Genomic DNA, 72,089 nt, shown 5'->3' on the forward strand with positions numbered 1-72,089 from the left:
GCCTTTCAGGGTTTTCATGAAGTGCTCCAAGAAGAACATCCATCGTGTATGGACAGGTCCAGCAATCTCCACTTCATCTACAAGATGCACAAGAAGGTGGATTTGTATCGTGAGCATGCTGGTAGGTAGGTAGAGACAGGCCGTCTCCACTGCTCCCCACCTCGCGGATTCAATAGAGAACGTCTTAATCTCGTTCTGTGAGATCCATTGCACTAAAGTCGACAACTTGTAAATGGCCCCGCATATTTCTGGAGTAAGGCATCTTGTGATCGCGATCAGTAGTACAAACTGCCACAAATGAGAAAGCACTATGAACAATGACTGCACTCCAAATAGCAAAATGCGCAGGCCACTTACAATCCATTCGTAGTACAAACCTAACATATCTTATGCCATTTATGGGATTTTAGTCATGATAATTGGTCGTCTTTAGAAAACACAGACCTGAGAGAACGCATCATACCCGTCGAAGTGCGGATAGACTTGACTATTTGCTTCACAATGCGCTCTTCTTTAGTGGACAAAACCCAAGGAGCACGAGGTAGCTTCACGCGCCCATTAGCACTCGACTGCGGCCAAAGCACCTCCATCTTGCCTACCTCCTTCAAATCCATTTGTGCCCCTATAGTGTCCTCTTTCCTATGATGTGGTCCCATAGCAAGCTGCCCACATTCTTGAAAATATGCATGGGATCCAATAAGTGTTTGATCTGTAAGTGGGTCCAATATAGCAACTCGTAGAAAACTGAGAACCGTCGCATTCTGTTTGGATGTGACTCCACGTGGATCATTTTCAGCTCGTACCAGCTTTGGGCATTCATACGTGTTAGATGTCGTCCAAGAAAACCTTCCATGAGTTCATGATCCTCTAGCAAGAAAGCGGCGTGTCCTTGATATACCATCTTCTTCATGGTTCGTGACCTTCGGGAGTCTAACTGTGGCCCGCACAATGGACATGCATGATAACCTGAGGTAACCAGGCCTATCCCAACACCTCTATCCAGTGAATACAAACTTGAACAAGCTATGATAGATATTACCAACGAGAACAGAAGCCTGTTTAGTTGAGCACTCTCCGAATCTCGGAAAGTCATGCATCCTCTACATGAGAACGGCTCGAATATTGGCGGACCATTGACCATCGCGCTTGCTCATATCTTGCACGGTGACCCCCTCCTCCCACAAAATCTTAAGCTCATCGACTAATGGACGAAGATACATGTCCATATTTTTGACTTCGTAGCGGCCGGGGACAAGTAAGCTAAGGATGAGATGTCCTTTCTTCGTAGAAAGCCATGGAGGGATATTGTAGTTGACAAGGACTATAGGCCACACACTGTAAGAAGTTGAGCGCAGACCGAATTAAACCGTTGGGCATCCTTCCATACGTAAAAACAACCCTTGCAGGAAAAGACTATTGGCTGACCTATCTGCTGGTCAAACCAAATTTTTATGGGACCTCATACCCTCTGCTATTGGGAAGACCTTGGCTTTTTGAAGCGAGAGCCAGGACAGACTGGTTCAAAGGAACCCTGACCCTAGGCAGAGGACCCAACAAAGTGGTCCTAAAATTGTATGGATCGCAAGAAGGCAATGGATCCACATCCATCGAAGTCATAACTGACTCCTCCAACGGATCCTTATAAATTTTACACTATGGAGACTCTACAAACACATAAAGAGTAAAGCATGCAACAAATTTTGGTAACCTTTCACATATTTTGCATGTTGAAACCAACTTTGATGTATCCACCCCTAGACAAGATTAATATCAAGGTTTATAGAACCTTACATTATTAAATCTATCTTACTAGTTTACTAATACTAATTGACTACTTAATTTAGCTAACTAATCTAGTTTGATTAATGTTACTAACCCTATTAATTAATTTAATATTTGATAACTTTAAGTGGTGGGTCAACCCTTATTTACTAAAATTTTAATCTTTGACACGAATACTACATAATTAACCAGCTATGTAACCTTTGTATTATTATGACTACCTAAATAACTAACTTGAGTCGATAACGCTACTTAGTATTGACCTTTATATCTTGTCTACTACTATGGATTGTTGTTTTATTGTGTGGCATGAACATGATAAGATTCAGAGTAAGAAAGGGTCTTGTAGACTTGATACTCGAGGGACAACGTGAGTACATTTTTCCCTTGGAGAAATGGAGGTGCTCTCATCTTGACAAGAAATATGGTATCATTTTTGAGTCTTGATTTGATTCACTTAGGTTACCACTATAAGGATATGGAGGTATAGCGATGGCGCTTTCCGATGCAAAATAGTGGCGTCACTATTTGCATCGCCACAAATAGCGACGGTACTCAAACGAAAAAAACATGGGCCGAAACCCGAGTGCATTATTTTGCGCACATACACGAAAGAGAGAGCGAAAGGGAGAGTGAACATCTTGCATTTGAGAGGGAGAGGGAGAGAAAGAGAGAAAGAGGGAGAAGAAAAGCTTCTCACCATTGCCGCTGCCATTCGCGAAGAAGAGGAGGAAGTGTACGAAGGGTGAAAAGGAGCCGCCGAATCCTTCTTCGAGCCTTTATGGTGAGTGCATTGTTCCTTCTTGCTTTGTTTTTGTGTTTTCTATTTCTCTTTTACTTGTTTTTGTTAAAATTCATGTGTATTGAGAGAGGGAGAGGAAATGAGAGAGGGAGGGAGAGGAAGAGGAAGAGGGAGAGGGAGGGAGAGGAAGAGAGGGAAACATTAAACATAATAGGGAAAGAGAGATAGAGAGGGAGAGGGAGAGAGAGGGAGAGGAAGAGGGAGAGGAAATGAGAGAGGGAGAGGAAGAGGGAGAGGAAAGAGAGAGAAACATTAAACATAATAGGGAGAGAGAGAGAGAGAGAGAGAGAGAGAGGAAGAGAGAAAAGGAAATGAGAGAGGGAGAGGAAAGAGAGAAAAACATTAAACATAATAGGAAAAGAGAGAAAGAGAAGGAGAGGGAGAGGGAGGGAGAGGAAGGGAGAGGAAATGAGAGAGGGAGAGGAAGAGAGAAAAGGAAATGAGAGAGGAAGAGGAGATAAGAGAAAAAACATTAAACATAATAGGGAAAGAGAGAAAGAGAGGGTGAGGGTGAGGGAGAGAGAGGAAATGAGAGAGGGAGAGGTCATTGTTTTCTTGTTTGTTGTTGCTGTAGTAGTAGTAGTTTTTTTCTTTTATTATTTATTGTTGTTTAGTTTTCTTGTTTTTTGTAGTAGTAGTAGTAGTTGTTGTTGTTGTTGTTGTTATTGTTGTTGTTGTTATTTTTTCTTCTTTTCTTGTTTATTATAGTGGTAGTGGTAGTGGTAGTTGTAGTGGTAGTGGTTTTCTTGTTTATTGTTGTTGTTGTTGTTGTTGTTGTTGTTGTTGTAGTAGTAGTAATAGTTTTTTTTATTTTCTTATTTATTGTTGTCTAGTTTTCTTATTTGTTGTTGTTGTAGTAGTAGTGGTAGTAGTAGTAGTTTTTTCTTCTTTTCTTGTTTATTATAGTGGTAGTGGTAGTGGTAGTGGTAGTGGTAGTGGTGGTCATGGTCGTGGTCGTGGTCGTGGTCGTAGTCATGGTTGTAGTAGTAGTAGTGGTTTTCTTGTTTGTTGTTGTTGTTGTTGTAGTAGTAGTAGTAGTAATAGTTTTTTTTATTTTCTTGTTTATTATTGTCTAGTTTTTTTATTTGTTGTTGTTGCTGTTGTAGTAGTGGTAGTAATAGTAGTTTTTTTTTTCTTTTCTTGTTTGTTGTTATTGTAGTAATAGTAGCAATAGCAGCAGCAGTTGTTGTAGTAGTAGTAGAGAGAGAGATATGTTTTGTTAAAGAAAATGAGAGAGGGGGAGGAAGAGAAAAAGGAAGAAGGAACAAGAGAGAGGGAATAAACATACATCATAATAAAGAAAGAGAAAAAGAGAGAGAGATGGAAAGAGAGGAGATAATGAATGGATAAAAACAAAGAGAGAGTGGTGGCGAGGTTTAGTGCAACACCACGAGACGGAAAACACTCTGACATGCGCTAATTTGTGGGTGGGTGGAGACTTTACATACGTTAATTTTTGCTAAGTTACAAGAGAAGAAATCCATTCTCAAACAATTTAAGAAAGAAAAAAAGAATGATAATTAAAACAAATTGTTTGTCGTAACATAGACAAAATGGAAAACAATGAAGGTCTTGATGTTCAAGATCACGAGGCGTATCTTAATCAGCGTGTCCCATGTCCTTGCTCTCAATGTAAGCTGGCAATTAGACAAAAACGTCGATTGTCTATAGAACACATACGATGCTTCGGCGAGTTTCAATCTGAGATCATTGATCAGGTGATCTTGGATTTTTAGCAAACGGTAAGAAAAGTTAATATCAATCATGCATTGTACTCGCAAGCTAATTGAATACCATATACAAAAAGATTGGGTGTGGCTGACAAATTTTCTATCTAGGGAGGTGATATCTCGTCCCAAGGAGGAGTGCACCCTTTGTGGCCAATTAGAAGAGTTCGTGGGCGTGCGATGGATGGAGTACCTGAGCCAATCCACCACTTGGAAGGTACTACCCAATCTATACCGTCAATACCAGAGGAGACAGACAGCCTTCAAGACTTACCTACAATCTTGGAGCCTGAGATAGAGGCAATGATCGATGCATTGATTCCCATGGATGTCAAGACTTTTGATCCACTTAGAGAGGAAGCATCCATACCATTATATGAATAATTGCCATTATAACTCCTCGATCATCATCCATGCATAATTTTTAATAATATCTATTAAAAGGTACTTCGCCATATCGGAATACAATGAAACTTTCTACATACATCTATGAAGTGGTCAATAGCTCACCTATTTTTTTAAATGAAAAGAAATCCACAAAAGGCTTAGGCCTAAGTCTTGGCAAGGAAAATGACTCCAAACACCATACTAAGGCCCAAGCCCTTATGATCTATCCATGTATGAATTTGAATAGAAAATGTTAAAAATGCCTAGTCATATATAATAAGACAAAACTTCACATATACACTTGTGACGTGATTAGTAGCTTACCTTTTTTTTAGGAAACCAAAAAAAAAAGCCAAGAAGGGCTTGGCATTGCCAAATGGCTCAAAATTCCAATGAAGCCACTCCTTGCTCTTTTTTCATGAAAAAAATAAGTGAGCTATTGACCACTTCAAGAGTGCACTTGTGCAATTTTATTATATTCTGATAAAAAGGTGAGGACTTTACAATCACATGATCAATCATACATGTGAAATTATATTTAATTGTTTTAAAGTATAAAAGGGTTAATGGTTCATCCTCCTTCTCATTTTCACTCATCATTTTCATTCTTTCCTCAATTGTATTATCTTCAATTTCCATCTTTTTTCCGTTCCACTTCTCAAGCTTCTATGGCATGCTTTAAACAAGTTGCTTGTTGCTTCCTGCCAAAGAAAGCCCCTATGGTACCACCTAGAGTAGGAGGTTGGCCCTCCTCAAAGTTGTGACATCCTCCCCTAGGCAATAGAGACCACCACAAAAGAATAGAAGATGGTGATTGGGAAATAAGGCCTTAAGTGAGAGAAGGCACATATATAGCAAGGATGTGAGTTACTCATCCCTAAAGCTTCCTCCCTATTGCAAGCCTTTGTGGAACCTACCACTCACTAGCCTTAAGAAATTTTGGTCAAGTGTTGTGGATGGTCCCATGGCATGGAGATGGCCAACTAGAGCTATGGAGGTCTACAAATAACAAAAAAGGGATACTTGATTTATATCTTCAATGATACATAGGTGAATGCTATACGTGTAGAGCAAGTAACATCACATGTTTTCATACACACAAGTAATGTGCACCATCACGTGTACATCTACTACAGTTATATTAAATGGATTTGCATTACCTTATTGCATATACAAGTATCACACATTTATCTAATTGAATTGGCTTGTGTTATCAAAAGTGCACATACAAGAACAGTAAAACTTCAAAAAAACATAATACTTTACACACACAATTTGACCTACTCTCTCAAGTTGGGAAGCTTGCTTCATTTTTGAAAGGGGAAGGAAGACTAAGATCACAATCAAGACCTCAAACACAAAGAGACCAACTCCAAATAACAAAAGATCAAGCCTTCAAGACCTTTAGGAATTTAGGGGCAACCAAGAACTAAGACGTAAACAATAAACAAGTAACCATTAATTGTGATGTAAAGGTAAAAAGGTAGGTAAGACTTTGGCTTCCAAGATGTGTAGTTTAAGTTTTTCAATGTGAAAACATATTCTAGTAAAAATATTTAAAATTTTGAATTTTGAAATTTTTCATAAGTGTCACAAAAATCTTTTTTTCTACTAGCAAAATCATGGCACCAACAAGCAACAACAACAACAACCAAAGATTGGAAATAGGCTTGTCCTCATCAAAGACCCCCTGGATGAGGACAAGGTTATGTTCACTACCTAGAAATGCAATGACTTTAACTTAGAAGTGAATATGTATGAGGTGGGCCATGTTCAATTCCAAGCCATCAATAACATAAAAGAGTTAGTAAACCATCACTAATCACTCAAGAAATTGGTGGCAAAGTGCAGATTGGTTGAATATGACAAAGCTATTGGCCACATCATCCACTTTTTAACCTGTGAAACAACCGTCTACTATTATGAGCTTAACAAAATCACATTTACATTTAGGTACTCCATCAAAAAATAAGGACTACTGGGAGAGCCATGAGATTATGATTGAGCTCAACCCTTAGGTAGTGGAAAGAACCCTAGGCATAAAAGCAAAGGGAAGAAAATATGTGAAAGCTTAGAGATGCACCCTAGTGATGATGAGATAACCCTATCATTAATAATAAAGGGTTACTAATGCAAAACATAAGAGGAGGAATTGAGGGTAATAACACAAGTATTTCATCACCTATTCACTTACAACAAACCCTCCACAAATAAGTCCAAGTTACCTACCGGCTTATGGAGACATTGTATCTGGAAACCTAGAAAAATAGAACCGCAATGCCTTGTGGTTGAAATGCATCATTGAGTCTCTTGCCAAAGCTCATAAAGTCTTTTACCACCATGAACAAAGCACCGAGTTTAGCCAAATAGAAGCAAAGCATAATATCGTAAATTATGGTAGCACCCTTTTGTAGCTTATAACTATCTATATTGGGATAGTCTCATGATCTTGTATGATGCCATTAAATACCACCACAAACACAGGAAAAGGAAAAGAGATAGAGGAAGATATAGAAAACCCTAATCAAGAGCCTGACAAGTAACAAAAGAAGTAGAAAGAAGAAGATGAATTAATCTCAAGTTTAGATGACCCAAATAAAGGAGAGATAAAAGAAGAATGTATGGTCCTCAAAGTGACTAAGAATATGTCCCAAAAATCATGGAAGATGTGGCAAGCCAAAACACAACAAAGTAAGGAGGTTCACAAGCAAGCAATCAAGGCTGTATACAAGGAAACCATGTAGTGCACCATCTTAGAGCAAGTGGCCACCATCCTAGTAGAAAACATAGAACCCTCAAAAGGAAAGGAAAAAATGACAAAGGATTCACAATCCTCTAATTTGACAATGTTGTGTGAGCTCATGGCACAAATGGGAATCATGTAAGCAAAGATTAGCAAGCTCACAAGCACAAGGGAAATCTCAACTAAAAGCCAAGAACATAGGCCACATACTAAGGAACCATCTAAGAGCACACATGGAACACCTACAGAAGGACCTAGTACCACTAGAAGTAGCTATAGAAAATATAAGTGAATAGATTAGAAGGGATAAGACTGATGTAATAGCAACCAAGGAAGAGCTACAAAGAAGATTAGATGAAACTCAGGAGGCATATAAGAAGTGCCTTGTGGAGTCTAAAGTTTAAGTATAGAAACTCCAAAATATACTAGAGGAAAAGGAATTTAAATCTCAAGAGAAGACATTAGAGCTAAAGAAATGGATTTAGCCTTGAAGGTTAGGAGGGAAGAGGTAGACAAACTGCACAAATAGTTATTCAAGTTGAATAATAAAATGACACAACCTGCCCCCCAACTATCCCAGGAGAAGGCAAAACAAGATTGCACGAGAGGCAACTATAGTAGCATCTACAATAGGAGTAGGGTCAATGGAAGGCTATATATGCAAGTCTGCAAGAAAGGATAGTCATCAGCCTAAGCTAGGCTATAACTATGGTGGAAGGAGAAACACAAAGGTTGTATGAAACAACATTGATGAAGCTTTCTAAGGACCTAGGGACAGCTTTATTTGGTGGAAGCCAGCACAAGGTCTAGATGGAAGCTTACAAATTCATCATAACTAAGTAGCAAGAATTGTTCAGGGAAGCAACTCTATTGGCCCATAACCCATAAATAGACAATCTTGAAGAACTCAAAGCCCACCTTGAAGTAAGGATTGGCAACCTAGAAGGTCTAGAAAAACTCTGAGAAATCAATTTAATGGCCTCAAAACAAACTAAAGAGGACATGATCCATCACCTAAGGAAGAAAACAATACAAGGATCAAGAGTTGTGGACAATAGGGCTCTTGCAAGATGAAACGCCTTGTCCTTCATCCCTTATTTCCCTAGAACCTCCCACATTCATGACACCACCTATGGAGTTATCGAAATTGCCAAAATTTAATTTATGCAAGTTGTAGGAGTAGACAACAAAAGAGGAAGATCCACAATGGAATGAGGCTTGTGCTACCATGATACATGCCCTAAAAGCTTAGTCACAAAAGGTGATGGACAATCCAATACCATTTGAACTTATATCACAAGAAGAAGAAGAAAATTTGGGAGAGTCTATGCAAAAGTATCATTTCAAGGTAGATACCATTTGAACTTATATCATAAGAAGAAGAAGAAAATTTGGGAGAGTCTATGCAAAAGTATCATTTCAAGGTAGATGAAGGAAGAAAATTCAAGAAACCATTTCCTCCACAAATGATGAGGCCACTCATTAAAGCAACCAATAACATAACAAAAAAGTGGACCAACCAACTAGAGCTTCATGCATATAGAAGATCTTGCAATGCCAAAGGAGGCAAAAGTAAGTACCTTGAGATGAAACCTAGTGAAGCCTGACCAAGTCAACCAACATGGAGATTTCCCATTCTAGAAAACAAAAAAAGGGCATGGAAAGCTTTTTGTTACCCTCCTAAGGATGAAAAGGTAAGCCCACACTTTTGCCCTTATCCTTGGTGCTATGGCAAGAAGGAGTATGAAGATGGCAAATAAGGTAGGTACAATTTGCCCAGGATTCCAAACATAAGAGCCACACATGAGGATAAGTTCCACCTATTTTAGCCTACAGTTTTAGTGCCTTCCTTCACCCACCTTGTAAGACAATTCACCAATAGCCCCGATTCCTCCTTCATGCCATCATTATCTCAAGCTCCTCATAACCTTGCTACAACAACCTAGCATGCCATATGAACATGGACTCCCACCATTATTTTCTAATGTAAACACAAGGATTGACCAAGTGTCAATGGTCTAGCTTCATCTTAGGGGCCATATATGTTACCCATGTATTGTGTGCAACTCTACGCTAAGCCATCACCTAAACTATGCAACTCCATAAAGGGGTATCTTCCTAGCAAGAGATGCCTTCAATGTGCACTAAAGCCACTCCTAGGGTTGTGTGATGCTTGTTTAGATTGTAGTATTATTTTATTTTCTTTTAAAGAGAATAAGAAAAAAATAAAAGAGAAGAATAAGGGGGGGGGGGGGGGGGGGGGAAAGAGAGTGAAGACTTCTTGCACCCATTGTACCTAGGGGTTCTCAAGTTAGAAACATCTGGTGATCTTGGTCAGTTAGTTCTCACCAATTGGGCCCTTAAGTGTGGGGCAACATTCCAAGTATACTTGGAACTTGATCCATATCCCAATTGCATAGTACACACACCACCACTCATTGCACTAAGTAGGTAGACACACCCATCAAGGAGAGTACAAGGATATGATGGGTAGATTGGACTTCTTGAAGAACCACCAATATCGATGGCCCATGACTACCATGACTTCATCCATCAATGGCAACCACTATCATACTCTTTGTCGTAATCCCAATAGAGCTACTAACACCTCCAAACTTACAACAAGCAGCACCAACCACTATCATTCCTTGACTAGGACTCCCTCATCTACCATCCTAGAATCTCTTGCCACCCAAATAATCCTATTTTTGGCATAAGTTCGATGGAACTCACACTTGCCAAGGAGGAGGGAAAATGTTAACCACATATAGATGGAAAGCCCATAATTTTTGGAAAATGAATTATTGAAATCATTGTGTAGAACAATTTAAATGAGAGGTGGGCTCCCTATTGTGCAAGTTATATTGATAATGAGTAATACCTAAGGCTAAATTTGTGTAAATTAAATTTCAATCAATGTTAGACTAAATCTAGGTGCATGCAAGAAGAAGAGACTTGTCTTTGGTTCTAAAAAGAGGGCTAGATGCCCATGGGCGATGGGAAGACCCTAATCCTAGATCTCTTGTATTTCAAGGATAATGAATAATACCTAAGGCTAAAGATATGCAAATTAAAATTCAATCAATGTTAGAGTAAGTCTAGGTGCATGCAAGAAGAAGAGGCGTGTCTCTGGTTCTAAAAAGAGGGCTAGATGACCAAGGGCGATGGAAGACCCTAATTCTAGATCTCTTGTATTTCAAGGATGAAAGTGAATGGAACAAACTATTCTTGTGTGTGCAAACTTTGTGTTCTTGCTTTCTTGCTCTTGCTTTTGCAACTTGAGAGAGAAGGGAGAGGGTGGGAAGCAAGACAATGGCAATGGCAAGTGAAGCTCCTTCTATAAATCTATTGGAGCTCTCTAATCTTCTCCTATGGCTTCTGTTGTGAATGTGGAGAAATAAGAGACATGAAATAAAGGGCATGCACTTGAATTGTGGAGCTTATTGCCATTGTGTGGTAGCAATCTCACTACAAAGTGAATCATTGTGTTTGTATATTGTGTGAGTATAGAGGGGTTGACTTGTTTCACACTCTTTTGAGCCAAGTGTAATGCTAGCCTCTTCAACTAACATGACAATCCATTACATGGAAGATCGACCAAGAGGATTATACCAATTCTTACGTGACATAAGATGGAGAGGGGGGCATAGTCCTCATGAATCGCTACCATATTCTAATCATGATGCTACATTCTAGAAGAGGGAAAAGAGTGAATTACTCAAGACAAATAGTTGAGCATTGAAATTGTCATCAACTAAGGCACATGTCAAATGACTATATTTAAAAATAAGACCTTCATTAAAAATTTAGGTAGATCTAGGATAAAATAAGTGTAGATTACTCATATGTATTATAATTTCGCTAAATGGCAAACATTTGGTAGTAGCCAAAACAACTCTAGGGATGCAACATCTTAATTTGAAAGGTCATGGCCACAATCATTGATCCCAAAGGTGAGGAGTTAATACCACCTACCTATCTCAGGGTTAGACTGATCGATTGGTTGCAAAGCGACATTTCTTACATGGGTGTTAGATTATTGTTAGGGTGATCATTTATCATTTGCTATTAGGTAGGACTAGAACTCCCACATTTAACTATGGCCACCATTTCTAGGAGGGGGACTAGATTCCATTGCTCTTGGAGCCAATAGATTTTAATTAACCCTCTAAGGTTCTGACAAGGGACACATGTAAAGAATGAGATCTCACGAAAACCACGAGTAAAAACCAATCACACTGATTGGGGTATAAAAAGTGTAAGAGACCCAATTTAGGGCATCCACAATTTATCAAAGAACAATCTCTTCACCTTCACTAAGCTTCGATGGCTTCCTTCTCTCCTTTCTATCTTTTTGCCTTTCTCTCTCCTTCTCTAGGCTTTCTCTCCCCTTTTCTCTCTATTTATCTCTCCTCTCTACAATTTGCTCTCTCTTCCCTTTTCTCTCTCCTATCCTCTTCTTTACAATTGGTATCAGAGCGTCAGGCTTTGGTCCTTTCTCCCTTTCCTTTTCTCAATCTAGCTCTCTTTTCAAAATAGGAAACCCTAGTTACTTAGGCTAGGGGCACAAAACCCCAGGACTTGAATCTCAATAGTTGCCTTAGTTTCTTACTTTAATACATGAATATAGTGATTTGAGATTAACTTATGTAAGTGTGTCCATAAATGTCATGAGACGTGTTATTTGTATGTTAGGCGTTGATTCTGGTATGCAGGTGGTTATATTCTGGATGATGAGCCATATGGATTTGGAGTATAGGGAATGGGCAATGCCATGTCTTGATAGTTGTTGTTGATTGATTTCAATATTTGTGTCATAATCTTTGAGTGTTTAAGTCTTTGTGTATGAGTTATGAAATTAAAAATGCTTCCGATTATGGTTGTTGGAGTTTGTGCATGGATTATGTCTGTGTTTATGTCCTGCATTCCACCGCAATCATGTGTTTATGTATTCTCTGCTTTGGTTTTAGATACCCATAACACTTTGATGATCCTATTAGTGTCATGGAAATCATTCCTTGATTAAGGCACAGGCTTGGAATCAATAGTTACTGGATCAAGTGGCTAGAATGCTGATGGCATTGAGATTGGATCCGGTGCCTTGTATGGGCAATATTTATGTCAGACAAGTATCCTTATTTATCCAATCCTATCCTTACCAGGAGCCGATCCCAAGAATTCAGGGAAGCCCTTGCGAGACAGCAACAACCGGTTGCAAGTGGAGGTAAGACGATCAAGTTAGCAGGCTATCATTAAGTTTTGTGCTCAGTTTTAGGGGTTCTTAGACAAAGAGACCTCCATAGAAGTTGCAAGTGGAGGTAAGACGATCAAGTTAGCAGGCTATCATTAAGTTTTGTGCTCAGTTTTAGGGGTTCTTAGACAAAGAGACCTCCATAGAAATTAGAGGAGGAACAAACCCCAATTACTTTTTGTTTAATACTCTTTCTCGTTCTCATTGTTGAAGTTTCCATGGATCTCGAGTAGCAAGAAATCTTAATCTCTCCTCCTGATCTTCACTCCCCATGGCCAAGAAACCTTTTGAGATCATTCCTCAAGTGATTCCAAGTGGGGAGACAACCATTGTTGAGTGCAATAGCCCATAGTGACCACACAAGAGCAACTCAAAAAGTGCAGCACATTTTTTGTTGCCGTAATAGCTCCTTTCTAGCTCCTACCCATGCTTCCCCTTCATCTCTAGTCTCTCCCTTGAAATTTGGCACTCTTCTTGAGTAGTTCTAAGCCTCCTCTTAATACTCTCAACATTCTCTTGATCCTAGGAAGAAAACCTTCTGTTGACAGTAAAGGGCGGCCATAGGCATTCAACCCAGGCTCTTAAAACCTTCAAGAATCTCTAAAAGCTCAGCCCCCAAGACCTTCTTCAACCATTCTTGACCAAGTTTGGATGGATTGAAAATGTGGAGCTTTTAATGCAAAGATTATTCATGGGTAGCCATGAAAGCTTCACCTAAAGCTTTCAATTCTTGAAGAAGAAGCTAGACCAAGCTTACAGGAGCCATCAGTGCATGCCTCAAATATTTGAGGAGTACATCATATTGAAGGTATCTTGCTTCCTCAAACTGAAGATTAAGGATTTGGGCCTCTTGTTCAATGGAGCTTCATCCATCTACTCCAAGCATTGAAGAAGTACGCTAATTGAATCCTAATCTCTCTTTCTAATCCATTTGTTGAGTTGCATCCACTTGTTGGAGAGACCTAAGAATTAAATCATGCCTCATAGTTAGAGTCTTTTCATTGAGTGAATGCTATCCAACTGAAATCAATAGCTTGATTGCTCTTATTGTTGCATGAGGAATGAGATTAGTCATGGACAATTTGATCATTTGGTTGATGCTCACCCCTAACATTCCCTTTTGGTGTGTTTGTTGATTTAATCTCATAAATAAATTATTAAGAAAATTTAAAAGGGTAAGTTGGCATCCAATGAGTCATTGGATTGCCAGGGTAAGCCCCTCTTCCACCCATGCGTTGTCCATCCATGAACTTCATGAAAAGGCCCAAAGTTTTCTTTCCTACATGCATTTCATGTTGATTACCTTAATTAAAAATGTCTACCATGTGTACATACAACTAAGGGAAAGGTTGATGCTAGGAAGGTGGCAAGACAAGAGCGAAGTGACCCTCCCTTGCCACTAAAGACCTTGAAGGGGATCACCACCTGGCCTTGCCCACCTTTCAATGATTCGAAACTTGATTGTATGTACATTCATAAAAAATGCAAAATCTCAAAGGAAATATACTTGGCACAAGGCAAATTTATTGGCACATGTATGTTATACTCTTGGGATGTATATAGTGAATGGGAGATGTATATCATTTGAAATCTCTATTGAGATTGCACACATAGGTTGGATCATTGATGTAGGCTACACATGGATGTGCATGGCAGTGAGCATGTGTTTTATGCTGATCATGACATGGCATATGCTTTTTAGCCCTAAGGTATACAAATAATGTAAATTTGAGTTAAGACAGGTAGTGTACTAGGTGTAGAATTTTAGGATTGCTAAAATAATCAATTTATAGAATTTTGAGTGTTACCATTGAGCAAAAATCCTATGGCTCCTCTCAAAGAGGGCAAAGCCCCATTTTCTTTGAATCAAAAATCTACTTGATTAGAGCCATGGGTGTGAAGATATTACAATCTTTGTGTACAATGGTCCAATGAGACAAGATGCAAATAGCCCCTATATAGTCACATAAAGTGAGCTACATAAAAATTTGAATACTTTCGGTCATAAAATTTTTAACATAATCTGATAGAGGACATTCCCTCTTTGATTTGAATAAAAAAGTTTTCAATTCAGAGTTATGAGAGCTGAAAGTTACGCCTGTTTTTTGTGCAATAGGGTCATGTGGTAGGGCATAAAGGCAAAGGAACAACCCACGATGAGGTCCAAAGGGAGACTAGAGACTCTTGAGCATCAATGAATGATGAACCTAGGCTCAACCCAAGATTATAATGGTGAAATGCAAGAAGAAGTGTTAGATATATGGACTCTGTCAACATGCTTAAGTCACACTTTATGTTAGCATGAGCTTCACCATATGGAGAGGCACAATGACATGGTTGCCAACCATCATGAAATGCTCTCTAAGATTGACCTAGCAATTGAGAAAATGGCTCTCTCCAACTCTAGGACTTGACAGACATTGGCACAACTCATCACTCTTGTCGCCCGGTTAAAGAGAAGCCAAATGAGTTAGCTTCTAGTGATCTAAGTGGTAAAAAATTCCTCTCACTAAATGTTGTGTAGGATAGGAAAGAAAAGGGCTTATGTTTTAAGTGCGGAGATAAGTAAATATGAAGACCATGCCTCAAAATTCCCCTACAAAATAACAAATGTCAAAGTTCACAACATGCATATTATGGAGGATTGGCAAAATGATGACGAGGAATCAAATGCTTTGAGTGTTGCAAATAACTTAGTACATGCTGAAAATGAGGACTATGAAGAGGACCTAGACTAAGAATAGTTCTATGATCTAGTGGATGGGTTTCCCTTTGACTATTGTCTCATGACATTGGTTTGATTATTTCTACTACACCCTCTCATACTACCACTTCCATTTGCTCTATCTCTATGGATACATAGATAGGCTCTAGGAGTTCCAGTACATCGCGCATTCAAGGGAAAATTAATGAGAAGCATGCATTCATCTTTGTAGACAATGATAGCACACACAATTTTATCAACAAATTAGCCATTGATAGATTAAAATGTTTTCCTACGGAATTACAACACTCCCTCAAAGTTCAAGTAGCAAATGGTGGTGAAGAAATCAGCACACAAGTATACTCATAAGTTCCCTATGTTTGGTTGACAACTATGCAGCATTAGTTGATCTAATTGCACTAGACATGGGCCCCATTGATGTTGTCTTGGGTTGTGACTAGCTAAGACACTTGGACAAAATTGCTATGGACTTCTATCAACTTTACATGGAGTTTGTTATGCATAGACAACTCATCCATTTAGAGGGATTTGAAGATAATGTAGATTTTAAGCTAATTATAGCAAAAAGCAACTCAAATGGAAATTTAAGAAACGCTCATGGATATTTGTCCTTCACTTAAATAAGGAGAACATAGATCTAGTCCTCAAAAGTGGCTAAGAATTTAGCATTGAAATCCTTACTAGAAGAGTATGAGAATTTATTTTAGATGCCTACAACCCTTTCCCCTAAGAGACAGGTGGATCACCCTATGGATTTAGAGCCCCATTCTAAGCTAGTGAATAATTGACCTTATATACTCTCCAAGTGTGGGCACGACTTGAGATGGGGTTTATTAAGCCAAGTTCTTCCCCTTATGCATCCCTTTTCCTATTAGTCAAGAAGAAAGATGAATATTTTCTCATGTGCATTGACTATAAGGACTTAAACAAAATCACAGTCAAGAATTGGTATCATGTCCCTGGGATTGATGACTTGCTTGATGAGCTAAAAGGGATACACTACCTTACTAAGATTGATCTACGCTTTGGCTATCATCATATATGTATGAGATAGGGCGATGAGGTAGAAATATCTTTTAGGACTAATTGTGGGCTCTACCATCTCCTAGTGATACCTTTTGGTTTGATGAATACCCTCACCACATTTTAGACCTCATGAACAAAATCTTACACCCCTTCCTTTTCAAGTTAGTGCTCATATTTTTTGATAGCATTCTTATGTACAACTAATTATAGGACAAGCACTTGAAGGGTGTTTGATGCCTTGAGACAGCACATGCTATCTACTACTAAAGACAGTAAGTGCATATTTATGCAAACATCGGCAGAGTAATTGGGGCACATTGTGAGTGAAAATGGCATATAGCATGATCCCAAAAGGGTACAATGTCTAAAGGACTGATCCACACCCTCCATTACCACTTCCTTACATGGTTTCCTTGGTTTATCCTCGTTTTATGGAAAATTCATTGAGCATTACAGCACCCTTGACACATTGGCTAAACAAGGAGTCATTGTTTTGGGATGCTATATTTGATCCTAACTTTAATCAACTGAAGTAAATGCTTACTTTAGCTCGTATCCTTATATGCACTAACTTCTTAAAAGAGTTTACCATTTAGTGTGATGCTAGTGGTAGAGGTATAGGTACTATTTTGCTACAGAAACATGGTGTAATTGCTTTTGAGAGCCATAAGCTTCACATGAAAAGGAAATGCAGATTAATGTTTATAACCAATAGATATTGGCCATTCCTAATGTTGTTAAGAAATGGCACCACTACCTCTATGGCAGCCAATTTTGAGTGAAGAATAACCATCAAGTTCTCATGTACTCTTGACTTTGTCTAATTTGATCCTAAGTAGAGGAAATGGGTGGCAACTTTGCAGAATGATGATATTGACATCTCTCGCACTAGGGGCAAAGATAATGCAGTAGTGATTCATGGTCACAAATGTAGACATGCAAGGTGTCATCCATATCGAAGTTGCATAGTGATTGGACTGAGAGCTCCAAGAAGCCTACTTATTGAATGAAGAATTCAACCACATATTTCAGAAATTACAGCATGGGATAATGGAAGAAAACTCCCAATATCAACTCAAGAATGGACTCATATGGTCCCATGAAAAGATTGTCATCACTCATACTTCTCCCTTCACACAAAAGATTATAGAAGAGATACATTCTTGCCCCACTACCAATCATTTGGGTGTCTCTGAGACATATAATGGAATTGCCAAGACCTTTCACTAGAAGGGTCTATGGAGGGATGTTAAGGATTTTGTGTCTAGTTGTATTCCATGCCAACAAAACAAGGCGAACATATTTAGACTAGCTAGTTTATTATAGCCCTTGCCTATATTCTGAAGGGAAATTGTCACATATCACTGTGGACTTTATAAGAGGCCTACCCATAACCAAAAAAGGATGGAACAACATATATGTGGTAGTCGAGAGGCTCACAAAAGCTACCCACTTTATCCCCATTGAGATTCAATATACCACTTCTCACGTGGCCACTCAGTTTATGGAGCATATGTTTAAATTGTATAGGTTACCAGAGGTCATAATATATGACAGGGATGCCAAGTTTAGGAGCAACATTTGGCAAGTAGTTTTCACATCTATGGGTACTAAGCTTGCTCCATCCAACCACGACATACTACCCTCAGACTGATGGTTAGATCGAGAGAATTAATAAAAGGCTTGAGACTTATTCGAGACACTTTTGCCATGATGTATAGCACTATTGGGATATGTGGCTCCATTTGGCTAAGTTTGCATACAACAACTCCACTTACTCCAACATAGGGTTTTTCCCTTTTGAGACATTATATGGATATAAGGTTCCACTCCCTATGGTCCTATTCAATGACAATATAAACCCTCAAAGCAAAGATGAGTTAGAGTGCATGTATGCCTTGCTTTATCAATGCAAAATGAATTTTCAAAAAGCACAAGATCACATGAAGCTTTATGTTAATAAAGAGTTGGTCCTCTTGAAAGTGCCAAAGTCCCACAAGCATGGGTAGTAGTAATAAGCTGGCCCATAGGTTCTATGGCCTGTATTGGATCATAAAGAGATTTGGTGACTTGGCTTATCACTTAAAACTCCCTTCCTCAACCAAGATTCACAACATATTTTGTGTTGGCCAATTGAAGCCCTTCATTGGTCCCTTAGTAGACTATGTGGAGGAGTTACCCCCCATAGATGAAGAAGGCATTATTCAGTATCTTCTTGAGACAATAATTAGGTAGTCCAATAAGCACTTGAGGTCTCGACCCATTAAAGAATGCCTCATCAAATGGCAAGGTCTACCCCTAGAAGAAGCCTCTTGGTGACCAGCCACCATTTTAGAGGACTTTCCCAACTTATGAGAGGCTCAATGAGCTAAAGACTAATTGGACATACCCTGTTTTGATCCAAATTTGCATGCAAATAGCACTTTGCTTTATAAATTTTATATATGTGTATTAATTACATCTAAGATCTCCATATATGTGCTAAAAGTACTCATCATAAGCTTCATTTTATGTGGGACACTCCATTTGGAGTAGCCTATTAAAAGTTATGACAGTTTTACTCTAGCAGGCTTGCAGTGGATAACATGCTTACCATAGTCTTCAATACCTCATTCATGTTGAATTGGTGGCCTAGTGACCATGTTCCAATGCCCATTTCATGTATGTATTCTATATATATCCATACACCCCAATTCCTTTTGAATATGAGCTCCTATCCATTAAATCCTCTCATTATAATACTAATCAAAGCAATACTCTACAACCCCACTCCTTAGCCATTATAGTAAGTCCCCCTCGTTTGCTTTTGTTTTTGGGGGCAAAAAACTTTGGGGTTGAGATGGAGTGTAAAGAATGAGATTGCTTGGGAACCACGTGTAAATACGCAGTCACACTGTGATCGAGGTATAAAAGGTGTTAGAGACCCAATTTAGGATATTTATAAATGATCAAAGAACAGTCTCTTTATCTTCACTGACCTTCCATGGCTTCCTTCTCTCCCTTCTCTCTTTTTTTGCCTTTCTCCCTTCTTCTCTAGGCTCTCTCCCCTTCTCTCTCTCTCTCTCTCTACACACACACACACACAAGTGTGTATGTGTGTGTTGTAAAAAAGAGGATAGGAGAGAGAGAAGGAACGTGAGAGAATACTATATATATATATATATATATATATATATATATATATATAGATTTTCTTGCAAGAGAATTCCCTTTTCCTTGGTGTTCCTCTTGGGGCTTATTTGGCCAACAGCTAAGGAGTGAATCCTTCTCTCCGAATGCATCCAGCACTCAATCCGGGATCAATTGCGACTTGGCAAGATCCCCAAGGGAATATTCCCTTAGCCAACTAGTGGAGGTGCACATGGAAGGTCAATAGACACATGGGCACATGGAAGGTCAACAGACACATGTGCATATGAAAGGTCAACAGACACATGTGCATATGGAAGGTCAACAGACACATGGGCACATGGAATGTCAATAGAAACAAGAGAAGCAAGTATAAATGAACTTTAGGTGTAAAAGGGTGTGACCCTTGGGGGACTCCCCTTGGAGACCCCTAATTCAAGCTTGAGTGCTTTCACACTCCAAATCAATACAAGAAACCTTAATCTTTAATCTTTTCTGCAAATAGATTATCAATGGTTCATATGCATATTTTCCTCTTACCCTCAGCTTGAGTTGAATACATTGAAGAAAGGGAAGATGTCTATCAATGAGTATGCATTGAAGGTAAGAAGCATTGCAGATGCCTTGGCAGCGATTGATGCAATGCCCAATGATGATGATTTGGTGTCGTCTACCTTGGGTGGACTTAACAATGAAAATGTATCTCGAATTCCTCCAAGGGGGAGAGAATGTAACAGCTCCGTAGTAGACATATGCGTTTCACATGAATACCCTCTTAGGTTGGGACAATTAGTAAGGACAATATTTTTCTTTTAAATTAGGCAAAAAAAAATCACCATTCCCTCCCTCTCCCCCAGCCGTTCTCAATTGGAGTTTACCTCTAATTGGAATGAACATTGGTTGACATGATTGCCGTGCTAGTAGCTAGAGTGAATGTCTCTTCATAATATATGCTATATGTCTGAGCATAACCTTTTGCAATCAGTCTAACATTATACCTACTAACATAACCATTTGTATTATGCTTGATTTTTTAAATCTACTTATAACAAATATTGTGAGGTGCAAAAACAATCCTTTAATGATTCCAAGGTGATTCCAAGCTACTCGTAATTGCGGTGTTGCTAAAGACTAGCATCGAGTTTCCTCATGCTACTAGTCTCTCTTAAATTTAAATAGCGATCGACCTGTATGCTATGCATAATCATATAAATTAGATGGAGGGAGGGTGATTTGGTAATGGTCCTAGACAGCATTGTTATCAGGCCGGTTACACACTAGGCCAAAAGCCCTCTTCGCACTTAGAACAGTCCAAGCTTTCGACTTACTAAAAAATGTCAAACAAATTCTCATAACAAACATCATTCCGCAACGAGGTTCGGGAATTCAATGGGATCTAAGAAAAGTGGATCATTACGAATGCTACGACGAATCGGACTGGAAGTCTTAGATGCATAGAACTTTTGTTTCAACCCTAAAATCCCCTTTTTGGGTGGTCATCCCCTTATCCCCTTTTCTACATTGGTCGAGGCCCTCTTTCCCATTGTCTCCACTAATTGGCCTTAGCCATCCTCATTTAATGTGCTAAGCCCTTTGGAACGTGATATTGTGGCACATATTACGCTTTGTTGGGAGAACGCGGGGGGGGGGGGGGGGGGGTCGTCTCTCACAAATGGCATTGCCCTATCTCATTCTCTTTGTCAAGGATACCCTCTTAGTCCTTTGTTATAATTGAAGGTTGAACATAATCTTCCATAAAGATAACATTACGACTAACCAACATATTTTGGGAATGCACATTTGTCCCTTTGCTACATGAAATTAAAGGTTGAACATAATTTTACTGCCACTACTGCTATCTCTACACATCAACTGAAGCATTCGCAATCATTAGTAAAATAATACAATTAAACCGACAAAAGTGAATACCTAGCAGTCTTCAACTACATAAATAAATCAACTGGTTAGAAATCAATCCTAACCTTAATTTATCACGAGTGCGCACTCTAAACTCATAAACGTTTATTAATTTAATATTATGTTTTAAAATGTGCCTTTAAATGTGGATGCTTTTAAAATTACATGTAACTATTTGAACTTTCCAAAAATTATAAATTCTACTTTTTTCATTGTTGAACTTTTATGATTTAACAGAAGAACTCATAAATGGAGAGAATTAAGCTCTCTAAAGTCTATGCAAAGATGATTATTATTATTATTGTTCTTCCTGATAACAATTGGTGAATATGTTTTCCATAGCAATGGGGGATGGGGGTCTGAGGCTCGCCCCTTGTACTACCAAGTATAATACCATATTGGGGAATATGGAAATTTCCCATAAGTTTGGGGGTTTACTGGCAAGAAGCCTAATGTATCACACTTCAAGGTATTTGGTTGCATTGCATATGTTCATGTGCCAGATGAGCTATGAAAGAAGCTTGATCCAAAGGCTAAAAAATGTATTTTTATTGGATTATCATTGGCTACCCAAAACATGGAATTCATGGGCTGAAGCTTCCCAAAATAAATGTACTCAGAAGGGCTATGCCCGCATGAATGAAATAGACTTTTTATCAATGATTGTCTTGGCTGTAAGTGCGTGTGTATAAGCGCGTGTACTCTGCATTATAGACGCGCGAATAAACACGAATTATCTGCAATTTAGACGCGCTGATAGACGCGCAAAACAGAACTGGAAAAAAAAAACCAAACGCGCAAAGCAACCACATGCTCTCTGGTTTTTTTTTTCTCCTCTCCCATACATCAGATTGTGTATTTGGGAAAAAGACAATGTATCTTACGGGCACGAGAATTGAAAGTAAAAGTCCATGTATTCATTATATTCACATTCCAGGATGCAAAGCTCATGGGTTTCCTTATTTAAAAGGATATCCAAGAATACATCCTTTTGCAAGATAACTTGCGTAAGGTTCTGCCATCCTTGTTGAGGGTATTTACCCTTTCTTCTTGTGAATCAATCACAAGACTATATGACTTCGTACTTGCTGCGCAAGTCCTGCGATGAAATAATCCGTTTTAGCTTCTTTAAGAACACATAGCCAATATTGACCTCCCCTTTCATGGCAAACTTTCTTCACAAGGCTGCTTTAAATTCCATGGCACATGAGGTACTGTAAAAATCACCATAGGTGTAACTATGGTCGGATCAATGGGTTGATGTCATTTCATTGCTAGGATGCTTTTTCTAATCCCTTAAGGATATCCCAATTTGTGATCAAGTTGAATCAACTTTAGCTATGAATAGATCCAAGTATTCCTGAGAAATAAAAATTTTCTTTTTATGGCCAAGCCTATATATATATATATATATATATAGAGAGAGAGAGAGAGAGAGAGAGAGAGAGAGAGAGAGAGAGAGAGAGAGAGAGAGAGAGAGAGAGAGAGAGAGAACCCTTTATGAACTTGTTGGAATTCATAAGGTTTGTCAATTAAGGCTGGTGCATTGCATAAGACCTCTCTCCTCCTTTTTGGATTCTCTCTCTTCCTTTTTATAGTCTATTTGCGACTTGGACTTGTGTGTGGCCATGTACACTTGACATCCTCACCGCACATTCTCAAGTCCATATACTTGTATGTGGCCATGTACACTTGAAGTCCTCACCACACACTCTCAAGTCCATATACTTGGGTGTGGCAGGTCTATTAGTATCAAAATCACCATAGGCTTCTTCAAAAAGGAATTAAACCTTTGCACTACCAAATCATATTTGCTCCTACCTCTCTTAAACAAGAGAATGTTCTTGGTTTTCTAGATTAGTTCTTAATAACGCCACTCAAAGTATATCCTAAATTTTGATCTCTTATTCCTTCAGCTTTCTATGATTGCTTACCTTTGTTTTAGTTGAAAAGGTTGGATATGCGGAATATATCACCCTCATCGTTTCAAGGTCATAAGCTTAAGCTTAACAAGAGATCAATCTTTAGGTGTTTACATGACAATAGTTAGTTGGCTCTAAGTTATATTATTTATATGTTTAATTTTTTTTTCATCTCCTTTTGTAGTTCTTTCTTTATTTTTATTATTTTTTAATAAAATGACTATAATAATTGCTTTGATATGTAGTCCAAACTTCGCATGCCTTATTTTGTCTTCTAGTTCAACTCGTTTTTGTTCAATACTTTTCGTTAACTTCCCTTAATTAACTCATGATTTTATGTCTTGCTTCTTTGGCACGCTTATACTCTTTGTGTCCATGTCACTATACATGCTAAGTTCATAACCAATGTTTGGGTCTTGTTTGGCCTAACAAGTAGCTAGTATTGTGTTTGATCTCATGTAGTGTTGAGCTTTTCCTAAAGGAGATTTGATTTCTTTATCTCTATTGTAATTTGGGATTTCATTGTTAGTTAGAACCTTCCACCTTTCATTGACATGACCTTTAAGTTTCATTATCTTTACCCTTTGTTATTTAATCTTTCACTTTTTCATTTTGTAACTCCCAAGAATGGTGGTATAATGATAAGATTGAAGACTCGTTTTTGTGCTACAAGAAGCTTAAGCTAAAATGATATGTGCTATCTTTTCATAGTACTTTCTATGACCCTTGCTATTACATCAACATGTTGTGAATGCAAAGTAAGATTAGTGTTAGGTAGAAGCATTCTACATTAGTGGTCAAAAGTCAAACAACTACGATTAACTAAGGCTTGCAACCCATGAAACCACGTAAACCTTACCTCCTTGCTTCTAACTTGTTGACATACAAGTTGTAGTAGTTAAAGTGTGCCAACTACACCTGCTGTAACCTCTATTGCATGGACTTGTGCAAGTAGAATTTACTTGGACATGGCCTAGCTCTAAGATACTTCACAACTAGTCGTAATTATGTCTTGACTAAGGCCCGGTTTAGACTGTGTGGAAGGCCACATTTAAAAACATACGTACAGGCTCGTGATGCTGACGTTTTAAAAGGGGATTTGTCAAGATGATTTCTGCGTGAAGAGATACATGTCCGACCTTAATGTACCAGACAAGACCCATTAGCTTTTTGGAATAAAAACAAGCCGCAATATTTGAACCCCTGTCCAGATCGTGTAGGCTTTACATTGCCACGTAAACCAACAATCCAATCAAGAACTTGTGAATTTTATGAGCGGTCGTTAAATATATTCACACGCAATGTAAAGAAAGCATGATCTACACAAGCATCCGTCTGCCATTGTGTGAACCGGGCCTAATTCTGTTGTTCATTCCTATGTGGAGCTATGTTCACTCATTGTTATAATATAGTTTTCTAAGCTTTCACAGTTTAAGGAAAAACAATAGGACGAAGGAAGGACCTTAATAATGCTGGTAATCAATACCAAAGGGATCCCTAGCTGGATTATGCAAAGATATGATATATGATTACATTTTTGGTCAATATATAAATAAATAAGGGCGTTAATGATGCTCAAGTTTAAACTTCTTCCTCAGCAACAGTTTTTTTTTGGCACTTGAACACTCCACTTCGCCACTGTTGCCAGCCTACTTGCTATCCTTTCGGCTTCTCTCTCTCTCTCTCTCTCTCTCATTCGTTCATTCTTCTTCAGCGTTTCCTCATCGTCCTTATCGTCCTCCATAGCCTTCTGCATTGCCATTTCCCGATCGTCCGTTTTTATCTCCCTTCCCTTTCGTGCCATTGGAATCCTAATTAAATGCGAGCTTGCCGGCTTCCTCTCCGTCGCCTCTTTCTGCGCCTGAGATCCTGCTCCCACTTTTCCTCAGCTGCTGCGATTTTGGCCTGCCAATACCCTATAGCCTTCGCCTCAACCTTTCCATAGCTCGTCTCGGTCTCTTGACATGCTTCCCTTGTTAATGCTGGCCGGCTCGCTTCGCGGACACGTGATTTGTCCCCCCTGCACTGGGATTCTTCCGTTCTAGTCTTGCGAGGCAAGGGAACATACCATTTTTGCTGTTGTAGAAGCACAATCAGCCGCTGATCACGCATGATTGATGACGTTGTCACTCCGGAGTCCGTATCACTGATCATTCAGGTCAATCGGGGTACCACCTCTTTGGAAACATGTGGCTGTTTTTCTGAATGACACAAGGATTCGGTCCAACATCTGGCTTTTCTTCTTAAAGGCATAGGGATCAGGAACAACATCTGCGTTTCTGCCAATTTTCTTAATGACATAAAAATCAGAACCAACGGCAGGTGATCAGCATTCAGAAATTCCGGCAGCATTAGCACTGGGACCTCTTGCCCCTGTCAGAAGGCTTGCAATGGAAACAGGAATAGCATGCTTGGGAGGCTACGATGAGCAATCCTTTGATCACTATGCGGATTCACAGGTACTGTTCTAGGTCTCTCTCATTCCATCATGTACCACATCATGCATCTGAGTCCCATAAATGCTGCGAACCATTGCGAACATTCTGCCAACACCCTTGTCACTTTAAACATACGCTCGAGAACCTGCCTTCTTCACACATACACACCTTATCAGGGCTGCTCAGGTCTTTCACTACCAAGTTGAACCCGGTTGATTGCACCTGATTTCTATCACACGCTTGATCCTTTGTTTTAATGACCCGAGTCTGAAAGCCTTACTGTTAAAATTGCTTATGGTTTGCTCTACGTTGAGATTTGTGAGGTGCTGCAGGGGCTTTGCACGACCAATTTGTTCCCCATTGAGTTGTTGATATTGTTCATCCAGGCCTCCCTTGAAGCTTACATGCTCATGTATGTTCAGATACTTATCCAACATTCTTATCAGAAGGGGATACCACAAGCGCATTTTGGCACCTCAACAACATGCACTCGTTTCATCATTGCTTTGCTAGAGCTGCTTTGCTTTCAGCAATTTTATGCCTGTGAAGGAAGTATCACCTGCGCAACGTCCAAGTGCTCCAGGTGGCAAACCTTGTGATCATTTGTGTCCAGACTTAGGGGGGTATCGGTGTTTTGCTTTTCTCATCTTTTCCAGTCGGTTGATTCTCTCTTCCTATTCCATGATAATGGAGTTGAACAAACCATTCAAGGCTGAAAATGGACACTACTGACACAGCTGTCAGTATGGACTTGATTCAATGAAGTGGACATGCCTTGTTTGAAAACACAGAGATATAACAGACTCACTGAATTTGCCAGTTATGGGGAGGCACATGCAATTGTGCATGCTTTGAAAAGCAATGCTATCTATGTGGTGCAAATTTCGAACTATGTTTTGACATGATAAAATTAAATGGATGGCCAATCAAACAAATCTCAACATATGATGATATTTCTTGTCATTGGCATTATTTGTTTCAATGAGGCCAAACAACATGTTGTTTTTTCTGTTGCTGCCTCTATTATTACTGTTTGCCTGGTTCATAACTTCCATTTCTTCATTTTGCTTCATCTGTGAGACCCATGCTTGATTTTTCTTAATGTATGCTGCTCCTAATAGGGAACAGAGCTTTGATCTTCTCACTTTTGAGAAAATCTAACTAATCTCATTTTTTGATGATGATATCATGGACAGGCTCTTAGTTCTTTTGATGGAGCACTGGGTGACTCAGTATCTTTTGGAAGGTTTACAACAGATGCTCTTTCTTGGGTAAAAAGGTCATCCTTTATTCACAATCCTTACCTTGAAGAACTTGGAAGCTGCTCCACTGCTGGTTCTGTACGTCAGAAAAAGGCTTATTTTGAAGCTTACTACAAAAGGAAAAAGGCGTTGGAAAAAGCAATGGCAGAGGGTAGTGCAGCTGAGGAGCTTGTTAAAGAGATGGCTGAAGAAACTGAATTTGTCAGGCATCAAACATTTAATGATTCTAGCAATGAGGGAATAAACTCAAGTATTGTGAATACAGTTGAGGGTCAACATATATTAGATGATGGTGTGGTGTCTGATAAACTGGAAATAGCAGGTCCAACTCAAAAACAAGTTAGTGATTCCTTAACAGTTGATGAAACTTCCCAGAAGACAATTCTGGATACTCAACTGTACATTTCTGAAGATGGTTCAGAATCAACAAGGCAGGGTGAGACTTTAGCACTTGCAGAGAGCTCCCAGGATTTGATTGCCAAATCTCAAGTGTTAGTTTCTGAAGAAGATTCAGAATCAACAATGTGGCAAGACACTCAAATCTCACCAGATGTCGTGGCACCTGATATGCATCACCAATTTGAAAACTTGTCAGCTTCTCTGACAGATCCAAGTCAAGGAGCGGTTTCAGATGATGACAAACTTACATATGGAGATGCTCAGGGATCACCCAAGCAAAACAGTATCATGTCTCAATCAGAGAATTGGAGTGAAATAGATAAAGTTGATGGTGGGAAGGTTACTGAAAGTGCTGATAAATCTGAAGCCACTGGACCTAATGAGTCGTCTGCTTCACAGGTGAGTTGCTTGAAGCTTTCTGGGCCAGGCTTTCCAAAAAGTGCCCAAATTTTTGTGTCAATATGGCCTGCCTATTAGCATTTTATCTTGGAATAATGGCTCAGAACTGTATCTATGTGTATCCTTTTTGTTGATACACTCAGGGCATCTAAATTTTCTGATGTCTGCTTGTGCATGTTGTTGGATGTCATGACAAGATTTTGAAGATTTAGCGAACAAAGTTCATGGAAAGATTCATACATGTCACAGCTGGTGGGCTGCAGTCTTTTATGCTGTGTTATTGGTAACCTTATGTTTCTAATGCAGGACTTTTCTGGTCAGCCAATGTTTGGCCATATCCAGGTGAAACCTAAAAGAGCTTCACAGAAATTCTCACAAAGCTCAAGAGGTTTATCAGTTAATGGCACATCTGCAAAACTGGGTAAACCTAATGGAGAAGCCAAGCAGCATGGGCGCATAATAGAGACTAAAAGTCACGCACGGCCAATGGGTACTGGCCATTTGAACTCTCATGTAACAGTGCCACAGCCATTTGCACTGGCAACGGACAAAAGGGCCTCTGGGCTAGAAAACATACCTGAAACTGAGGGCACCAATGGGACAAGACCTACAAGGAGACCTGTTTCAAATGGTCACATGCATAGTTCTGTGACATCAAAGAAAGGGCAGGTATGACATATTTTTTTCCCAGCTGTACATTTTATTTGTTAACGTAAAAAGAAATGACAGTAACCAGCCCATAGTGTTTGTGCTGCTCTTCTGCTTTGACTTCATTGAGGTGGGCGGAGTGTTGATGTCCAGTCTTTCATGCTTATCAGGTTTCTATGAAAGTGGAAGGAAAGTCTCCAGGCACGGATGGAAGCAAAAAGTAAGGTTTTTCTAGTACTAGAATCCTTTTTAATTCAATCACCAGTGCATATTTATTTTTAATCTTTAGCAAGATCTGAAAGAGGTAGAAGCTCATCCATGTTTATCCATGTTCTTCATATTATCTTAGCACTAACATGGGTGGTCTTTGACTTCTCCAGTAGCATGGCTGAAGATAGCAGCTTTGCATACAGGTGGAGCTTTACAGGAGTGTACCTTCAAGTACTTGAAAAAGTACAGATTTGCAGCAATATCATCAATGTATGAGAGGGATAGAAAGAGAGAGAGAGAAAGAAAGTATTATTAATGTTGTCAAAAGGCCATTAGACCTATGAAGAGTGTTTTCTTAATCAATAAGAATTATATTAAAAAAAAAGTCTTCAACGAGAAGCCCGGCCAAAAATAGTCCTGTAGTCAGAGATTGCATCTTTCTCATCTCCAAGTGTGTAAGATAAGTCCACTTACTTGACAAGTGTGAGTGTTGTAGCTAGCTTGTAGCCAGCAATTGGTATGTGGGGGGTGGGCCATTTTAGGCCGATGAGTTCTTACACTCCAATGTGTCTAGTGGTATGTGTGTTCTACGAAATAAAGTATTACGTCACGTGTTATCTTGTTTAATAAGACAAAATCTATCTTAGACAAAACTTAGACATAAAGTAGAGACTTGAACTTAGTCGTAGCCTAAAAAGGGCCTCTAGTCAGGGTTGCATCTTCCTTATATCTTAAATAGGTAAGATATGTCCACTTCCTAGGGGAAGAAGCTTTGTAGCTAGCCAGTGATAGGTGGGGAGTGGGAAGTTTTTGGATTGACATGTCATTGTCGTTTGGTGGGTTGTCATTTTAAATACATCAATGCAACATTTGGCTGTTAGGGCACCTATATAGCCTCATAGCATTTGGTCTATCAAAGTGATTAGTGATCAATCTTTTACTGTGTTGCAGCCTCTATAATGTGTCAAGCATCTCTACTTGCTTTGACTAGCTTGCCTTAGACATGCAACTCCAAAAGCAAGAGTTTGGGTACTCTTTGGAAAAACTAACCAAAATCCTCTCTGGACTTACTTTCCATCTTATATTTCAAAGTTACATTAAACTTATATTATTTTTTTAAGTGTGCTTCTTTCCCCTTGTGTCATTGGTGTGTAATGGGCATGTAGGACTCTTGTATGGTTGAAAAACAAAGAAAGGAAGATAATATTTCGGGTTTCATTAGATATGGATAGCTCTTGAGGATGTTGCAAAAATTGCATTTTGTATGCAGAATGTATGCTATCAATTCTTGATTTTACCTTTTGGGTTGACAAATTTTCTCATGACATTTCAATAGACGATGAACAATTTATTGTTTGTATCTTTGAAAGTGGATGCTGGTCTTTCTTGATGTCAGGCTCATTTATAGAAGGCCATTGGAGGAACTCACAAATCACTTGTGCATTGTGTTACGTCTCTCAAGATGTGCGATATTTTTGCAAAGATATCTAAGTGTGAGTTCTTTCACATGGAGCTTTTGTATCTCAGACATGCCACGTTAGTTGATGGCACTAGGATTGACCTAAGAAAAGGTATGACTAGTGCTTGATTGGCCTATTCTTAGGACTGTTAGACAGGTGAAATCTTTTCTAGGTTTCATTGGGTTCTTTTGGAAGCTCATCAAGGACCATGCTAAGGTTGTTGAATCCTTGACCTATGTGCTCGAGGATATTTGGAGCAAGAAAAAGCACGTTAGTTCACTTGGTGTTTGTACAAGTGAGCTCGATGAATGATCCCCAACATTGAAACGGGTTTACTATTGTAGATCATAGATCCAAATAGACCTTAGAAGGTTCACATGGATACAAATGATTTTGCTATAGGTGCTGTTCTGTACCAGGCAAGTAGAAAGTGCTCATAGGAGTGTTGAGCTATCCAAGTCTTCAATCTTGGCCAAAAGCGTAGGTCCTTGCAAGGTTTGTCCTTGGCCATCCTTGGCCAAAATGGGAGCCATAAGCATAAATAACAAAATGAGATGTTAGGACACATCTACCTCGACTCAAATGAAGGTGCCTTTGGTGCTTTAGTGAAAGGTTTGTTGAGCCACCAATTTGAGGCTTTGCACTTAAATTTAATTACTGTGTACTAACCCCTAATTTAGTCTCCTTAAAATGACCCCAAAATGGAACTTGGCAGTAGGTCAAGTGCACCGCAAATCCTCTACAAATAGGAGTCGATGTGAGTGCATCCCTTAATCCCTTCATTCCAGCCAGCTACCTTCAGCCCTTTTATTGCCCACTGCTGCCCACACCCCTTCTTGGAGGACATCTCTATTTGTGGAGCTTCGTTTAGTGCTGCCCCTTGCTGTCTATACAGTCTACCAGCCAGCTGACCTGATTTAGGGAGCTTCCACTGCATTGCTTTCATTAGACACCCATGGTGCAGCTCCCCACAACCTGTTCTAGCCTGTCCACACCTGCTTTTTCATCTGTTGGCTGTTGCCCTGCTGTTCACGATCCATCTTCTGCCTCCTACACCTTCAGGCTTCACCTGCCTGAGCAGGTGGTCCAGCCCGCCCCTCTGGAGACTTCCACTGTGCAATCTACACTCCAGGCCTGCATTTTGACTGCTGGAGGTCATCTTGGAGCTTCTGCACTTGCGCTAGCTGCCAGACAGGCTGCCTTGCCAGTCACATGCATGCTGGAGAGCATTCGGCTGCTGACATCATTGTACATCATCTAAGCATCTGTGTTTTGCAGCTGATCAGCTGTGCACATTGCAGCCAACTCACTCAAACATCACCAAACTTATTTGGACCGCTGCTGTGCACTTTGGATCCATTTAGAGTATGACACATTCTTGGAGCTGACATTGGTGTCTCCAACTACTTTAGCTCACCTCATCCCTAGTTCGCCAAGACACGAGGTTTGAGGCCCATTGTATCCAACGTTTAACTTAATTCATACATTCAATCATTCATTACTTTGAGTTATCTTCATCTTGAGTTCTACTATTCACTGTGTTAGATGTACACTCTTGAGTTTTCTATCTCTGTTCAAGCACTTTTGTACAAGGTTACAGATGGATCTCACTACGAAAAGGTTGGCAAGCTTAAAGATGTGAGATAATAAGAGTAGTAATGTGCAGTAGAACAGAGAAAACAAGCTTGAGTGAGCCCTGCGAGAATATGAAGATTTTCAAGTGGGAAGGGTAACATCTCAGTCAGTATCATAGATATCTGAAACAAGCGTGGTGCTACACTCCCCATTTTCTGGAACGGAAGATCTCATGGAAAAGCATACTCAGCCACTTGTGGCTGCACGTTGGAGGTAGATGGCAACTCAAAATGAGAAATCCAGGTTGCATGTTGCATGTTGCATGCCCTCAATGGAGGCAAGATGCGCTTGAGGACTAAAGTTCAAGGGAGGGGTGGTGTACTAGTTAGACAAACCTTTTGGTGTTGAGAAGGGGGATGACTGAGGTGATTGTCCATAGGTTAGATGACCGGCAGGTCTTCACTGATTGTTGCAAGCAGTTCATGGACATGGTGAATGAGCAGTAGCTGGTGGCTGTTCAAATGAAACTCTTTAGCGAAATAACCTGCCTTTTGGCACCGGTGGCAACACCTATGCTTCTATAGTATAATATGTACATGAACAACAGTATTTGGGCACGCATGCGATGTTCTATAGACATAGAATCGCTATTTAGCCTGAGAACAGCATCATGATGCATCTAGATATGTGTTAAGAGTGCATTTGGGTTAGTTTGTAGTGTGAAATGCTAAACATGGGGAGATCCGAGATACATCAGGCAAAGCTGGATCAAATTTAAAAGCATGCATGCACTCTGGATGTAGGAGTAAATTTGGGACTGATTTGCTGCTGCACAAATTAGGATTTTTAGCCAAAACCCTAATCTTGTTACAATCCATTTGAGTTAGTTTTGACACTCAAAAGGATACTTATGGTAAGAGCAACAGTTGGCTGAGGCAATAGGGCAAAGCTGGGTTGAGTTGAAAAGCATGCACTAGGAATCAGTGACAAATGGCTGGTTTGCAATGGGGCATTATTGAAAGTATCAAACCTATGTCATTGCCATCAAAGTCCATCTTACGTTGATTAGCAAGGCGAACAACCATTTGTAAAGCTCTTTTTCCAAACTCATAAAGAAATGCCGGAAGAGGCAAATAAGCAGTGTTGAATCTTGTTGGAGCATTCTAGCTCTACTGTTGGGAGTTATCGTTTGCTGATTTACTGGTTTTAGTTCATTGTGGTTGTTAGTTTAGAATATTTTTGAAATACTCAGCATGCGTCTTTTGACATAAAGCATGTATGATGGCAGCATCACACCACATCATCCCACCTCCTTTATGGTATGCTGAGTTTATGAACTTTTTTTGGCAGTCAAATCACACCTCCTTGTCCCCCACCTTGTAAAGGCTAATGTTTGTCCATACAAGCTTGAACTCATAGCAAAGACATGGCGAATGTAACAATGATCCATATGTTGGCTGTAAGGCTAGGCTATGATAATGCTCCTTTGGAGTTAAAACATTTGAATTTAAGTGCATCTTCATAATGTATGTGGTTGAATCTAGGTGCATCTTGAGTCTTGAGAATGATGTTCAAGTATACTTTCATAAATTATAGGAAGTGCATGGCAATTGATCACTCAAGGCCCTGTTGTTGCATGCATTTCACAAATTTTTGAGTTTTATGCCTTGTGAAGTCGCATGTTTTTATAGGTTGATCAAAGTATTGCAAGTTTTTTTGCTTGGCCTAAATATTTTTGAATTATGAACTCATCAACTTGTGCCTTGGCCCTTAATGCAAATTCTACATGCCAAATGGGAGGCTTAAATATATCTGATGTGCTATGCATGTCTAGATTTTGTTTTGCACCTGTGTTTTCGCCTGTACACATTTAGTGCTCAATATTCTTTAACAATTTGAGGTGTGTCTTTTCAGGGTGTTGAACGAACAGAACCTGCAGCAACCAAAGGTTCGGGCAGAAATAAAACACCAAAATTTGCCAACCGATGTTATGCCTCAGTATCCTTAGCATTGCTTGGATCTACCCATTACTACTTGACAATGAGTTTTGGCATGCCCCAAGTTTCCTTTATTTCTCCTTGACAACTGGGCAGTCAAGCTCAAGACAAGAGCATGGGAAAAGTACGATCAAGCTTAGCAAAAAGCAAGACAACTACATTTAATCTGAGAAGTGATGAAAGAGCTGAAAAGAGAAAAGAGGTATGAACAAATTGGGCTAGCATTTGGTTTGAGAAGTGATGAAAAAGCTAAAAGACAACAGTGGTATGAACAAGTTGGTGACTGGTTACTTGGGTGAGGGGTTTCAAAACCTAAGACTCATGCATGCACGTCTCCTAAAGAAACAGTACTGTACCTACTTTGGGGCTGCTGAGCAATAGAGTCCTTTAAATAGACAAGACTTGTAAAGTAATTACATGCTAGATATCCTTCCCATATATACGGGAACAGTTTTGGATGTTTGGCAAATTTCTTTTGGGTTATCAAAGTACTTCAAGTTCTTCAGTTGGGCTAGTTATTGAGTGCATTGGATAGTACATGGAAAAGATGAATCATGCATTCCTTGGACTGCAAGGTTTGGATGACTGCATTTTCTTTAGTTGCTGTCTCTTTGGAGACATCTGATAAAAAAATTCTATAGTTGCTCATTGCAGTTCTTATATGAGAAACTGTTATGTTGGTGATTTGCATATTACATATGGATGTATTTTACCACTTTTGGAAAGTTTTTCAATAATCATTGCTTTGAGAACCATCCCCTTGCAGGCTAGTGAATCAAAGAACAATGGTTTCACAATAGAAAAAGCTGTGAGGGAAGTCCCCTCTATGTGTTCCTGCCTATTTTTGTTCAAAGTCCTTGAGTTTTTCTATGTGACACCCAGCTTTGAGCACTGCAGTTCCTTAATTGCTGAATCTAGCCACAATTGTGTCCTACATGTGTGACATCCTGGTTTTACACTGTTCTTTCTCACATTCTTTTTCTGTGTGTCTCAGCAGCAGTCCCTTCTCTCAAGTAGCTCAACCTGCTTGCCATACTGGACAGCACCTGGACAGTTCTCTTCCCTTATCAAGCCTCTTTTTGAGTGTAGCTTGCTCCAACGTGCTGCTAGTACTGCTGTGTGGAATTGTTACAGAAGAAGAGGTTTGCTAAGTTTTTGTGATTTTGACTGTTGAGGAAGAAGATGAAGAGGCTTTACAACTGTGGTTCTTGAGATGTGTGTGCTTTTATAGGGATCCATTGGGTACCTGATAGCTTGTCAGATCTGTAGGCCATTGGACCTGCCCCACCTGTTGGACTGCAGTCTGATTGCCCGATGTGGTTGAAGCTGGTACATCCACTCATGGCCCACCTATCTGCTGGTCTGAGTCACTGTTGCCTGTGCTTACTCACTGTTGCTGCTGCTATTAGAATCATCTGGCACGTATGCTGCATGCAACCAGTCCTGCACTTGTGCTGTTCGCTGTTTGATGTGGCCATCAAGTTGCCTCTGATGCTCCCCAATCTCCTTGCCTGTTTATGGTCTCTCTATGAATGGGTTTCTAGATCTTGTCTACATTTGTCTATGTCTCTATGGCTGCCTGGAAGTCAGCACTTGAAGATTTGTTTGTTTGGATATGTGTGTGATTAGCTGTTTGCATTTGCATATGCATATCGAGCAAAAAATGGATTCTAAACTTAATTATCTCTTAATAACAGCCCCGTAACTCAAAATTACCAAACTTTTATTAAAAAGAAAATGTGATTCTAGAGAGCATCTATGTCCCTTAAGCCAAACCCTAATTTGGGAGGACCCATCCATCTATAAATAGATAGGCTTCCCACCACACAGCCTTAATCCTATTTTGCAGATTGCTGGCTCTTGTATCTGTTGTCCACACCTTGTTTGTGGAGGATATCTTAGTTCGAACTGCTGTTCATTGCTGATCTACACTTGGTGCCTGCTGCCTAGCCTCTTTCATCTGCTGGTGACTGGTTCCAGCCTGTTGCCATCTCTTGGTTGGCTGTGTTTTACTGCTGATCTTGTCTTTCCATCATGTGTTTGGACCTACACAGCTGCCACTAGTTGCTGAGGTCACAATTTAGCTTGTGTTTTGCTTTTCTGCCCAGTTGTACAGCTGTCACATCATCATCTGCTGCTGCATTATGCTGCTGCAGCTGTTGCATGCACTTCTCTTGATAGAACTCCATTGTTTGTTGCCGGTTTCTCACTAATCCAGTCACACCTGAGCTGAATTTGCTCTTCCGTTGCATTACTATATTCACACCATTCATTTTTCCATCCAACACTTTTCCCTTAAATCTGAGTGTTGGAGTCATCTCCTTGATTGCTATGCGGTCTGAGATCGAGCCCAATGTATCAATTGTGATTTCGTGAGTAAACCATGCAGGATTTGGGGATCATTCCACTAGATTCCTTTTTTGAAGGGTTCGAGAAGATTTGTGCAGCTTGCACAGAACACCACATTTGTGTGTTTCATTATTGAGAACAGAACTTGGACCTTGGTGGATTGTCTGAGTCACGATAAAGTCATTGGGACTTAGTGGATCTTCTGGACCAAAATGATAGCTGATGGGACTTTGGATACAACTACAAGGCTCGCCTTATAGAACAAGGTTTTCTATAGAAATATGTCATGGATTATAAGGAGATACTTGTACTAGCCGCTCACCACAGTTGGCCAATTTATGAGATGAACATCAAAACCGTCTTTTTGAACGGTTATTTGGAGAAGGAAGTCTATATGGAGCAACCTTTTAGATTTTCTGTTGTGGATCACAAGGAAAGATCTTTCACTTATGGAAAGCTTTTTACGGATTGAAGCAAGTACCGTGATCATGGTTTCATAGAATGGTTGAGTTCCTTTAAATTCATGGTTTCTATTTTATCCCTTATGACTTAAATTTATATGTTCGATCAAATTCAAAAGGGTTTAGGTACATCTTATCATATGTTGGTGATTTACTCATTACATGCTCAAATTTTGCTACCATTGTAGAAGGTCTAGCTTAGCTCTACATTTGAGATGATTGTCAAATGTCTTATTTTTTGGGGATGAAGTAGTTAGATCTGGGACTCCTATTTTTGTTTCTCAGGAAAGTATGTACTTTAGCTAGTTGAATAGTTTTACATTGATTAGACATAGCCAGTGGTGAGGCCTCTAGATCTCAAGGTTGTCCTTTGTTGAGCATATATATAGATCTTGGTGATTCACATTAGGCCAAATTCAGCCTACTTAGTATCTTTTGCTTAGTGAGTATTTCAATGCACCAATGATTGTCTCCGAGCACTATGTCGACCACACTTTCGTCTCTGTTGAGACAGTTGTACCGTTTCATATAGTAATGCATTTGGATTATTCTGTTATTGAGGACATTTGGCAGTTGTTCTTTCACTGTTGTGACTATGTTGAGCTTTACACTCCGGACATTGACTGTAGAGTAGGATGTCGGTGTCTACCTATGTCGGCTCTGAGTATGATCACACTTCATTTTGTGGTGGTAGTGCTCAGACTTGATTACAAGTATCGCTAAGAAGCAAAAGAAGCAATAGGATGAAAATGTCCCTTAGGAAACCTGTCAGCTTCATTAAGGTAATATTTGAGGGGAACATGTAGAATTTCAGCCACGAGAAGTCTAGAAGCTATAGCCTTGGACTACTTGTTTGTGTGTATTGAGATATGTTTGGTGTATTTTTTCTTATGGACTCACTTATGGTTATGGTTTGGATTTACAAGGTTATATCATTTTAGATTGGACAAGAGATCCCGATACCTGCCGTTTCCACAGCTACTACATGTATTCTTTGAGCATGGCTTCCATTTCATGGCCAAACCATAAGTAGGAGAGTGCGGTTGCTTGCACAGTTGAGGTAGAGTAGCAGGTACTCTTCGATGGCACGACAAAGGTTGTGTAGTTGAGGAGCTTGTTGGTGGCATTTCATTTCCCATGTGTGACACTAACCGTTATCTTCCCTGACAACTAGAGTGCTATCATACTAGCTATTTTCTTTTAGCACTTTTAAATGCCTCAAGAAAATGAAAATCATGATAAAAAATGAACTTTTATACAAGATTCAATTCATAATCATTAACATTTGCTAAGTATATCATAATCTTCCTTATTATCTTGCTAAAGCACTTAGATATTGACAACTAAACCGCGATTAGTTGTCATGTGGATAAAGAAGTCTTGACCAATTTTTAATTTTGAGAACATGATGTGGATAGCTAGTATATTGTCTTATTGAGGTACGACTAATAGTTTTGAGTAATTCCTAAGCATATTTCGCATATTTTCCTAATATACTTTGTTATGTAACCCTATCATGAGTCAAGGAATTAAGCTTACTGGAGTAAATCACCACTTCACTAGAGAGCAGGTTAAGCTTGGTACCATCCATGTAGAGTTTGTGCCATCACTAGATACTTTTGTAGATATCTTGACCAAGCTAGTCAACCGACTAATTGTTTAGTACTTGCTACGACTTTTGTATGAGCATGATGTTTTGCAATGCCTTTTGTATTACCCATGGGCATTGACTTTTATACTCCTCTCCAAGTCCATCTAAACATGCTTGCACAACATCATTATTATTAATTGTTTCATTGGTGGACATACTCCTTCTTTTAACTTGATTTAGCTCTTCCTTGAGTTGTACCTTTGTGGCCTTTTGTGTCTACTTCAAATAGCCTTGCCAGATTCTTCCATGCAATAGCAAGGGTTTTAGATTCTTGCTAATAGCCCATCATGCTAACACAAAGATAGCCAATACATTACATTAATCTATGTTTGCTCCCAATTCTACTTAGCCTTTATCTGTTATATAGTAGCATTTTGTAGAGGAACTTCGAGTGCCGTTGCATTTTCTACTTCTATTTAGTTTCAACTGCCCTTGCCCTTCAAGAAGTTTGTAATGCTAAATTTCAATGCAAGACAATTGTTTTTATCGAGCTTCTAATTGACAATCTGGTTGAAATTGTTAGATATTCTGGGAGGACGAGCATGTGAGAGTGTGCAATGGAAAAGCAAACATAAACACGGAGAGAGAAGGGAAGAGAAAATTTGCAATGAAATAAGAGAATGGAAGAAGAAAATCTGCACTGAACTCCAAAAGAATGTAGAATACAAAGAGGACTGATTAGTCCTTGCACGCAGTCCAAGGTGTCACTAAAGAGGGCACCGGATCATGCTGATGATGGAAGGTAGCATCGGAAGATGGAGGAGAATCCTTGAATGTCGGGTGTTTTGAAACATGCAAAGAATAATGACTAGCCAAGTGAGAGGCACTATGATAAATAGCCAAAAGTAAAAAAAATTGGCCGGTTGTTGCTCGGAGGAGCCGTACTATAAATAGCTAAAGGTGTTCCATTCTATTTGGAGAACAAAGAATCTTGATAGTGACAAGGAGGTGAGTTAAGGGTTGGATGGATGTGGTTGAATGTGTTACAAACTACGATGTGTGCTCAAGGGGAGTTATATGATGAATTGGATAAAGATAAGTTTGAGTCATGTGCATTTGCACGTCCTATTGCAAAGGATGAGAAGTGGATGCATCAAGGTGTAGAATGGTGGGAAACCTTTGGGGTAGAGACACCAACTTTGTAGTGCTTGCTTAGGATATTGTCTCAAGGCACTTGTGCTTCACCATGTGAGAGAAATTGGAGCACTTTTTCTCTCATCCATACAAAGAAAAGGAAAAGGCTTAAGCCAAAGAAATGCTAAACAAGGAAAAGGATGATGAAAGGTTGCTTGCTTTGTAGGAAATTGTTAGCCAGTGTCATTTCCTGGACAGTCGGCCAGCGTACGGCAGCAGGCAGGATGCCACGTCAACAGAGTACGGCAGCAGGCAGGATGCTACATCAGCAGGGCTGTGCAGTCGGCTGCATTAAATGCAGTCGACCTAGTGCTGGGAATTCCTATTTTTTCGGCTATTTATTGTTGGCTTTGTGGACACTCCAGCATTCATCTTTTCAGATTTTGATCTTGAGATCTGTTGGCTGAGACAGACAGTGCTCGGGCTGACGGAGATCGAGGTTATCAAGTCGGAGACATACGCAGATATTTCCTCTGTCCCCTTGTGTATTTCTGCACTCTTATACAACATACTAACACCGCGGATTTTCTGCGTTTACACTGTCTCCTTTTCTCTCTCTCCTCTCTATGTTCACTCTCTCTCAGTCTTTGTCCTACGTTTCTGCATCGCTGCACTCTGACATGGTATCAGAGGGGTGAAGATGGACTGACTGAGGGCTGAACCTATGTGAAGAGGAGATTTCAGCGCGACACAAGGCTGCGTTTCCAGGATTCGAGGGTGAGCGGGAGGGCTGCGCATTGGATCAAGGCTGAAGCAAGCGTGGGCGTGTAGGAAAGGAGTCTAATCGGTGAATTTACTGTAGGTTTTTGCTGTTCGAAGGGGAGGAAGGCTGCGCTTAAGGCCTTCCATTGCAGATTTTACCTTTTCATCGCCTCCGACGGGTGAAGGAGGTTTGGGCAGTGGAGGAATCAGCCCTAGAAGGCTGCATTTTCACAGTCAGAGGGGGCTGCTTTTGCGTTTGTCTAGGTGTTGCAGGTTAACATGTCTATAGAGATTGATTTGGAGTTCCAAGCGATCATGGACAGGAAGGTGCTTGTCCTACTGGCTCTTCCATCAGATCAAAAGCTTGATGGTGAGAATTACCGCATCTGGCCGGTGATGATGTTGGCCATTTTAGAGTCTTATGATTTGGCGGAACTAGTGATGGAGGACATTAACAGGCCCTCGGTGAGGGATGAGTCCAAACTCTCTTCCAATGCTCATGCGGAGTTGACCAAGGCCTAGTCTCATTGGGACAAACTGAATGCCAGGATCTGATCTTTTCTATTTTTGTCTTGCACCACAGCCGTGATAGCTCACATCGAGCACTTGTCGGTGGCTCGTGAGATATGGCTGGAGCTCGACTAGATGTACAACCGGATGACCCTGATGAAGAGGATTTCTTTGGAGGTGCAGATGCGGACTTTGTCCATGAATAAGTCTTCTTCGCTTCGAGAACATATCAACAAGCTTCGGCAGCTTCAGATGCAGGTTCAAAATACGGGGAAGCCTATTTCCTTCGAAGACATGGCGATCACTTTACTATCCCGGTTGCCACCACGATTCGGTACTTTTTATTCCGCTCTTATTGCTTTAGGGTGGGAGTCGACTCTTCGGTGGGAAGAGTTGGTTTCTATGGTCTTGGACCAGGAGGAACAATTGAAGGGAACAGAATGCTTCCAAATCGGAGGCATTGGTTGGTCAAGCCTCTCAGAAGAAGGGGAAGGACCAAAAGAAGAAGAAGGAGGACAACAAATCCAAGAAGGACAAGGAGAAGGAATCGACTTGCCATATTTGTGGAAAGACCGGTCACTGGAATAAGGATTGCTCCGACAAAGACAAGAAGGATACCAAGAAGAAGGACACGAAGGACTTTGGAGCGGTGGCTGCACCCTCATCAGCTACTTTTCTACACATAGCAGTCATTGAGGACTCTACACCGACGACTTCTGATGCTGCGATGACAGCTCCCCAGGCTCGAGAGTGGATTGTGGATAGTGGTGCCTCACGGCAACATGACTCCTTCTTCCGTTGGTGTTGCCCATTTGCGACCTTCGCGTGGGCAGATTCTCATTGGAGACAGCTCTTTTGTGTCTATTGTTGCGCGGGGTGAGATGCAGCTTATTCCAGATGGACGTGGTGGTACCCACACCTCCGAGGTGTTGCATGTGCCAGGTTTGGGGTATCATTTACTTTCGGTCCATAAGATTTGTGCTCTTGGCCTCTTGGTGGAGTTTGACAGTGATACTGTTCGAGTCCTTGATCGTGGATCGAGGAAGGTTCTCTTTGCAAGGTATGAGGAGAATGGCGTCTACAAATTGAAGTCTTCTTCAACTCTTACTTCTCTTCTTCTTACTTCTCAGACACAGTTCGAGTTATGGCATGCTCAGTTTGGCCACCTGAACTACGAGTACCTTCAGAAGGCATCGCGAGGGTCGTTTGCCGGACATAGTGGTGAGCCATCAACCATGTGTCTTGCATTCATGGGAAACTGCATTGGGATGCAATTTCCAACAAAGCTTCTAGGCGGTCTACTTCACCCATGGAGCTCGTATCTACGGATCTTTGTGGCTCAATGAGGATCGAGTTCCTAAAGGGAAGCTTGTACTTCATATTGATCGTAGATGACTACAACAGGATGACGTGGGCCTATTTCCTGACTTTGAAGTCGGAGGTTTTCTCTCACTTCTAGGATTGGCTTCTCCTTGAGGAGAACCGTTCTGGCTGGCGGACCGAAGACCTTGCGTTCAGACAAGGGAGGTGAATTTATGTCTAATGAGTTTGCTCGTTTTTGTGCAGACAAGGGTATTCAGCAGGAGTTTGCTAATACCAACACTCCCCAAGAGAATGACATTCTAGAGCGGAAGAACCGAAGTGTGATCGAGATGGCACGCACCATGATGGAGCATCGATAGACATCTCAGTTTCTGTGGGCCGAGTCAGTGGCTACCGCAGTTCACATCCTCAATCGATCTCCCACTTCGGCCGTGGGCAGGATGACACCTTTTGAGGCTTACTTCGGAACTAAGCTTGGTGTCTCTTATTTCAAAATCTTTGGGTGTAACGCTTATGTGCACATTTCGAAGATGCATCGTGATAAGTTCGAGGCGGCTTTCCGATGATAGGTTTTTGTTGGCTATAGCTCCCAGTCCCAAGGTTATCGTTTGTTTGATCCTGATAAGCGAGATGTCTACATGAGCCGAGATATGCGGTTTGTGGAAGTTCCAGCCATAGAGGGGGGTGAGGAGCACCCCGTCCTTGGAGATCCAGGGGAGAGTTGGGCTCCCGAGACAATTCCTTTGGAGCCAGAGCCTCTTGATGGAGATTTTTCTTCTGATTCAGAGTCTCCTCTTCCACCGGCAACCCCCGAGGAGCTTCCGCCAGTGGATGTTCTTGAGTCTTCAGTAGATGGAGAGCGACGGGGAGAGGTTCGTTCTCCTCCTCGTTGGGCCCATGACACACTCAGAGATTCAGGGATCGAGGATCCCTGAGGAGTGGGAACCGTAGGATGGACTGCGGAGGTCATGGAGGAATCAGACACATTCTTCGGAGCCTCTCTGCTCCAACTATTGTTTGCTGACCTGTGTTATGCAGGATCGAGAGCCCACTTCTGTGAAGGAGGCTTTGCAGTTTGATCATTGGCAGAAGGCCATGGAAGCCGAGTTGGAGGCTATTAAGAGGAATGACACTTGGTTTCTTGTGCCTCGTCCCTCTCACAAGAAGGTGATTGGTGTCAAGTGGGTCTTCAAGACCAAGTACCTTAGCGATGGTTCTTTGGACAAGCACAAGGCTCGCCTTGTTGCTAAAGGTTTTACTCAACGCCCAGGCATTGATTTCCATGATACTTTTGCCCCCACTGCTCGTATGGCGACTATTCGCGCTGTTCTTGCCTTGGCTGGCCATAGGAGATGGCCTGTTTATCAGTTGGATGTGAAGTCGGCCTTTCGGAATGGTGACTTGCAGGAGGAGATCTATGTTGAGTAGCCTCCTGGCTTTGGATCCTCGGATGGGAACGTTTACAGGTTGAAGAAGGCCTTGTATGGCCTCAAGCAGATTCCGCATGCATGGAACAAGAAGATTGACTCATTTCTTTAGTCGAAGTTGGGATATCGGCGCTCCAAGGCCGATCCGCAGCTTTATGTGCACACCTCTGAGGTTGGTCGTGTGTTGTTTGTGTTATATGTTGATGATTTGATTTTGACAGGGGATCATGCACAGAAGGTCCGAGAGACCAAGACAACTTTACATTAGGCATTCGTGATGATAGATTTGGGGCTTCTTCATTTCTTCTTGGGTCATGAGATTTATCAAATTTAGAGGGGGATTTTCATCTCTCAGCAGAGGCACATTCAGGAGCTCTTGGTGACTTTTGAGATGGAGACTTGTCGGCCCATTACTACTCCTATGGATCCAAATTGGAAGGCCACTTCACACTCAGATTCTCCCGTGATGGATGCTTCACGCTACCGTCAGTTGATTGGATCCTTGATTTGGCTTCTCAACACTCGTGTTGATCTTTGTTTTGCTGCGGGTCTTTTGGTAGGGTTTATGACAGAACCCAAACATGTGCATTGGCAGGCTGCCCTGCAGATTCTTCGGTATTTGAGGGGGACCTCTGATTTAGAGATTTCTTATACCGCAGGTACAAATGTTTTAGATCTGGTTCTTGTAGGTTGAAGTGACTCGGATTGGGCTGGCGATGTGGATCACCGTCGGTCTACTACAGGCTATTGCTTTATCTTGGGTACAGGTGTTATCTCTTGGAGTAGCAAGAAACACCCCACGGTCGCCCTTTCTTATACTGAGGCGGAGTATCAGGTTGCGTCTTCCACCACATGTGAGGTTGTGTGGCTTCAGAGATTGTTGGAGAAGCTTGGCTACCCCCAGCCTTGTCCTACTCTTCTGCGGTGCGACAATGAGAGTTGCATTGCCTTGGTATGGAATCGTGTATTCCATGCCTAGACGAAGCACATTGAGATCCAGTATCACTTCATTCGGGAGAAGGTTTTGGATGGGATCATTGATGTGGAGTATTGCAAGACAGAGGATAATCTTGCAGATTTGTTTACGAAGGCACTTCCCCAAGCTCTTCTTCGGCAGCATTCCAGATCTCTGAGTCTTTTGACCCGTTCAGGATCTGAGAGGGGGTGTTAGCCAGTGTCATTTCCTGGACAGTCGACTAGCGTACGGCAGCAGGCAGGATGCCACATCAGCAGCGTACGGTAGCAGGCAGGATGCCACGTCAGTAAGGCTGTGCAGTTGGCCAGTTTTCCTGCAGTCGGCTGCATTAAATGCAGCCGACCTGGTGCTGGGAATTCCTATTTTTTCAGCTAATTATAGACGGCTTTGTGGACACTCTAGCATTCATCTTTTCAGATTCTGATCTTGAGATTTGTTGGCTGAGACAGACTGTGCATGGGCTGACGGAGATCGAGGTCATCAAGTCAGAGACATACATGGGCTGACGGAGATCGAGGTCATCAAGTCAGAGACATACGTAGATATTTCCTCTGCCCCCTTGTGTATTTCTGCACTCTTATACAACATACTACACCGCAGATTTTCTGCGTTTACACTGTCTCCTTTTCTCTCTCTCTCTTCTCTCTATGTTCACTCTCTCTTAGTCTTTGTCCTACGCTTCCGCATCGCTGCACTCTGACACAAATGAGAGAGGAAGATGATGAAAATTCAGCTCCTGTGATAGTAGGTGCATCTAGTGCTGGTATCTCTAGTGTGTCATAGGATGAGGTGGAGGATAAGGATGAGGATGCGGGAGATGGGGATGAGTCTTCTCGAGTCGAACGTGCCACAATAAGTCTAGACTCTACAATCTTGAGTCTTGACCCTTCTCTTTAGTCTCTTAGGTTATCTAGAGTCTAGAGTACTATGATGTATTATGAGCCATGACATTTTGTGATCTTAGTGGGCTGATTATAATTTATGAGTCATGTGTCATGACTTTTTGTGACCTTAGTGGGATGATTATAATCTCAAAAGTCATATGGTTCCCTTGTCAAATGTCAATGTCTTTTATGCTTGCTTTTCAAAGTGTAAGCTTTGTTAAAATGTTTACAATTTCATATTAAGGTTCAACTTATCATTCTTATATTTTTCTAGTCTTTTGAGAAAAAAATTAGAGCTAAGGTTTTAATCATACTTCAGTCATATTTTCATACCTGTACATGTATGGAAGTATGAGACATATGTTACAAACTATGGTCACCCTTGTTTTGAGGTGCCTTTGTATCTTGAGAGTTCTTGCTACCTCTGGTCTTCCATTCCAACTCATAGAAGGTCAGCAATCGAGGCAACGAGAAAATGTGCTAAATGAAGAACTAACACTCCAACTCATAGAAGGTCAGCAATCGAGGCAACGAGAAAATGTGCTAAATGAAGTGGAAATACTTTCCAAGAAACTTGCTAAAAAATAATGTAACTTGATTGTCATGTGGCTTAGCGAGTAACCACCGATATTTGGCCAACTTGACTTTTAGATGATCCCCTTAATGGAAAACTCATGAAGCTCAAAGTCTATATTTATTTGCGGAGTGTGATCTTGTGCCGCATAGCAATCAATGAGATGACTCCAACCCTCAAATGCGAGGGAAAAATGCTGTAACTGAGATTGGAAGTTAGGAAGCAACCCTTGCATTAACTCAACATTGGCTGTGGCATTTTGGGCTCTCCATCGACGGATGTGCTCAGGGTGAGCTAGTTGAGCATTTGGCATAGGTTTAAGAGTAACTACTAGGTTCCAAAGTCCTTGAGATTCAAGCACTTGTTGTATCAAGCTCGACCAAGTAGTAAAATTTGATCTGTTGAAACGAGTCTTATCTGTGACAGTATTCTTAGCCATAGCAACAGGAGTGGTATTGCTGTATGATGGATAATGTGTATAATGGGTATAGGGTGGGGGAGTGGAGTACGCTTGGGAATGAACCCTAGAGTGCCCACGATGCATGCGGAAAGTGTGGACAATGGTTGCAATGGTGGGAATGGACTAACTAGGCGTGGGCATGGTGACCGCATGAGTAACCACTAAAACATACGTACATGCGGTTACTAAGTTTGAACCTGCTAAAGATAGACGAGGTAACACAATGAATCTGCCATAACCAGGACTGGATTATGTGGGTGTAGTCTAGTTGTGGTGTCATTGGTATACCCTCCATGTTGGCCATCTAATATGCTAGTGAGTACAATCCCGCCACATCACCAAGGCGTGTAGTGGATACCAACTCGTGGAGCTCGACATCTCAACACTTGTGTGTTGGGAGTGGAGGATGTAGGAATTGTTTCATAGATGGTATAAATTTTCTTGCATGGATTTGTGACAATTTAGTAAGAATGCTATTGTACACATGATTGTTGGCTGCTTTTTGGCCTTCTATGAGATTTGTGGAACTTAATAGTGGGATAAATAGGTTGATGGATAGATAGATAGATAGGTAGGAAAGGCAAGCATGTAGGCAAGGTGGCAATGAGACATATGAGATGTCAGGAATAGCATGATGCCGAGCAGCTTTAGCAGATATGAGGGTGTCATAACCATGGTTGACTTCAGCATCCTTGTGTTGAGTAGGGAATGTTGATGTGTGAGTAGGCGATCCTCCATGATTAAACTGTAATATCATAGGGATGGTTCCCACTGTAGGGTGTTGCAACAATCCATTAAACAGGTCTTATAACCATGATGCATGTCTGCTATCCAGATTCCAGTCAATGAGTGATAGATACAGAATATGCTCCCAGATTTTTGCAAAACCTTTGTCAAGGTGGTAAGGGAAGTTTGTAAGAGAGGCAGACTTTCTTGACACAAAGAATTGAGTGTCTGTTTCTTACAGTAGCAGTCATTACTGTTTCATTCAACCTTCATGTGCTATTCTAGGTGTTGCTTCATGCTATGCATGCATGTATAGCAAGACAGTCCTGAGCAGACGTTAAAAGGAGTTTAATTTAATGGCACAGAGCAGTGAACAAGCAAGAGTGGTTTTCCATTCACACATTGTCTAGATAAGACATACCAGTTAGTTCATAACTCTTTTAAGTGCAGAGCTTACAGCTACTCTGTTACAATTTCAGTTCAATTCGAAGGTGGAGGCAAAGTTAATAGCAAAAGAAACAGAAAAAAATGAGGCTGAAGCTAAAACACAGGTGATATAATGTCATAGATGATGGGCATTCTTTGTTGTTTTGATAAATCTACCTTTTATTTCCTGCCACTGAAACTATATGTGCTCACCTACATGTATTAGGAAGAGGCCGAAGAAGAAATCAAGCAGCTTCGGAAGAGCTTAAACTTCAAAGCCACACCAATGCCTAACTTCTATCAAGAGTCATCTCAACAGAAACTGGAGACCAAAAAAGCTGTGGTATTTATGTAACTGATGTTTGTTTGTGTTGCAAGATAGTAAATTGAATTGCTGGTTTGGACTTCATCAGTGTTTTGATACCGATTTCTCTCTTTCTTGAATGATCTCATATGCAGGCACCACCAACACGTCCAAAGTCACCAAAACTTGGAAGAAAAAGCAATGTTGTTGAAGGTCATGTAGATCCTATCTCATCCCATGTAAATCCATCTGTTTCAAAGCAGTCCAAGCATACTGGCCTTGGTGGAGATCATCATTCTCACACTTCCAGAAACACATCTGCCCAACCTGTCGAAGGTGCCAAGAAGTCAGCCAAAACATCATCATCCTCTGAAAATGTTACACAACATTTGTCCAGTGCTGGTGAACTTCTGAATCCTGACCCATCTTCACATACTGCAATGGCCAGTTTGGATGACGTGCTGGAGCGTAAATTGTCCAGTGCAGAAGAGGAAACCTGCTCTTTGGAGGCATGTTGTGCATCCTCAACAATTGGAGAATCAGGAAGTAACACGACACAAGCTGGTGATGGTAGTTCAGTTGAAATGTCTGTCATGAATGCTAGAGAAAATGATGTGAAGGTTGTTGCAGAAGCTTTAAGTTTTCAAGATGATACTTCGACAGACAGTGCACATGGCAAAAGGGTGGAACAGGATGAGAGGTTAAGAAGTCGTAAAGAAGATGCTGTTGCAAATCGAATGCCAAAGAACACCTCACACCTCACGAATGGATTATCAGGAGGTGACAAGAGATTTTCAAGGAAGGAGTTGTGTGACAGAAGTTGTTCTACTTCTGATCCCCATCTGAAGAGGATAATGAAGAATGATGCTGCAAAGGTTTCTGGAAAACCTAGTCAGAATTTGGTCCTTGAGAAAACAGCTGTGGCGCAATAATGAAATTGACATATAAGCTGTGTGACAGGCTTGGTTTCCTACTCTATGCTTGCTGATGTTATCTAGAGCAAACAATCTATAATTTGAAGCTGTGGATGCTATAATAATATAACAGGCACTCGGGATGGCTAATGTTTAGACTTTGATACTGCATAATATCATGTGGATTCAAGTTTGAAGGCTCTCCATGGGAAGAAGTCAAGCAGTCCCATGGACAGAAGCATAGCCTACCTAATATTCCTGCAAACATTACAGGCGTGCTTCACGATCCAGTTTGCTTGGCAGGTTAGGTGTCAGATTGCAAAAGTTCATCCCAGCCATTTTACAGGAAGAGTTTTGAGCAGATCATTATGAAGGGTTTTGGGCATGCTCAACATTTTGCAGTCTTTGGAGCCTTGTCAGGTTGAGAAATTGATCAAAAGTCAAGACTCACAGAAGCTTGTAGCAGTGTGAATAAGGCTTTAACACAAGTCTGCCAGAGAATGGTAATTCCTTGTTTTCTTGGAAGAAGTGTGTTGCTCTGCATTGCCCCTCTCGATAAACAAGCAGATTGTCCAAGCGGAAGAGTATGGCAACCATTCTCCCAACCAAACATTTCTTTCATGGCTCAAGTAAGAGATAAGAAAGTTAATGACAGATTATGCCTGTATCTTTAAGGAAATTACTTGGGTGCAATATTGCCCATGAAGGTACCAATCCACATATGACTAGCAGTTAATAAGAGGTACTAAATAATATAATCACGAGAGAAGCATACTATTACAACATATTGATGAACTGTGCACATAATATCCAATCACATTGGCCTTTACCCCAACATCATAAACGTTGTAAACATAACCAATGCTTTTCTACGTCTAGAAATCGTAGAGACAAGTGTTTGGATTGAATGATTCTTTATAGTTAGGTGACACACTGATCGATCTACAATGAAAGACTTAAGACTAAACAAGGTAGGCACCCAACAAATGTTCAAAGGGCATGATAATTAAAGTCATGCACACCGTCACTGATCAGTTTTTAATGGCATCCTCAGCCGAACATTAATCCGTCTTGGAGTCATTGTTGGATCTTCTGTACAGCGCGTGCGGACTGTCCCATACTGTTTGCACGTAAAGTTTCCTGAAAGGAAAGCACATACAATTCAGCATAAGGTTGGCAGCTTTCAGAGCGCCCTATTCTTGCGGCTTTACTCTGGAGAGAAAATTGACATCTTAAGGATATCATTAGGGTTATTTAACACTTATTGTTTATTACCTTGGGAGAGCTAAGTGCCATGCTACTCAATTGTCGTCGTAGCACGCTGGTAGCGTCAAATTAACATTAGATGAATTTTCATCCCCGCTGGTACTTTGCTGAGGCAACTGTTCCTTTTTCCTGTCCAGGCCGTATATGTATTGGAATGATGACATTCTGTCTATTGGGTCTCATAGGCCACTGTGGCTCTTTAGAGTCTAATATAATCTCTCTCTCTCTCTCTCGCGCGCGCGCGCGCTCGCGCACACAAAGTAGCCATGAGTTGCAACATGCATTCGTTTTTATCATTTTAGAACGGGCAATTTTCTAAAAGGCGGCACACAGCTATCGTAGGAAGGTTTCACATCCTAGGCATTAGGCTATTTTAAGGTTATTTATGCAGTAAATCTTGGAGCTTTTGCACTTGATATCCATTTGTGTAGAGCACAGTAGAGGGCATCTTGAAGCGAGTTATGTCGTTTTGTTTTGTACGCTCTAAAGCTTCTTAGTGGACTTTAAATGGGTCTTTGACGCTTTTTTTGAGTACACTTTTTTCAAACCCACATGGCCTTACATGGGCTGGCATTGTAGACCTCTTGAGTGGCTATTCATTTAAGCTTTGTAATAGACTTACCCTCGGTTTGATATTTTTGATATGGAAGTGTCTTGTAGGGGTGCTTGTATCTTTGCATTTTGCCTTGGGATAGGTGGTTCAATTGCATTTGTAGTATTGATCTGATTAGCTGATACCGGTTTTATCTATGTGCTAGCCTTTTTCTAATTAGGCATAGCCTTATTAGCCTTGGGCTTGCATTCAGCCTTTAGCTTGAAGAAGCCTAGAAGAGGTATGTATTTGTAATTGGATAATGGTGCAAGACTCCTTGTTGATCTATGAGTACAAAGCAAAGTAAATGATCTATGAGTACAAAGCAAAGTAAACAAGGGTGCACTGTCGTCTACAAGAACATTGCCCTTTTTTGTTCGCATATGAGAGAGAGAGAGAGAGAGAGAGAGCACCCTTTGTCTTTACTTTTCTAAAGATAAACTCTTCTTTCGTAAAAGGTAGGATATTGACACATGTCAAGGCTAAGTGAAACACTTAACTAATGTTAACAATGGGTAATTTTTGTTGGGAATTTGCACTATCTTGTTACCACACCATTATTATATAAGCACATGCCCTAAAGCGCAAGACTAATAAATGTGATTAGGGGCTTTTGTACAGAGTCGTATTATGTGATGTCTATTGTGTTGAATTAAATGATGTACGAGTACAAAGAGAAGTAAATAATTGTTGTTAGGAACTCACGTTGAAGTACCAAGCTCTTAGGGCATGCCATTAGAAAATGTAGAATCTAGAGTGATGGTGTGAGAAGCCAATTCCCTCATTGAAAGCCATAGTCAATTTGCCCAAGGATGTTGCTTTCATAAAGATTGTAACAAGGTAGTCCACAAAGTTGTCATATGAATAGTGCATATAAGAAAGGCAACACACCCAAACACTTTGGTGGGTTAAGATGTTGCTAAGAGACCCATACCTAAGCCAAATGTTTTGTGTGGAACATGTTGCCAAGAGATTGTAGTTGACCCAAATGATTTTCTTGTTCAATAGCATGAAATGGATGGGTTGCACCAATTTGTACAATCACTTGTGTTTTAGGAAGCAAATGTAAAAAATAGAAGCTTATACTTATAATCATCATTTGTGCTAGCAATCACTCACTCTCACCCTCTCCAAATGGGTATGTGAGTTCTTATATACACAATTTAGACAAAGAATGATAACTTTTAGAATACTTACATGTTTTCAGTAAATCATATGGGATACCTTAAAGGTAGCTCCTTGTGATTTTATTACCTTGATATTCTCAATAAAGAAGCCGTAAAGAATGATGCCTTTTATGTTGCAACATGGTCATTAGTCTTATATGGAGATTATATAATTATTATTAACAAGAGCATAGATTTGTAGAAACATTGCCATTCAAGTTATTTTGTGGTTGAAACTAGTCTTGCTTTGTCAATCTTCTTTGTTATTATATTTTGGTAGTGATGTGTGAACATACTTAGGATTGCCGCTACACTTCTTTTTTTCTTCAGGAGGTTTTTCCCGTTGGCCTTGTATATATGTCTTTTCACTTTAGGGCATACTTAGTCTTGTTTCCATACCTCAATACACTTTGACTTGTGCTCTCTCGAGCTTGCTCTTCTTCTAGTTGTGTACTTGCATTTATGCAACCATAAATCCAACAATTGGTATTAGAGGGGTCTTTGACCTCAACATATGTGCACTTATCTAAGCAGATATGCTGTAGTAAAATAGGACAAGGAAACATGGTACTTGATGTCATTGCATATGTATTCTTTCTTGTCAAGTTGCCATAAGTTTTTGATATCCATGTTTCATTGTAGTACAATCCTTTAAATGGTTTATTCCATAGTTGAATGAAATAGACCTTGATCTTTTCTCTACTTATAGACCTTGATCTTTTCTCTACTTTCACTACTCTACAAAATGGATCTTCATAGAATGTCATAAAGCATAGGGATGTGTATAAAACTTCTACTAAAGGATGCAATATGGCAAAAAGCAATATGCTTAACACCCCAACATCCAAGTTCCAAAAAGCTAATGCGATCCTTACTAACCCAACCCATCACTTCATCCAAGCTAAGTAGGTTAAATCCCAAAACACTCTTGGCAAGATATCTCAAATTCACCTTAGAGATTAGTTCCATTTAACATGATCATCTTCTTGATCTTTTGCCTCTTCTCATATGTTTATCTCTTGGTAGCATATATCTAGAGTTAGCGACAAGGACAATTCCTTGGGAGTAGAATGACTACCTTGGTTTGAGGCTTGAAGATAGATTAGCAAAGTAGGAATTTTTCTTAAGGATAGAAACTTGCAAAAACATCCCAAATGAGAGACTATCTTAGAGTCTTAACTAAGTGTTGTCAAATAGCTCAAAGAAATATTAATTTGTCCCAAAGTCAAAGTATCTATCCACGTTCGGAGATATTCATAACGTGTGTTGACCCTCCATATCTTTTGCCATCTCCCTTTTGTTGCACATCTAAATCAAATTCTTTTAGTTGGTATTAGTTGGTAATACAAGAGTCAAGAATTGGATTGAGCAATGTGATGAATTGAGGTCTACATAAGATTCAATGCTTACTATTTTCCATTAAATCAAGTACAAATCCTCATCTAATCAACTTAGAATAGGTGTATGGATTGGAAGAGCTACTGGAGCTTAGATTTTGGGGCATTATTGTTGGATTGGATGCGTTTGGGAAGCCATTGAAGGCTACAAACAATGGATTGCAACGATGGTATGATAGCTTTTGGTCTTGAATCATTCATGTGTTGGATGTTGGAAGCTCGAGGGTTGCTTAAGCAAGTGGTTTTCTTAAACAAGGGGCCTTCTTGTGCCCAGAAGCACATGGGAAGCTTACAAACAAAGCACATGGTCTCCTTATCAATGGAAGTACGGGTTTTGTTGCTCTTTGTATAGTTGAGAAAAAAAGAGAAGAAGATTGTTTTTTCTTTAGGCTTTAGAGAAGGGCTTAAAGCTCAAAAATTTAGTGTAGAGGAGGTGAGTATATATTTGGCAGATTTGACCTAGGCAATGCACCTTAAAGGCCTTGCTATATGGCGTAGTTCAAAAATGGCTTACAACAACCTGATTAGTTAGCAAAGCCCCCCTAGAAGGCCTTGAACTAGTTCAAACTTATCCTATTCACATAGTGGAAGAAGACTTGATTTGGTTATTTGCAGAACTATTTTCACACTCAAACATATTGAACTAGTTATTTTGTGAATTGGTTCCATAGTTTTGTGTTCACATTGTAGTGGTAAAGAACTAGTTCTTTCAAATACTAAAAGATTGGGTTTGATGCAACTTTCGGGTGCCAATTTGAAGGGAAAAAATTATCAATTTTTTTTTTCTTTTTTGGTTTTGATTTGACTTGTCATGTATTTCATTCTTGATACAAAAAATTATAGAAAAAAAACAAGGATAAGTTATCAAATTTTAGACTCATATTTTGATATTTTTTGGGTTGTATGGGCATTGTCTGAGCCCCATTTTCAGTGTTTCTTGTTGGACAGTTGATGTATGACATGTGGGCATGACGTATGGATGTATTTGGCGGCAATTAGACATATTTATAAAAGCCATGTCATTGGAACTCATTTTATGTGTATTTTCTTAGGCATTTTAATGCTTTTCAGTCTCAAATTTGAGCAGTTGATGCTTGGGACTTGTTCATGCACTTGAATAGTGGTTTGATATAGTGCAACATTGTTGGTTTTTATGAAATTACCACATGGAAAATTTTCTGATTGGGAGAGGTCAATGGAATCTCATAATAGGGGAGGATGCATGCTGCCTTGAACTCTTGAAGAGCCCATGAAGGAACAAAATAAGGCCTACAAAGACTAGATAGGTAAAAATAAGAAGGTTTTCATTGGATGTCTATATGCATTTCAGAGACATTGATTCCACACATCCAGGAGACTAGCACACATATAAAAATGTTTAGGAGATTATTGAGAAGATGTATGGCACTTGCATGGAGACAAGGAAGATATAACTAAATTAGAGATTCTATGGTGCATAACATGTAGAGATAGATTAGATTGCGGAGGATTTTCCTTCAATTAATGCACTTTTAGATGATGATGTGGACTTGGCCTTGCATACAAGTCCCTTTAAATTTCTATTTCTGTGAGAGGCTTCTCTATGCCTGACTGTGAGGAGTTGGTTGCTTTGTTGCTTATACTGAAGAAATAAAGTTGTGAGAAAAAAGCTAGTCACGGCATTATATTCTACCATCAGAGAGGTCATGGTAGCTCATCAAGATCTAGGAATCTTCATATGGCCATGGAGACATATTTGCTCTTGGTTATTGCTCTGTTGGTCATGGAGACTTAATGCCTAGAGGTAAGAGGAGATCTTTTTCTCAAGGTAGAGGATGGTCTATTCCTCATAGAGATGGTGCTTGTCATAACTATGGATAGTTTGGCCATTTTGAGAAGGAATGCTAGCATAAAGAGAATGCTATGTCTCGAGGTCATGGAAGGACACATTATGATAATTATGCAGGTAGTTATGGAGGCACAACCTATGATTCTAGAGGTGGTTCATTACTTAGAGGTCATCTTTTGCTATGGGATATGTACTTGGTAGAATGACACATCTCCTTAGAGAGGATGATTAGTTTTTGGATTCATGAGCTACAAACCATATGGCACGTCATGCAGAATGGTTTGATAGGAAGCAACAAATGCAAACTGAAGAGTATGTAGCTGCAGTAGATGATACCTTGCATAAGATAACTCCCATTGGATGTGTTCCTTTGGTGACTAGATATGGGATAGAGAATAAGCTTGGAGATGTTTTGTGTGTCTACTATCACTAACAATTTGGCTTTAGTTGGACAATTGGTTAATCAAGGACTCTAAGGTTCAATAAATATGGATGCTTCATTGAACAGTTTAGAAATGGAAAACTTCGTAGGTTGATTACTCATGGCCAAAAGAAAGGCAGGTTGTTTGCATTGGATGTAAATACTCCTCTTATACAAAGTTCTATATATATGGAGACATAGACAAGACAAGGATATTGAGTTGTGGGATAAAAAAAAAGGGTAGGTTCACTTGCAAAGGCTTAAAAAAATGCATTGTAGACAAGCTATTTATGGTCTCTCATAGTTTGCTTATGTAAGCTATGATTATGTATGCAAGGCACGTCCGTTTAGCAACCATTCTAGACTCCCATTTTCAAAGAGGGGGAGAATTGGCATAGATTCTTTGAAAATGGTACATCTGGATATTTGGGATCCATGTTAGAATGTTCCTTTAAGTGGGAAATGCAAGTTTTACATTACATTCATCGATGATTTTAATAGGATGATGGGTTTATTTCTTGCAACATAAAAGTGAGGCTTTTGAGAAGGTTTTAGAATTCAAAGCTATGGAAGAAAAGCAGTTTGGAAGTTACATTACATTCTTGAGATTGGATACTAGACGTGAATATGTGTCAAATGAGTTATTTGACTATTTGAAAGATCTAGGGATTAAGAGACAAGTTGCATGTAGTTATGCATCACATTAGAATGGTGTTGTAGAAAAACAAAAGAATAGGATTACTATTGAACTTGTAAGAGCTATGATGAACCAAATGCACATGCCTTTGACTCATTGGGCTTGTTAGGTATGCTCAAAGTCCCCTCATAAGGTGCCACCAATGATCCATGGTGCTCTAAGTTGTAAGGCCCTCATTATGAGGAGAAGCCATGTGTGAGCATGGACATTGGATGGGTCTTGAATTGTATATTAGATGAGGTCTATGTCATTGGATGATGGCAAAAAGGTGACCTTTGTGGATCTAGCCTTTGGGTTAGATAGAGTTGTTATGTTGGTAGCAACTTGAGGCACAATGTATCGAGTTGCGAGGTGTGGGAGTTATTAGGAACCTCTATTTTGGGGTCTGGGGGGGCTATGGAAGTGTCCCTTGGTTAGGGGGTGTCAGGGGGTGAGCGGTCCCCTTAACGAGGATTCAAGGACAGTGCTCTTGGCTCAACGATAAATGAAATATTCATTGATTGACTATGAAAGGTTCATAATATGGTTGGACTTGCTAACCATACTACCTTCTCAGGTTATAAAAGGAAGACCCCTCTAAAGCCATCGTCAACCTACCTTTCACCTAGTTAGAGTTCATCTAGCTACCCTAAGCTCTTTGCCTATCATTTTTTTGGATCACCATATGCGAGAGGCAAGGGCTTCAATAATGAAGAGGAGAAATATCATATGGCCAATCAACAAGTAGTAGTACTGGCGCATCAACTGGTGGTGGTGTTGTATCAACAATTCACACATTAAGGCTTTTTCCACTAGGGCCTTCAATGAAGGTAAGTTAGATGGTACAAACTATACTTTGTGGAAGTTTAAAATCATAGCTATCCTTGATTCTTATGAGCTTTTGGATACAGTGCTAGGGATCGACCCAGAACCACAACCCACCTCGATCCATCAAATTCAAGTGTTGTGATTCCTCCAAATGCAGATTTTCTATGAGCTTAGAAATGAAGGAATGTAGATGCATTGTGTGCCTTAGTTACAAGTTGATTTGACAATGTTTTGATCTTGATTCATCACACAACCAAGGTATCGAAGGCTTGGAACATACTAAGGAGTCAGTACAAAATGTGAAATCAAACAAGGATTTAGGATTTAGAGAATCAACTAGCAACATAAAATTTTGCTGAAGGAGAGACATCTAAAGCATTCATCACTCAAATCAAGAATCTACGAGACCAGATGCTAGTGCACATTGGGATACAAAAGACTAGTGATGAGGAGCTAGCTTAAAGATGTCTTCAGATTTATCCATCAAAATTTGATGGATTAGTAACTGCCCTAAACACTTAGGTGAGACCCCAAGCTTTGATGTTCAAGGCATTTTGTGCACTACTAATGGAGGAGAAGTTGAGGGTTGAAGCCTAAGAGGGTAGCAATAGTGGAGATGTTGCATTCTTTGCCAATGTGAAAGACAAAGGTGGTTCCTCTACCAATAGTGACAAAAAGAAGAAGGGTGTAAGAAAAAGTTTCAAGGAGAGTGCTTCTACTGCAAGAAGAAAGGACATGCAATTGGCATATTATTGCATCAAGAAGGTGGATGATAAGAATGGCATTGTGAAGACTAAAGGGAAGGCACCAACCAATATGACTTAAGGAGAGTTGGAGTTATTCATGGAAACCACCATTGAGGAAGTGTGTTCCTTGGTCTAAGAAATATCTAACAGTGACAGATAGTGGTGCCTCCTATCACATGATGAATAAAAAAAGTCTATATAGTTCTATGAAGCCTATGCAAGAATCCATCACTGCGACAATTGGGAATGATGCAAAATGCCATGTTGAGGTACATGTACTATTTTCTTTGTTATTGCAAATGGTGAACTCAAATAATATTTCAAATGTGGTGTATGTTCCAGATATTAAGAGAAATTGGCTATCAGTGCTTCTATAACTGATCTTGGCCACCATGAGATGAGGTTTATTAAGATAGGTGTAAAAATTATCGATAGTGCTGCCAAAGTTGTCAAAAAAGGAGAAAGGAGGAACAACTTGTATGAGCCAAGTGCTCTTATAGCCACCGCTGGTGTGGACACATGTAAACTTTGGTATGAAAGATTTGGTCACATTGGTTTTGTAGTGTTGAAGGAGATATATAAGCAATATATGGTTTCTCACATACTTATAGTAATTGAAATGGAGAAACCTTGTGAATCTTGTATGATGGATAAGCAATAGAGAAAGGCATTTCAACAAGAAAGCAAGAACATAGTGAAGGCTCCTCTAGAATTAGTGCATGCTAGCTTGTGCAGTAAAATACCTACAAAAGCTTTGGAAGCATCTTCTTATTTTATGTTGATGGTCTATGAAATGGTACTTAGGGCTTTTGGGAAATTGGTCATGTAGGATAAGATTGTGACATATGATCAGAGATTTCTGGTACTGAAGATATGTTGATTGATCACAAAGAGGGCCTCTAGAGTTGTTGGCTAGCTGCATAGCTATGGCAGAACATACCTGTAAAGGAAGAATAGGTGCACTACCCAGGGGGTGTGTGTGCCTTATCGTGTAGTGCATTGTACAAGTGGTGGTGGAATTGGGAGGTGGATCAAAGCTTGAGTGTTGTCCCACACTTGAGGACCTAGTTTATGGAAGGTGCATGAATCATGGAGATGTATCTATCACAATGTCCTGTCCTTGATGTGCCCCAAGTGCATAAAGTGGGGAGGGGCTAGGGATTTAATGGTCCCTAGATGTAGTATTTGTGGAAACTCATACATTACAAACAATAAATTTTTGATTGTTTGTTTTTTTTTGGAAGGGATGATACTAAGTTGTATCCCATTCTTTTGCTAGGGCAAAGCTAGGTGGAGGTTTAAGTAATTTACTCAGAAAGGACTGCCTTAGTATATAGCCTTTTAAGTTAGCTCTCATATTCAGAGGTATAGTGGAAAAAAATGGGTGGTTACACCTCGTGAACTGACCATCACTCATGTCCTCTAGTAGGTTCATACAAAAGGGTGACAATAGGGTATCTCTCATCATGAGTCTGATCATAGCGCAACTATCTATACCCACATTTATATAAAAAAAGAGGGGTAGTGGGCTTTTGCTTAAAAAAGGTTCTTAGGAGACATAGATAGCTATTTACAAGTGGCAATAGATGTTGGATTTTTATATGAAGAAAACTCCTTTAGCAAGTGTACAATAGATGGATGAAGATCCTTTTCAGTGAAGTTCATGCGCTCCTGGAGGGGTCACGGCATTAACATTGTAAATTCATGGGAAATCATAGATTCCATGTACCTCCAGATCAAAATCTACTCCATATCTCCTTGAGTAGGGCATGTAGGTCAAATTATCCCTTTCATACGGAAATGTGTTGCAAAAAGCCATTCACATCTATATTGTTATCCCATATGTTCCTTCTCCACTTCAGCTATGATTCATAGCCCTTAACTACTTTAGGCTCATCCATCACTTTATCCTCCTAGTATCTGGCTGGTTCTCTCCCCCAGAGTGTTGGTTGCTTTGCCCTTTCTTCTAGCCAGGTTTTGCTTAGCTGCATTGAAAGCTTGACCATCTCCTTCACCACCCTTGGTGATATTACTCCATCAAGTGATAGGCGGTTGGAAAAGTTGAATTTGAATGGGTTGCAACGGCTTTCATATTGCTCCCATAAGGTCAATTCTCGTGCCTAGTTGACTTGAAAGTACTCTTCACGTTTAGGGATAGTGATTTTAGGAATTGGCACTAATATTTCTCTATGACAATAGCTCCACCAATTCTCTCATTCTGCACCTCATTTTCACAATTCTCTCTGGGGTAGTGACGTCTTCGTCATGTGATTCTGCTTGCAACTTTGGCTATGGGGTTGGCCTTGGCACATTCGACCACTCTTCCTCATCATTCTCTTACTCAAAATCACGTCCTTCAAGAATTGGCTCTATAGGTTCCTTAGTAGGGGGACTATGCTCGTTGCTTTTGTTCCTGAAATCCTAGTAGGTCAAGCTCTTGCCTTGATCGGATGTTCCCGAAATCCTAGTAAGTCAAGCTCTTGCCTAGACAACCCTACCTTGATCGGATGTTTCCTTTTCTCTTCCATACTTAGGTTGGTGTTGGCCTTGGGTGTCTTTTCATGGAGACCCTATCTTAATGCTCTCCTTGTGAGCTCTAATCTCCTTTTGAGCTCATCGATTGTTTCTTCTCCTTTTGTCTAAGTGATAATTAGCATAGTGTTTAAGAAGGCCTAATGATGTGCCAACATCCTCATCTCTATTGCTTCTATTGTTCCTTTAGTCATTATGCACTCACTTTCTAATAGTGCTTAGCATATTGCTAGATCCTTGATTCTAGCATCGTTTCTTTCCACTCATCCTTTATCTGTCTCTTTCATTTGTTTGAGACTTTGGTTTTGCTCGCACGAGAGGATGATTATCAGCTACTCTTGCACTTTCCATATCGCAAGCATCTTCTCTTTGTCTTGGCCTTAGCATTCCACATGATCCTTTAGGATGCCATGCTCATGGAGTGTTGCATGGAGTTGATTCTACAACTCTGCCATCTTCTTCATAGCTTCTTCATCTCTTTACATCTTTGTGTGACCCATAGCTCTTGTATCAACTCATCTCTTTGTTGTTTCAGCTCTTTGTTTTCTAATTCCAGGTGTTTTTTTTTCTTTGGGGTTAAAGGCACATAGTTGCTCTAATGTCATGTGACTTTCCCTTTCTTCCTCATATAGGTCCCGTAGTTTCTCGTCACCCTGTCTTGCCTTCAAGGCCTCTTTAAGCGCCATCACTTCCCTTGTGCATATTGTCATTTGTCTTGTTTTTATTAGTTAGAAGGTTGCAAAAGCATCCTTTTCTGCTTCTAGCTCAAAAATCACAACTTTTCTCTCCTAATTCATTCTATCACACTATATCTAGAGCTCTTTCATTAGCTCATCATACTCCTTCGTGTTGCACATTGCCCACGAAATCGAAGTGGTTGATATCTCAAGGCATGGAACCTTAGGACCTTGGCAAGTTTTTGCATCGACTCTGCTACTAGTCTCTTGGCTCCTATTGTTGGCACCCCTTTTGATGCTGTTGGTGCCAGCTCATGCACTTTGCCTAATAGGTACTACACCCATGCCATCACATTAATTTCATTGACTACTACTTCTGTGGCTCCTTATGTTGAGGTGATTGTGGTAGCCATGACTCATGGTAGTGCATGCATGGGGGCCTTTCCCTTACCCTTTACCACTGGTCTCTATTCACTCTCCTCAACAACATCACTTGTTCTAGGCACATCTTCATGTGTTAGGATCATCATTGCTAGTTCTTGGGGTCAAGAGGTTTGTTCTACTGATCTTTTGGTGGCAATGGCCACTTGCTCCTCCTCCTCTCGTCTTAACCTTTCTTCCTCCTCCTCTTGTTTTTTATTAACGTTCCTCTTGAATTTTTCTTGACTCTTCTTCATCCCTCTACAAGTCTTTTCTTTCTTCATTAGTAGTTTTGGTCTTCATGAGATGGGAATCCTCAGTATAATTCTTCACCCCTTTACTTGGATTGGATTTTGTGAGCCTTGCTCTCCTTGCTCACTAACTATTCTCTTGCTTGAGGTTTCTTGTTGTTGACTTTGGCAATCAACTTTCCTCTTCTTAGCAGCTTGCTCTACTTCTTCCTATTGAACTCTCTTGGCTTCTTTTTCCCCAAGGTTCCCTGTAAACAAAGAGATGGGAGGGCTTATTATTGTAATAGGTCAATGATGCTCATGGATTGACGATTGTTCTGGTGTTTCCTCCACTTCCTCTTCTTTGTCCATCTCCCCCACGATCTCTTGTATTAGGGCTGTTAGTACATCTCTAAAAACTAAAGTCGATGCCTTCGATGTGGGTTTTTTCCTTTCTGACTCAACCTTCATCATTGGGGATTCTCCATCTTTGTGGCCCTTGGAGTTGATGCCAATATCTTAATTGATACTTGGATTATCATTTGGATGTAGGAGTTTAGATTTATTCCATCTAGTGACTTGGGTGCAATACTCACAAGTAGTGGTACTTGTATTCTATTTGTGAATACATTGTACCTTTGGCTTGAGAAGAGAGCATGCACCATCTTAGCTTGCAATTTGACAGTGGACTTGGGGATGTTTGTTAGGTTGATTCCATCATTTGTGTACACTTCTTGCTTATTCATCCCTAACATGCCATACACATATCTCTTTGTCCACTTTTTTGGCTTGTCCACTAAGCCTAGAGCTTTCTCAACCAACTTCATGTTAAGCACAACTTCCACACTCTTACATTTCCTTATTTGGCCATCACTATACGAGTGTTCTTCTTGACATCAAAGCATTTGAGAAATTTAATGCACCTGTCATGATCTATTTGTTGGCCAACCTTCTCGAGGTACTTGGCTAGATTGCATTGACAATTTGCCTAGCTACATCCTCAGTTTGCCATAAGTTATTTTAGGTTGTATACACTTCCTAAGGGGTTGTGTCTACCTTATGTTCAAAAAATCGAGAAGAGGGGAGAGAGAGAGATACACAAACTCCATAGCTACATTATTCAAGGTCGCAGGTACAATACTTTTTCTCTCCACTACCCACATCACTATCACAAACCCTTTTTGACAAACCTAACCCTAGATCTGCTTTATTGAGTGCGTTCATATATGCACACCCGATACATCGATTTCTAACTCTCAACACCCCCCCTGAAAGACATGTATCCTTATTGCTAAGGTCTTGATCCCCCCCTTAACCTATACCTTGTCTCTCAAACACACACATCATAATATCTCTCATTGTTTTATATGATACAATTGCTCTCTTATGGAGCATGGTGCCAAAGACTAGGGAGAGATCAATTTTGGGGGATACATAGTGGTAACCTTGTGACATAACACTCCATAAAGACTCAATTTGCAATGAAAGGGTCGATGTAGATCCACAGTTTGAGGGCATTCCCCCCCTCATGGGTCTTCATCCAAGTAAGGCACATGCCAATACCTCATATGCAATTTTGTTTGAGCACTCAAGCTTGTACTCAATCCAATCAATGAGTTTTAGAAGTAACTCATACTCCAACCTGCAAATGTTATTCATGTACTTCATTTCCTTTTTGCCACATCCATTAGCATGCATATCATTAACTTGCTTATTTTCCAAAGACTCGCTGCATACAATTCCATCAAGAGTTTCCACATTTATATCGGCATCCAAAACATCCCTCAAGACATTTACATTTTTTTCAGTTTCCCCATCGCATGCATCTATGTCAGATATCAAGGCATCACCATACAAGTAATCATGTCTCTTGGTGATTTCAATCTCACCGTTTTCTGTGACCACCCAATCAATAGGAGAGCCCATTTCCTTTGTCCCAATTAAAGGTTGTAATTTAAATTCCAAGATTTTTTTCTTGGTTTCATAATCTAAATCAACAGTATCAACACCATGATCAATCCAGTAAGGGTCGTCATAACGATCATCATCATCCACAAAAGCATCTTGTCACAGCTCAAATACATCCACATCATAATCAAATATATCAAGATCAAATATATCCATAGTTTGATTATGCATCACAATGAAAATAGTTGCTGGTGTGAAAAAAGGTTAGCTACTTGCGAGTTGCGCCTACTATCTGCAAATTGTTGCCTGGTCGACTCTTAGGGTTGAAGCTCCCTGCAGACCAAACAGTGTTTTCAATGATAAAATGCTTGCATAGCATTCAAATAACACATGTACATTAAGTAGCCAATGTGCATCCAGCTCAATTCGGCTTAGGTCAGTCATACAACAGACATCAGTACGTCAGTCAGAGTCCCCAAACTCTCAACCAAGCAGCATAGGCATGCATCTTGCCAAACAGGACAATTTCAGTCCTACAATAACCGTCAATAAGATCTTTCTAGTAACCAAGGTAATTCACTTCAATAACTCCAACAGACACTCCAACACATTTGCCACTTTTGCCATAGCTGGGGGACTTTCATTCTCCTCACATCAATGCCAACATACTACTGTGAGGTACTGAAGTTCAACCTTACAAAGTCAGGAATGTTTTTAGTTCTTCCATGGCTTACCATGGCTCTAGCTGCAAATTTGGGTGGCTGGATTGCTGATTTACTTGTTAGCAGGGGGGTTTCAGTTACCATAGTTTGAAATCTGCAAGCTACAAGTTGACTAGTCACATATGTATCTAGATACCACTTGCATAACCATTGGCTTCTCTACTAATCCTAAGGACTTCTCCACAATTTTTGGATTGAGGGTAACTTCCACCCTTCTAGAGGTTTCTCCTTGCTTGATGGTTACCATGCCGTTGTTCCTTTGGACATCAAAAGTTCTTAGAATTCTATATACTTGTACTATGGTTGATGTCTTGGCTCACCTTTTCTAGGTATTTGGCAGTTATAGTTGCCTGAACATTAAGAAAAGTGGTTAATGACTTTGTAGGAGTTCGATTATGAGATTAAAAGTAAGCCACCAAAGCTGCAGACTATTGTGGAATGTCTTGTGGATTTTGGGGAGCCAAAGGAAATTCTTACTGAAGGGACTGATATCGAAGGTCTATTCAAAATTGATACATCTTCCATTCCTTCCTTGTATGTAGATATAACATATTATCCATCTACAGGAGAGATTGGGGTTGCTTTATCAAAGTCAGAGAAGAGAAATATTAAGCAACAAGCACTATGATTTTTGATTATAGCGAGTGTCTTGTATCAGAAAGCTGTAGATGAGATTTATTTGCTGATGCGTAGTACCTGATGAGGTACCATTCATTCTTGAGGAATGCCATGATTCAGCATGTGGGGGTCATTTTGTTGGATGGCTTACTGCCCAGAAAGCTCTCTGTACTAGATATTGGTGGCCATTTATTTTCTAGGATTCTTTCAGTTATGTTAAGCACTGTGATGTCTGTTAAAGACACGATGCTAGGGAGAATCGTAAGCAACCATATTTTAGTTATGCTATCCTTTGAAAAATGGGGTATCTATTTTGTGGGACCAATATACCTTTCATCAACTAGGCATAAGTGGTATATTATTGTAGGCATAAATGGTCTAAAGCTCAAGCAATGATGAATGATAATGCTAAGGAAAAAACCAATTTTATTATGGAGCAAATTGTTTGCCATTTTGGTCCACCCAAGGAGATAGTGTCTGATCGAGGGTCACACTTCTTGAATAATGTCATAGTAGCCTTGAGACAAGATCTAAAGATTAAACACAATAAAACTACCCCGTATAATATGCAAGAAAATGGTCAAGTTGAAAGTATGAATAAACAGCTTGTAGGGATATTGTCTAAGATAGTGTCTAAAAGTATACGAGATTGGGATAAGAAATTGTATGCGGCGATTTGGGCTTACAATATGACATTCAAGAGAGCTACATGCCACACCCTGTTCAAGCTTGTGTATGGGAAAGAGTATGTCTTATGATTGGAAATAGAGGTGCCCATTGTGCAAATTGCTCTTAATCATTCGCTGGGTGAGGCAAAATCTTTGCAAGAAAGATTTCTTTATATTGTGCATTTTGATGAAATTCAGTTTGCAGGCTTTATTACATCGAGGTAGGAAAGAAGAATGAAAGCACTTCGTGATTTTCAAGATAAGAAATATAACTTTTTGAAAGGTTAGTTGGTGTTGTACTATAATGCTCATTGTGAGCTATTTCTTGGTAAACTAGAACCCAAACGGGATAGGCCATATAAAATTGTACATATAAGAAAGAATGGCCCTACAAGCCTTTTAGCAAACTTGTAGGGGGTAGAGTTTAAAAATGAAGTTAATTTTAATAGATTGAAGCCTTAGAAAAAAAGAAATAAAACTATTAAGAGTAGTTGATTATTGCCTTGCAAAGACCTGATAGATTCTTAGGGATGCGTTAGCAGTAGACACGGGACCACGGACTCGATGCCTTGTCTTCCTAGGGATGGGATCTAGTTGAAAAATAATAGTAAGGAAGGTTGGAGCAAAAATAAAAGTGAGCGGAAGAGGAAAAATTGATGTGCCACCTCACGAGAGTTTGGTAGGTTCTTGGATACTGGTCTGAGAGTGATGCCATGTTCTCCTTGGGGTCACTACACTCCGCTCCCTCCTTTTTATATGCTCGAATATGGAAACCTTGAAAGAAAAATTGTTAAAAGATTGTATATACTAACCATGCTATAGGAGTCCTCACCTAATAGGACCTTGGTCCAGTTGTCCTAAGTTAGGTAGATGGTACATGACACTACCTAGGATAAATTCTTTGATAGTTTCTTTTAGCCAGTCTATGTTGGAGTAGTTAGTTAGTGACTCCATTTGGATTTTTGTCAGATATGCTAGGCCTATCCCTTGAGGATTTTCATGCCTTGATTTTATCCAAGGATAGGGTATGAGATATTTTTGTGCTTTGCTGAGTATTCTATTTTGTGGCAACTTGATTCTTTTTATGGTTGTTGTTTGTTGAGATTAGTTTGTGGGTTCAATGGGCTGAGTTGCCCTATCCCATGGTCGCCAATGAGAGTAGATTTTTGGAGCTCGTTTTTGAAGAGGAAAACTGGTCCGAAAGGCGTAAAAGATCAAAATTTCATGGTAAATGAAATGGTTGCAGATCGATGAGTTGGAGTTTTCCTAGATAGAGTTTGATGCCAGGAACGCGACGCAACTCTCAGTTTTTGAGATCAAAGGTTTTTTGACCCCCCATTTAATCCCCATAAGGTTTGGTGTGATATATTAGCTATGTGATCTAGAAGCTAGAAAGAGTGTAACGAAGGCTAGGCTCATAGATTTTGATGGCATGGAGCTAGCCGTCTAGTCGGATTGCGAATCACAGTTTGTTTATCCCTCCAAAATGCAAAAATCTACTCCGGGTTGTAGTGTGAACACCCAAAGTGTGAACCCAACATTTTAGAAATGAAATTCTAATGAAATGAAACTTTGAAAAATGATAATGTAACCATGTCAAAAGAAAGCTTAGATCGTAGGCAGAACGAGGAACTCGACTTGGGAGTTTTCCTTGAAGTGATACAGTATTCAGTGAACAGCTATGATTCTCATGCTCGGTATGAGCACCACGATAGAACGACAGAAGCCATCATAGCTGACCTAGAGGAGGAAAGGAAGCTAGCCCAGAAAGCACTGCAAGGCATAGTGGAATACAACAGAGACCAACAGACTAGGAGCCTGAGGCATAACACAGAGATATAAGAGATACAACGAGTGCTGAACCTAGTAGACAGGAATCGAACTGACCATGAGAGAGCACTAGAAGGAGACTTGACACTGAGTGAGCTTCTCATGAAGCGATTGCTAGAAAACACAACAGCAAAGTAGAGCGTTGAAACGCTAGTGACATCACTACTAGCTGGGCTAGGGGTAAACCAAGGCTCCAAGAGCGAGTCTAAGATACTAGTTGTCGCTAAGCAGCTCGATAAGTATCAGCCTCACGATGATCCATACAGCTTCATAGAGCAGTTCGAGCAGGTGTGCGAGTGAGGCCAATGGTCTCATTGACTTGACTCAGCACTCTCAAGCATTCAAGCTTTGCTTAGGCGACAAAGGTCGGACTTGGTACACGAGTCTAGATGCTGCAGAGCAAGCAAACTTCAATGGCCTCAAAAACCTCTTCATTAAGAGATTTTCCAAGCCCAGATACTCTGACAACCTGCTAGTACGACTTATGAATGTCAAGAAGAAAGAAAAAGAGGACATCCGCGACTATGTGACCCACGTGAGGAGTCTCTTTAAGAGAATCTCAATGGCCAACCAAAAGAGCAGTGTCGATGGTATTCATCAGTGGAATACGAAATGAGGAGCTTTATAAATCCTTTGCAGGAAACTCGAGCTTACAGCGAGACACGCTAGCTAGGGTGTTCAAAGGAGCCATTCGAGTAGATGACGAGCTGAAGGAGAGGAGCTCTAGGAACTCGAACCAAGAAGAGACCAACTCTAGAAGTTTGGATAGAGCTTCAGCATCCAGCGAGAGTGATCAGGCACAAGTACCAAAGATAAAGGAAAGGCCGCAAACACCAACAAGGAATTGGTTGACATGAAAATGGAAATAGCCAAGATGTAGGAGATGTTAAGACAACCAATGCACCCACACGTCCAATGCATGTACTATGGTGAAAACCACTTGCCAGCCGAGTGTTAAAACCCCATGTCATGACCTTATGCTAATTGTGGCAGGTTTGGTCACAACGTTGTGCATTATAGATTGCCTAGAAGACTTCCGTACTCACAACCATATGGTCAATCTTACCTAGCCAATAGGCCACAACAATTCTTCGAAAGGGGAGCCCCATTGGCCCTTCCCATGCTAAATGATGTTAAGATGACTATTCCTAGAATGGACATAAATCCTACTGGAATACCTAGACCGCCTGGTCCCTATGTGATCCATTCACTGAATGATGCTCCAATCCACTACATGGAAGAGGCAAATGAGGAAGAGACTTACGTATACCCTTACATCTCACATGACAATGAGGGCAACACAGTCCTTATGGACTATTGACCAGTATCGGTGATGGTGTTAGGTAGGGGGCAAGGTAGAGGCTTAGGAGGGTAGACCCAAGAACCAATCATATGTTGGACTTGCGGTCACCTAGGACATGTTTCATCACACTGTCCTGAAAGGGAGCAAAAAAATAGAGACAAGGCTGACCTAAGGTGCCCTAATTGTAGAATTACTCATCTCTTTGTTGATTGTCCAAAGTGAAAACCATCCTTGAGTTCAGTTAAAGTTCCATCCGTCTCGTTGGGTCTATTCGGTGTCGAGAATCTTGATGGGGAGGCTACACCTATCCCATTGCATGCCATTACTTGTGCACAAAAACGAAGTAGGCTGGCATATCACTGCTAGTTCCTAGCAATCTTGACGTAGCCTTGATAGGAAAGAAGAGCCGTAGGTGAAGGCGAAAGAGACTCGAAGCTAAAGTCACACTCAAAACTGAGAGTGCCACAAGGCTACCTACTGGAAAGAAAGTCATTGATGCTCGTCACCGAGGCAGAGACATCAGACCCAAAGACGGTTGAAAAGGGAAGTACTAAGGTTGGGGAGTACCCCAACCCGAAGCGCCAACTAGAGGCCATTGAGAAGGTGAAGGAGTGGGTAAAGGAGGCTCAAGAACACCTGAAAGATGCTGAGCCCATCTTAGAGGACGAGATCGAGGATCTCTCCAGGATAAGCACGCCAGTCTCACCCCCTTGACCAAAATCGAGAGATGTGACTGCGCCACAAGTAGCACCACTTAGGCAAAGACTTAATGCTATGGGCTAGCAAATTAATCACGACCATTGGCTAGGACAATTCAGAATAGGAGAAAGACGAGCAACCAATGACCTCCTCACCACTCTAGTGACCACCCCTGTGACACTAAGCCTGGGATATCTGCTTAGGCAACATCCGACCATATGGCAAGACTTGAAGTAGTGGGTTGAAGGCTCATAAGAGCAAGCTGCTACAAAACTACAAGAACATGATGCAGAGATGCAAATACCAAGTTTGACGTTGCACTCCGTGCCTAAGTCCTCGCACATTAGTGCTTTTTGGGAAGGCATCGATATGCATGCGGTCTTACCGGTCTTAGCCCTAGGTGACACAACAATGAAAGGGATTGTAGACACAAGGGTGGGAGTTAGTTTACTGAGCCACGCAATGCTCCAGACTTGGGGCAACCCACTTTTGTCGAGAGTGCTAGGTTCAATGTCACATTAGCTAATGAAATGAAAGTGAAGCCATTTGGGGTACTAAAAAACTGGCCAGTGAAAATCGCAGGAGTTCAATTCTCAGTTGACTTTATATTCATGAAGGGAGTGGACTACGATATCCTTTTGGGCCGACCCTAGATGATGGGCAATGCCAAAGCGATCGAAGATTGGGAGAATGGTCTCATCTTCTTAGGCAATAGAACAGAAGCCATAAGGGTAGAAATGGACTCCTGGAAGACTACACCGGTCGACCTCAACATCATTTCCGTGATACTTAAGGGTGATGCTTAGATTAAGAAATCTTGTGGGCCCCTGACGAAGTATATCCCATGTCTTAAAGACAAGCAAGATTGGATGCATGTCCTTGCTACCATCGACTTGCCGTTCTCGGATAATGAGGAGTACGAACAAGCCATTAAAATGATTGACAAGCCTAAGGGTACATCCTTGGTACCGGTTTGCATGATGGCAGGAAATCTTCGCAGAAGAACCAACCGTATCACTTTCCAAGTGCCAAACAACAAGAGGGAACTCCAAGAGATTTTAAAGTATTTGACGAGCAAGCTAGTTGGCAATTCAATAGCAATTTCAAGCCACTCCAAGATCTCTTAGATGAGCCAAGGTGGCAATGGACCAGGGTGCATGACCAAAACCTCATGTACAATTGGGCCCTAGTCCTCAATCAAAGACATGAGACATACCAAGACCTAGGAGACGACGAGCAGTCAGACGAAGATGCTTCTAATGATGAATACGAAGATTGTTGCTCCTTCAATGAGACAAGAGTGAGGGTAATATTGTCGCTCCTTCAGTGAGACGAGAGTGAGGGTAAGATAGATACCATAGAATATGACAATGAAGGATGAGAGGTAGAACACATAGAAGCAAACTCCAAGCCACAGAGAAAGAATACATTCAGGATAGAGTGAGGGGTCATGCGCGTGGATTGTGACCGCGCTTGGTTGAAACATATAGGAGCCATAGACTTTGAACAAGTAGGCCTAACCCAACTAAGTGTCATGCCAATACTTAGAATAGAGTCACCCTCTGAGCTGCGACCACTGAGAGAGACTACCTTTTATAGTGAAGATGGGGAGTTCGATTCTGAGTCAAAAGTGAGTTTAGAGAGCGACCCAAAAATACCTAGGCCTTCCAAGACTAGACGTACTAAGGGGGACCTACCAGTCCACTTGAGGCGTAGACGGTTAAAGGAAGAAAGGGCAAAATAGTCTAAGGATGCATGAGCAGACAAACAACGAAAACCACAAGACCTCCCTAAGAGATTTACGAAGTTCAATAAGGGTGATAGGGTAGTGATCCTACTGGGTGCCAAACATCAAGGCAAGCAAGTGAACCTATCGAGAGATCTGCCAAAGTCAAGGAGGTGAACCTAGCACAAGAAGGGGAGACACCCCTACTTATCTTTATTGCCGATGACTTGATGGAAACGGAGGAAGAGGAGACAAGTCTCGTTGCTCTCTTGTGAGAGTATATAGACATATTTTCTTGGTCCTTAGAAGAGCATAAAGGGGTAGATCCGAGTGTAGTGACTCATAACATACCCATGACGCCAGACGGTCAAGCAGCGACCATACCCTATGAATCCAAAACACGCTCTTGTGGTCAAGGAAGAGATTGACAAGCTGATGAGAGTGGGATTCATCTACAAAATTGAGCACATAGACTAGGTGTCACCCATAGTCATGGTAATGAAGAAAAATAGAAAGATTAGAGTGTGCGTCAATTACAAGAAGGTGAACACTACCATAAGAGGGACAAATACCCATTACTGTACACCAAGCACATGCTCAAGAGAGTGGCAGAAAAAGAGGTCTACAATTTTTTAGATGGCTTCTCTGGATACAATCATGTGTAGGCGCATCCTGTCAATATGCATAAGACTGCATTCGCCACTGAGTGGGGTGTCTTTGCCTACATAGTCATGCCCTTCTAGTTGACTAACGCTCCAGCCACCTTTCAATGCCTTATGTGCACTATATTTAAAGACATGCTTAGGAAAGAGTTAGAAGTCTTTGTAGACAACTTGTGTGTTCACTCTACTTGGAGGGAACACTTAGAAAAACTCCGAGCAGTCTTTGAACAGTGTCGCCTATATAATCTCTCTCTGAATCCCTTAAAGTGCTAGTTCTGGGTAAAGCATGGATGCATCCTAGGGCACATGGTGTCGAAGAACAGCATTGCCACAGACTTTTTGAAAGTTAGGGTCATTGTTGATCTTCCACCCCCAACCAACTATAAGGGAGTTCAATGCTTCTTAGGTAATTCAGGGTATTATCAGTGGTTTGTGTTGAATTATGCGTTGATTGTTAGACCTTTGTACAAACTATTGATTATATTCAATGGATTGAAGAATGCCAACACACATATGAGGAATTGAAAAAGGCTTTGACCGCGACAATGATTCTA

At 40.5% G+C, this 72,089-nt stretch overlaps 1 protein-coding gene across 2 annotated transcripts; it reads left to right on the forward strand.

The window, feature by feature from the left end:
• The first annotated feature begins 25,028 nt into the window (after window positions 1–25,028).
• Window positions 25,029–49,424, forward strand: LOC148010419 (uncharacterized). 2 transcript variants are annotated; one of them, XM_087671316.1, is made up of 10 exons: window positions 25,030–25,569; window positions 25,661–25,870; window positions 27,046–27,909; window positions 28,216–28,578; window positions 28,728–28,777; window positions 33,717–33,800; window positions 33,896–34,001; window positions 47,456–47,527; window positions 47,629–47,745; window positions 47,862–49,424. In XM_087671316.1, exons 2-10 carry the CDS (start codon window positions 25,802–25,804, stop codon window positions 48,636–48,638), a joined length of 2,502 nt encoding a protein of 833 aa, XP_087527442.1. In that variant the 5' UTR covers window positions 25,030–25,569; window positions 25,661–25,801; the 3' UTR covers window positions 48,639–49,424. The 2 variants fall into 2 exon arrangements, with proteins under 2 accessions (XP_087527443.1, XP_087527442.1); XM_087671317.1 differs by having other exon boundaries at window positions 25,029–25,870; window positions 28,231–28,578.
• Window positions 49,425–72,089: the final 22,665 nt, after the last annotated feature.

The sequence above is a fragment of the Lygodium microphyllum genome, chromosome 29 (genome assembly GCF_053477565.2).
Source record: "Lygodium microphyllum isolate KBCC chromosome 29, Lygodium_microphyllum_v1.1.10, whole genome shotgun sequence".
Classification (NCBI taxonomy): domain Eukaryota; kingdom Viridiplantae; phylum Streptophyta; class Polypodiopsida; order Schizaeales; family Lygodiaceae; genus Lygodium; species Lygodium microphyllum.

What these genes read in the sequence shown, in the direction of transcription:
- LOC148010419 (XM_087671316.1), top strand. Translation starts at nt 25,802, where the DNA reads ATGGAAACAGGAATAGCATGCTTGGGAGGCTACGATGAGCAATCCTTT. An exon ending in ATGAGTCGTCTGCTTCACAG is followed by an intron (nt 27,910 to 28,215) that starts GTGAGTTGCTTG and finishes TTTCTAATGCAG; the next exon opens with GACTTTTCTGGTCAGCCAAT. An exon ending in CCAACCGATGTTATGCCTCA is followed by an intron (nt 33,801 to 33,895) that starts GTATCCTTAGCA and finishes ACAACTGGGCAG; the next exon opens with TCAAGCTCAAGACAAGAGCA.